General features: G+C 41.6%; 2 protein-coding genes across 2 annotated transcripts; both read right to left on the reverse strand.

The window, feature by feature from the left end:
- Window positions 1–9,424: 9,424 nt before the first annotated feature.
- Window positions 9,425–38,396, reverse strand: Cyp2b21 (cytochrome P450, family 2, subfamily b, polypeptide 21). The gene is given in 9 exon segments (NM_198733.1): window positions 9,425–9,990; window positions 19,767–19,908; window positions 20,081–20,268; window positions 21,431–21,572; window positions 22,041–22,217; window positions 30,888–31,048; window positions 31,814–31,963; window positions 32,106–32,268; window positions 38,218–38,396. Coding segments are annotated over 9 exon segments (1,485 nt in total). The 5' UTR covers window positions 38,389–38,396; the 3' UTR covers window positions 9,425–9,799.
- Window positions 38,397–55,292: 16,896 nt separating this feature from the next.
- Window positions 55,293–58,011, reverse strand: Epc2l1 (enhancer of polycomb homolog 2 (Drosophila)-like 1). Its single transcript, NM_001408769.1, has one exon. The coding sequence runs from the start codon at window positions 57,770–57,772 to the stop codon at window positions 55,346–55,348; it is 2,427 nt and encodes an 808-aa protein (NP_001395698.1). The 5' UTR covers window positions 57,773–58,011; the 3' UTR covers window positions 55,293–55,345.
- Between the last annotated feature and the right edge of the window lie 14,078 nt (window positions 58,012–72,089).

A 72,089-nucleotide genomic window follows, 5' to 3' on the forward strand; every position in this document is an offset into this window, starting at 1 on the left:
GTTTATGGGCATCTTTCTTTAGGTTAGGGAAGTTTTCTTCTATGATTTATTGGAGATATTTACTGGCCCTTTAAGTTGGGAATCTTCACTCTCTTCTATACCTATTATCCTTAGATTTGATCTTCTCATTGTGTCCTGGATTTCCTGGATGTTTTGGGTTAGTAGCTTTTTTGCTTTACATTACCTTTGACAGTTGTGTCAATGTTTTTTATGGTATCTTCTGCCCCTGAGATTCTCTCTTTTATCTCTTGTATTCTGTTAATAATGCTTGTGTCTATGATTCCTGATCTCTTTCATAGGTTTTCTATCTCCAGGTTGTCTCCCTTTGTGATTTCTGTTTCCATTTATAGATCCTGGATGGTTTTGTTCAATCCCTTCACCTGTTTGTTTGTGTTTTCCTGTAATTCTTTAAGGGGTTTTTGTGTTTCCTTTTTAAGGCTTTCTACCTGTTTACCCGTGTTATCTTGTATTTCTCTAAGGGAGGTATTTATGTCCTTCCTAATGTCCTCTATCATCATTATGAGATGTGATTTTAAATCCACATTTTGCTTTTACAGTGTATTGTGATATCCAGTATTTGCTTTGGTGGGGGAACTGAGATCTGATGATACCAAGTAGTCTTGGTTTCTGTTTCTTAGTTTCCTGTGCTTTCCTCTTGCTATCTGGTTGTCTCTGGTGTTACCTGGTCTTACTGTCTTTGACAGTGGCTTGACCCTACTGTAAACCTGTGTGTCAGCACTCCTAGAGACTGGCTTTTTCCCCATGGGATCTGGGTACAGAGAGCTCTAGCACCAGGTCAGCTCTGGGCACAGACAGAAGCCAGAAGCAAAATTTTATTTTAATTTAATGTGCATTGGTATTTTGGATGCACATATGTCTCTGTGAGGGTATTGGATCCTCTGGGCCTGGAATGACAGAGAGTATGAGATGAAATGTGGTTGCTGAAAATTGAACATGGGTCCCCTCGATGAGCAGCCAGTGCTCTTTAAGATTGGGCCATTTCTCCAGCCTCCTGGATTTTAATTATGTGTTCCCTGCAAAGGTGTGTGTCTGTGTGTGTGTGTGTGTGTGTGTGTGTGTGTGTGTGTGTGTGTAGGCCTGTGTATGCAGGAATACAATTGGTAACATTCATTACATTCTTGCCATTTCCTTCTCCAGCACTCTCTCTGGATTGACAGTTGAAATGGCCCATTGCTGGACATGTCCCTTTTCTCTATTTTTACAAGTAAGGCTAGAGTTTGTTAAGAAGACACTCTAATATGCTCTAATCATGGTTGGAGGGGAATATTCTTTAGAGAAGCACAAGTATAGACACCCAAGTGAGCACCGTGTCTTTCTCAGCAGTCTCCTTGCTCTGAACTGTTCCTGGGTTGTTGGATTCCAGAAAACAGGGTCACTATGCATTGTCCGAGAATAGACACTGTCTATTGTCTCCCCTTGCTAGGCAGAGAAAGTCCAAAAGGAGATTGGTGAGGTGACTGGCTCACACTGGTTCCCAATCCTTTACTCCTCCAAAATTCCAAACACTGAGGCAGTGATCCCTGAGATTCAAAGATTTTTCTGATCTTTCCTCAGTGGTCTTGCCACAGAGAGTCACCAAAGACACATTTTTCCAAGGGTTCCTGCTCCACAAGGTGAGACCAGCTGTGATTCCTCATTGATAATCCATGAGCATACTCCACTCTTCTAACCACCAAACTCATCATGTTTGTGGTAATCCAGGAGTTGTGTTTCTTATGAATTGATTGTTTTGCATAGGGGAGTCAGGGTATGTTAACATCTTTCTATCATGTAACTTCTCCCAGAATACTGAGGTGTATCCCATCTTGAGTTCAGTACTCCATGACCCACAGTACTTGAATACCCAGTCACCTTCAATCCTGAGCACTTCTTGGATGCCAATGGGGCACTGAAGAAAAATGAAGCTTTCACACCTTTTTCCAGAGGTGAGACAGAAATGTGGGTCCTTTTCCAGATACCAGAGGGCAGCCTCACCCTCTAGGACATAACTGCAATATGTCCCAGGTTAATGAGTTTGTCCCAGCTGCCTTTCCATTCACCTTCACTACAGCCCCATGAGAGTTTTGAATTAAAGGAGCATCCTGGTCATGAGAACTGTGGATAAGTATATAAAAGCCTCTAACTAAACTTGAGCAAATTCATTTTTTGATTTTTTAAAAATTTTATAATTAGTGGAAAAATTTTTTTAAATAAGTGAAAACATTTGTCTTTAATCATGTTTAAATGTCCAAGAAAGAAAACCACTACAAAGAACAAAATGAGTTCAGTGCAACATCAGGTTTCCACCACTGCTCCATAAATAAATAGCAGATTTATAGAGGAGATGAGAGCTCTGGTGCCTTAGCCTTGCTCTTCTTCACTTCTCTTCTTTGCTTCTTGACCTCTTCCAATGGGAGAGTCACACCAGGCAGCAAACTTCTAGAAGAGATTTACTGGTAAGTCCAGGGTATGGAAGCATGAATCCAGGGATAACTGCCCTTTGTTTCTAGGAGTGGGCAACAGGGAGCTGGACAAAAGGAAGGGCTTATACTGGATTTCTGAGGGGGCAGAACTTTTCAGAGAAGAAATTATCAAAGTGAGGATTGGTGGGATTTCAAGTTCTGGCCTCGGGGAGCTCAGGGAATGGTATGTTTGTGTTCAGGGATTAGTGGCTTTCCAGCTTAGAGATTGATGGGTTCTCCTGCTCAGAGACTAGTGGCTTTTTTCACCCCCTTTTCCCTGCATTGGATCCATCAATTAGGATGGGAAGTCCTTCCTGGCTGCAGACAGCTTTGGCTGAGGCCCCATTTCTATGGGACTGCTCAGGGAGACTGAAGGGGAGGTGCTACAACTGTGGACAGCTCCTGAGGAATAGCTCCTTCAGCAGAGTTTCTGAGGCAGAAAAGAAGGTGCTGCCATCATGGACAGACCCTGAGGTTCAGCTCCCATTGAGGAAGATAAGTTGATTCACCACCACTTTGGACAATCTTTCTGAATGCTGCAGTCTGAGGAAATGTCCTGGTGCTGCTATTTTGACAGGGGCTGCCGTTTTTGACAACTCCTGCTAGGGTATCTTACTGCACCTATAGGCTGGGGTAGGAAAGAGAGTCTGGCTCTCATTTTGATGGATTTTGTCTCATACTGTTTAGCAAACACACCCATCTCCCCTCCTCATCCAGCCCTCTCACTCCTGTTTCTTCTGCTGCCTCTAGTACCCCATGTAATCTATTCTATTTTCCCCTCCCAGGGAGATCCATGACTTTGGCTTATTCCTTGGTCTATGAATTGTAGCTTGGTTATTGTTTCTTTAATGGCTAATATCCACATATGAGTGGAAGCATTCTACAGTTATCTTTCTGGGTTTTAGTTACCTCACTCAGGATGATTTATTCTAGTCCCATTCATTTGCCTACAAATTTCATGATGTCATTTTTAATCAGCTGAGAAATACTCATTTTTATAAATGTGCCTCTTATTTTTTCTGTTGAGGATCATGCAGGTTGTTTCTAATTCTGGCTATTATGAGAAGAGCAGATGTATGTTTGTACAAGTGTCCATGTGGTAGTGTGAAGAATCCTTTGGGTATATGTGCCCAAGAGTGCTATAGCTCTGAATCTTGAGGTGGATTGACTCCCAGCTACCAGCTCCACAGGGTACACACACACTTGCACACACACACACACACACACACACACAGAAAGAGAGAGAGAGAGAGAGAGAGAGAGAGAGAGAGAGAGAGAGAGAGAGAGCGCTACTTCCACCACTACCTCCACAACTTTGGGCTATAAAAAATCACTAAATGTTTAGTAAAACCTGTTCTCTCAGAACCCATCCTTTTTTGGGTGCTTAATATCTATGCCTAAAGTGACTTGTTACCTCACTTGGAAAGATAAGGTGTGTTCCTTGGAGTTTAGGGAAATGTGAATGGGCAAATCAAAACTATGCTATCTTGGATGTCTGGAAACAAGTAAATGATACATTTCCTTGAGACAGGAATACGTTTTGTGTAATTTTTTTAAATAGGGTTTCGTGTATTCCAGGCTGGCCTCCATGTAAGGAAATGAGGATAACTTTGAACTCCTGAGCCCCAACCCTCTAAATACTTGGATAACAGGTTTGCACCAACAACTTATGAAATGCTAAGTCTCAGATCCAGGGCTTCATACATGCTGGGCACAAACTCTGAGACCCATGCACATGGATACTGATAATTACATGTAGAGTTTTGTCATACTCAGAAGCATGGAGAGACTGAAGTAATTTCCAATCCTCTGAATATCTGACCTTTGGGGGCTTTCATGGCTGTAAATTCTAAATGCAAAACACGTGGTCTTTCCCCAGGATCCACCCACACAGATTTCTGGCCCATTGTGTGATCTCATCCTCAGCTTTTTGTAGAAAGAGATAATGGTAGTGAGTAGTTTATTCAGTAAACTTAGTGAACATATGAATTTGGAATCCTGCACTCATCAAAAACAATGGAAGAGATGATGTTGGCCATGGCAGAGTGAAAAAGGAAAATGGGTTCAGATTAGAGGTGTATCAGATAGATCTTGGTTTCCATTACATTGTCCCTCAGGCTGACCTTCACCTGGATGGTGCCATTTCTATGTTGGCCACTATACCTATCTCACTATGTCTGTTATTCTCTAGGCATTTGTCTTCTCAGGACTCCCTGTGTATCTGTGTCTCTCTAGTCTTCTCTATGACTCTCTTTTTGAGAGTCTTTTCATATTTCATGCTCTTTGTTTTAGTTATTCTTCTGTTGCTCTGTTAAGATACCAGGAGCTGGGGGCTAGAAAGATGGCTCAGTGATGAGGAGTAATGGATTCTCTACCAGAGGCCCTGAGTTTAATTCTCAGCAACCACATGGTAGCTCACAACCATCTGTAATGTGATCTGGTGCCTAATTCTGGTGTGTCTGAAGACAGAGACAGTGTACTAGGATATATAAAGTAAATAAATAAATCTTTAAAAACAAAAACAAACAAAATAAAACCAGATATCATGACCAAGGAAGCTTACAGAAAATAAGTATTTATTGGAGCTTATAATTTCAGAGGGTGTGGCCATCACCACCATGGACAGGAGCATGGAAGCAGGTAATTAGTAATGATGCAGGAGGCAGACAGAGAGCTAACCGGGAAAAGCACAGGCTTTTGAAACCTCAAACCCATCCCCAGTGACATATCTCCTCCAACAGGTCACATCCCCTAATCCATCCCAAACATCTCCACCAACCAGGGACAAAATATTGAAATGTAAGAACCAATAGGTTTCATTCAAATTAATACATCCCTGTTAGTATCATATACATCTGTCCTTCCTGCCTCGACACTTTATGTTTCTATTATTTCTTATATTCATTACCTTATTTCTAATTTTTCTCTTAGAAATTTCTATTTTAAATTGTGTTCCTTGAATGTAGGCATGATGAAAAGAAGCAGAACTGGAGACTTGAGGGTAGTGAAGAACAGCCTAATGTTAGTAGCCAGTCACATCATCTTGGACCATGGTTGGGTTCTGGCCTATGCTGCCACCAGGGACCTGTGCTGGGGCCCTGCAGCAACAAGAGCTTCTGCAACAAAAGGCCATGCACAAGTTTCTGGCCTGTACTCTCATACAGGGATGTACTGATACCTGAGCAATGTTCATAACTGGCTCCAACCCTCATCTGGGCACTGATGGAGAGCTGGCCCTGGAGGTGTGAGAGCAGGAGAGCTGGCCCTGCTCCTAGCCAGTGGCTGTACTAAAGAGAGAAAATTTGCGTATTTCAGGAGTTGAGGGTGAGACAAGCATGTGAGGGTTGGTCCTACCATTTGTCTTCTGTGAGATGGCCTGCTTGAGGGAAAGATATCCTCCTCAACTTTTGACCCTTACCATCCCCAGATGGCAGAAGACTTGGTCCTGGGTTCATAAGATAAGGAGAACTGTCCCTGTCCCTCACCTGGGTAGCACAGTAGAGATATAACCCAGATGGCAAGTGAGGTAGTCCAGGGGGTGTGAGATAACTGGCCCTTTCAGAGACATGGATAAGGGAGAGATGCCACAACACCTTGCCACCTACAGCTGACAGAGGAACTGGTCCTGTCCCTAGCCTACTGCAGCACTCAGGAAAGTAGGCCATGTGCCTCACCTGGGCAACACAATAGAACTGAACTTGGATGTGGGGTTGCAGGTAAGTCAGCTCAAAGGTGAGTATGGGAGAGCTATCATTGCATTTATTTGCCATGCAGCATCTTGGGCAAAGGAGAGATATTCTCCTCTGCCCTTGCCCTTTATCACCTACTACAGGACTGGGAGCTGTCTCTGAGGTCAAGAGAGCAAGATAAGGGTTGTCCCTGTCCCTCACTGTCTATAGAATTCAGGAGAGTAGGCAGGGCACCTCACCTGGGCAGCACAGTAGAGCTGTCTCTGTATGTTTCAGGAGTGCCATGTTTTTCTGTTGTCTGTTGGGCAGTGGCACAGATAAGGGAGAGATTCCCTCCTCCTCTGCCTCATTCCTCCCTATCTATGGCATATGGGAAAGCTGGCTCAAGGGTCTTGAGAGTGAAAGAAATAGCCACATACCTCACCAGCAGGACACTCCAGAGAAAGGACCATGCACATCACCTGGGCAGCATGGTTGAGCTGGCCCTGGTTAAAGGGTTTGCTGATGACCTAGCCCTTAAAGTGTTAGAATGGGAGATCCAGCAGCCTGACAAATTCAGATACCTCTCTGTCCTAGATTCAGGGCTTTGAATTGTCCCACCTCCACAACTACACCATCAATGAAATGCTGGAGTGCATGAAGGGGCAGGTCCTACAAGTCCAACCTACAGGATCTATATGACACAGAGCAACAACAGGATATCTAAAAGGAGTCCCAGTGATGTGCCAGTATTGACAGAGTAGCAGAAGCTAGAGACCTCTTACCGGATCAATGAGTTATCAGCATTTTAAAACAAGGAAGCGTGGACAAAAGCGTACACTGTGGGACACACTGTGACACAGTACAACTTCCACATTGAGATTCCTTTTCTCTGCTGGTCATGAGGTTGCAAGAGTGGAGGGTGGGTATGAGGTGAGGGGGAGATGAGTGGGATTGGAGTGTGAAATTCACAAAGAACCAATAAAAAGCTTAAAAATAAAAAAGAATAATAATAAAAGAAAAGTTTCCTTGGATCTTTAGCCTTTCATCCCACCCTATCCTCCTCTCTATCCCTGAAACTGTCTCTTCCTTACCCTATCTGGATCTTTAGCAACCACGCTCTCCATCTTTGTGCCCCTACCATGTTGATCACCTGCATAGAACCCGAGGGCTCATCCCAGGTTTTCTTGAGTTCCACAGTCAGACATTGTGCTTACATCTTTATTTATATTCTGTGCTTCATTTTCCCATTTGAAGCCCTTCATGGCGGCAGAAAGGGCCACTTGAGGTTATTCCAAGACTTTCAAATGACAAAAAAAATTGTTCCATAGTGGAGTTGGGTGGGAAGGTGTGGAGACTCACAGGATCTTCCCTCCCCATACATTGAGGACCATACACCACCCAAAACTTCCAGAAAGATGGATCAATGATGACCATGAGCAGTGGGTCAGAGAAAATTTCAGCCCAAGCCACTAGAGCCTCCCATGTCACCATATCCATGAGGACTAGAATAGGATGAGCACCCATGTAGAGTGTAACTGTAATCCCATGTCTCCCCTTGAGCTGCACAAGCTTACTCTAGGGGTGGGTCCTTCTTCCTGCACCTGGATCTCAGTCCGTGGTGTTGCTTTGGTGTCATGAGGGAATAACCAAGACTTGAGGTCTGTGTCTTCACTCAACTTGCTCTCTCATGCCTTTTTCTGAAGATCTAGTCCAAGTTTATTCAAGAACCTTCCCAGCTTTTGACTTTGAGTTTTACAGACTCCATACTGCTGCTGCTTCACATGCAGACCACAGTTCTTCTATCAGATCTTATCTCCCCTACTTACTTCTCAGGTTTATTCTCATAAGAATTCTAGAAGCTTTTCTATTTCCACACCATACTTGGAAAGAAAGAATCCACAAAATGATCTGGAGACACCTGTTCAGCTGTGGACTCAAAACTCTTCACCTATGACCAACCCTTCCTTTCCTCCTGCTTCCTACCACCTCACCCTGTCCTTCTCCACATAACTAAGGCTACGTGACATTCCTCAGGTAGATGTGTATATGAGGTTAGAATTCCCTAGACAAGGTCAAACAAGAAGAAGTCCTGCTAATAAAGGGAATCCTCCGTTGTGTACCAAGCCTCAGAAGGCTGTTTGGTCATTAGTGGACTTCCGAACTTAATTAGTAGAGCTTTCCCACAAGTTGTGTCTTTGCTCCTTTGTCTTACCCCACTTTAAATGCCTTATGTTAGACACTTGCAGCCTGAGATTCTCATAGCAGAGCAATAAGCAAGGAAAGGAATGTCCCTTCACAAACCTGGTATGGAGGTGATGGAGTTTGCAGCAAAGTGCTCTTCTGAAAAGTCTTAGGTACCTATCATGAGGTGACATGTAAAAATATCAGTTAGGTGAGGGGTCTCAGCATTGTTAAGGATGCCCTTGGATGTTACCTACACTATATCTGGGCATTATCTAAAACCCAAGTTGCTGGTTGCTCTTGTGAGGAAGTCTCTTGATCAAGCTATTTGAAGCAGGAAGACCCTCCCTGAACTTGGTTCACACCTCCTGTTGGCAGACACAGGAGAGAAAGAAATTGTGCTTGTTTTCTGCCTGCCCTCATTCTCCCTGGCAAGTTCACCTAATCTGTTGCTATGGCTGGTGTTAAATCCAACTTTTTGTGGATTGCAACAAAGACAAATACCAGCAGTTCTCCAGGCATCTTCCAGGAGTGCAGCACTGCTTGACACAGATGAGAGGTAGAGGCTCATGGGTGGACAACTACCCAATTCTCAGTCTTTCCATTATGGGACAGTCATTGATGAACTATCTGGCTATAGACTTTAAACTACTCTAACAAGTCCCATAAATAGATGACAGACAGACAGATAGATAGATAGATAGATAGATAGATAGATAGATAGATAGATAGATAGATAGACAGACAGACAAATAGATAGATAGATAGATAGATAGATAGATAGATAGATAGATAGATAGATAGATAGATAGATAGATGGCATATAGACTGGTTAATTGATTGATTCTGTCAGTCATCTTCTTTTAGAAAATCCTTACTAATGCAGGCATTAGTGTGATTCGTGGGAGAGCTAGAAGGAAACAAAAAAATCTGAGGTCCATGTTCAGAAACATGAGGCTTAGGGGCTATGAGCTAAGGGGGTCTCTGCTTAGAATGAAGGTGCAGGAAAAAAGTAGCATGAGAAAAATCCATGAATATGTGTGACTGTGGCCTGTAGAACACAGAAAAAAAGATAATGTTATGCGAAGTAAAGGCACAAGACACCAAAGATCACACACTCGGTGATTCTGTTTATTTGAACTGTACATACTAGGCAAGATTGTAGACATAGAATCCAAACCTTATACAGAGTGAATTAGCATAAACCATGAACTGTGGAGAGATGATAAGTGAGGTCTTGGGCTGTTGGGAGGAAGATGGAAGTGATTCAGGATGAGAAGTGACCTTCAGAAGTCTCTGTTCATACACCAAGAAAGACAGTTGATTGATTTCTCCATTCCATTCACAGGAGATGAACACACATTGGGGATTAGAGAACTGCAGTAGGAGTAAGGGTGTGAGCAGTGACCCTGGGCCTGGATTCCAGCTGCTCTCTCTGAGGCACAAAGATAAAGCTATTCTCAACAGATGAGATACTTGTTTGCCTCAGCCCAATTGGCGAGATAAGAAGCAGATCTGGTATGTTGGAGGTATTTTGGCAAAGCCACTCTCCTTGGGAGTGAGATCAATGTCCTTAGGAGACACAGGGCTGGACACTGAGAAGTTCTGGAGGATGGTTGTGAAGAAAAGGAACAACTCATTGCGGGCAATGCCTTCACCAAGACAAACACGCTTTCCTGTGGGCAGAGAAAGTGAGCCATGTGAGTCCCTGGCCAGTTGAACTGCCCCATACATAATTCAATTGAGATAACTCTGACCATTGCAATGAATAACAATAAGTTTGACTCTCAGCCTCTAGTTCATATGAGACTATTAAGAGGTTCCCAGACATGAAAGAATTGGTGCATAGGCCAGTGATATGTCTTAACATAGGCAGGAGCCTGCCACTGGTCCTGGGAACATGAGTTCAATCCCCTGGACACACATGCTGGAAGGAGAGAACCACTCCTCCAAAATGTCCTCCAATATAAACATACATAAATCCCATAGCACATATGAATATGCATGCTATTATGTAAATAATAAATAAATCATAAAATGAAGGAGGAATTTTTGTGGAAGTCTTGTGGTCACTTTTGGTAGATTTGTAGCTTTTGTTAGATTACCAGATCTCTTTATTCCCATTAGAACATGTTGGAAGTGTGTGCACTCATTTATAACGTAGGATCTTTGGCATCCCTAAATTCTTATATGAGAAAATTGATACACAAATCATAAGGCTGTCCCAAGGGAAAAGGTAATGTTTTGAAAGAATCCTATATAAACTTGGCAAGGAGGAGCATGCCTGTATTCCAAGCACTTGATAGATGTAGGCAGGATGATGATGGGTTCTGAATACCCTGGGCTACAAAGAGAGACCTCTGTGTCTCTCCTCCTTCATTGTTGTCTCTGTCTCTCATCCCTCTCTCTCTTACTCTCTGTCCCTTATTCTTCTATACCTTGAGATTAATGGACTTGAACAAGTAAGTTCAGAAACACAATATTTCAGAAAATAGAGAATGGGCACATGATGTACACTGGGTTTTCAGTGGAATGAGGGGTGCTTGCTGATTTGTAACCTCAAGTATGGAGCACCATACAGCAGTAAGAGCCTGAAATCCTATGCCAGCCACTGCTGTATCTCTACCTCAGTGATTCTTTATCTGCAAGTGACTGCCTGGGCCCTCTAGGTGCAGGAGGGATTTCCCCACAATCTCCATGCCTTCCAGGTTGTAGGAAAATTGTGCCTGTGTAGGAATATTTAGAAAAAGCACCCTATTCTTCTGGGCATCTCTTTTCCAGAGTTTGTGAATTTATGGAGTACTTCTCTGAGATGGTTCTCCTAGAACTAGTTCGGTGACCGATTTTCCCAGAACAATAATTTATCTCAGTCTCAACACAATGTCTCCTTCTCTGGATCTGGTGATTTGGGTATCTTTTATGGATCTCCATCCCCTCTCCCTTTCCCTCCCCCTTTCCCTCCCCCTCTCCCTCTCCCTCTATCTCTATCTCTATCTTTATCTCTGTCACTCTCTCCCTTTCTCCTTCCCTCCCTCTCTTCTTACCCTTGACAGTCTACCTGAACCCATGTCTGTACTTATCACCACATGTCCTTTGATCTGTTCTCTCTGTGTCTCTCTCAATTCCTTAGATGGAGTTCTAACAACCCCTTCTCTAAGTACAGCTTGTCATATGTTCCTTCTCTGTTCTCTCTCATGTTCCTTTATTACTACTTGTGCCTTTCTCAAATTTTCTTTTCTTTCCTCCCCCAATCTGCCTTTTTCTTTCTAGTTTTTGTCTTTCTTCTGTCTCAACTTCACTCCCTGGTTCTGGTTCTTACAAAATGTCTCCTCTTGTTGGAGCTGCCATGTCTCTCTGTGTGCCTATCTTTTTTTGGGATAGGTTTCAAATTTTTTATCTCTCTATTGTTCATTTCTCTGTGTCCCTTTTGTCCACAGGCCTGCCTCTCTAAATATGGAATTGTTATATGAACCATTCATTTGTTGTATTTATACAACTCAAAAGATGAAATATGAAAATGAGGCATTATACCATCAGAGCCAGGAGCAGAGCTGAGCTCAGGGTGACTGAAGTTACTTACACTCAACACTACACAGTTCTTAACTGAGATGTGGCTTAGCAAGAGAGTATTAGCCTAAAAGCCCTCAGTGAGGGATGAGGGCAGAAAGACTCGCCAGGAATAAACCTTCTAGTATGTACCAGTGTGGGACTGGAGCTGTGGAATGTTTGCAAGAGTGCTTACTTAGCATCCACACAGCCCTGGGTTCCATCTCTAGCATGAGGGTTGTGGCAAAGGGAGAGATTGGTGACCAAAGGCTAAAGAATTGTTTCTAGAGCATCCATTTCTCCAAATAATAAGAAACCTGAGCACAAAGCTTCCATACTTACATCCTATAGAGTCCATTAAATTGACTGAGTTGAGCTGAAGGTGGCTTCTGTATATAACAAAATAACCACATAAAACAACTGGACTACCCAGTAAATTGAGATAATATTCTTCCAATGAAGAACACATCTCAGGCACTCATAGCAGTTAACCAATCCCAGGCTGCCAACTTCTCCAGTATGGTCAAGTAACTCTGAAAGGGAACTGACACCAATCAAGCTGTCTGCACATCTCCCTCTTTTGTCTATAGACACTACCTGTCAATACTGACAGGTGCTGTTAAAGCTATTTTCCATCATGAATGGTTTCAAACATATGCTTATGATTTTTCTCTTACAATTTGACAGACCAAAGAGTATTAAGGGATAAGCATATCAAGACATGTGACATCTCCCTATTGCTACTGTTCACAGAAAAAGCCAATGCCTACCCAGCTGTCATGAGCCCATCTAGCTCATGGCAGTGTTCATAGATGATGTCAGTTGTTCTTGCTGTTTCTTAAGAAAATTGTTGGGAGCAGCCTTGAGATGGCGAAAGCAGCCTTCAAGTTAAAAAGCAATTGTATTCTAGCATTATGCTAGAATAATAAGCAATAGTCTTCAGGTTAAAAAGCAATTATATTTTAGCCTTATGATAGAACAAAAAGTAATAGCCTTAGGTTAGATCAAAGCAGCACCTGCAGCTCTACATAAATTCAATAGATAGCATAAATCTAGGTGTCAGATCACTGAGTACCAGTGGTCAGGCACTGATGGTCAGGTCACTAAGCAACCCACCTTGCTGTTCCCCCACTTGGCCGATTTACCCAGCCAATATCCTGGTTATTAAGCCAGGCCCATTCTTTATGGTCACCCAAACCCTCCCCACATTTTGCTTCTATCAGTATATCTTCAGCCTGAGAAAAATTAAAAATTGTCAGCTTGATCAGACTTCTTGACTTGCTGTCCGTTCTTTGTGTCTCTTGTCCCCCATTCTCTCCTAGGTGGACCCCAGACCCTGGTCGACTGCCCTTCGGGTCAGGGCAGAAAATGAATATGCACTCTCTTCTAACTCACAGAAAACCAGGTGGTTTGTTTGACTACAGATCTTCAACTGTCCCTCTGTTCTCCCAGTCCTAGCTGAGAAACATTTGAAGGAATTCTCATCATCTTTAACCATTAAGGGAATACAAGGCAAAACTGCTTTGAGACTCCATCTTACCCATGTTAGAATGTCTAAGATGAATAACACAAGTTACAGGTCATTCTGGTGAGGATGTAGAGCAAGGGGAACAGTCCTATATAATGACAATTTTTGAAATTTGCTTCCTTTGAAAAACACAGAAATTTTACAGAAATGTGTTTTTGTTTTTAACCCCAGGTGTGGGATACAGAGCTGTTTGAGCTTGTCCACAGGCACTGACTGTGGTTTTCTTGTGCTCCAGCAATGACATGATTTTTCCAGCTGTACATAGTTTCTGCACATGTGTGAAGTTTAGAATTCTGGGAACATTTCAGAGGTTATATAAATGGTAAATCTACTAAGAGGTGGGGTCAGTGTTTTGTGGGTGGTTTGATAGTGGGTTTTTGGTAGGTTTTGGTTGTTGGTTTTAGTTCATTAAGCACTCAGTTGTGATACACAGACAGTAACATGAAGAAATTACATATCCTGACAGAGTAAATCAAACTTGCCCCCAAGGACCTCAGTGCTCCAAAGCAGCAGAAAGTAGTCTAATGATAATATTGCTTTCTTTCCATCCTCTAACCTTATTCAGGGATCTGTTTTGCTTCCTATCTATCCTTTCTTTCCTCTTATCAATTGTTAGAGAATTAAAGGATAGAAAAGGGGTTGAGCATTGAACTGCCTGAGGATCCAGCTATACCTCTCTTGGGCATATACCCAAAAGATGCCCCAACATATAAAAAAGACACGTGCTCCACTATGTTCATCACAGCCTTATTTAATAGCCAGAAGCTGGAAAGAACCCAGATGCCCTTCAACAGAGGAATGGATACAGAAAATGTGGTACATCTACACAATGGAATATTACTCAGCTATCAAAAACAATGCCTTTATGAAATTCGTAGGCAAATGGTTGGAACTGGAAAATATCATCCTGAGTGAGGTAACCCAATCACAGAAAAACACACATGGTATACACTCATTGATAAGTGGTTATTAGCCCAAATGCTTGAATTACCCTAGATGCATAGAACAAATGAAACTTAAGATGGATGATCAAAATGTGAATGCTTCACTCCTTCTTTAAAAGGGGAACAAGAATACCCTTGGCAGGGAATAGAGAGGAAAAGATTAAAACAGACACAAAAGGAACACCCATTCAGAGCCTGCCCCACATATGGCCCATACATATACAGCCATCCAATTAGACAAGATGGATGAAGCAAAGAAGGGCAGGCTGACAGGAACCGGATGTAGATCTCTCCTGAGAGACACAGCCAGAATACAGCAAATACAGAGGCGAATGCCAGCAGCAAACCACTGAACTGAGAATAGGACCCCATTGAAGGAATCAGAGAAAGAACTGGAAGAGCTTGAAGGGGCTCGAGACCCCTTATGAACAACAGTGCCAAGCAACCAGAGCTTCCAGGGACTAAGCCACTACCTAAAGACTATACATGGACTGACCCTGGACTCTGACCTCATAGGTAGCAATGAATATCCCAGTAAGAGCACCAGTGGAAGGGGAAGCCCTGGGTCCTGCTAAGACTGAACCCCCAGTGAACTAGATTGTTGGGGGGAGGGCGGCAATGGGGAGAGGATGAGGAGGGGAACACCCATAAAGAAGGGGAGGGGGAGTGATTGGGGGGATGTTTGCCCGGAAACCGGGAAAGGGAATAACACTTGAAATGTAAATAAGAAATACTCAAGTTAATAAAAAAAATAAAAAACAAAAGAAAAAAAAGGAAAAAAAAGAAAGAAAGAAAAGGGGTCGAGAAGGGTCAAAGAAAGAAGAACTCATAAAGTAGTAAAGGACAACTACACTCCTCCATTGCTGGTGGGAGTATAAACTTGTATAGCCACTATGGAAATCATTGTAGCAGTTCCTGGGAAAGTTTGGAATTTACTGCAAGATCCAGCTATAGCACTGTGATGGTATGTATATGGTTGACCCAGGGACTGGCACCTACTTGTTGAAGTAGGTGTGTCACTGTGAGGCATGGGCTTAAGACCCTTACTCTAGCTGTCTGGAAGTCAGTCTTCCACTAGCAGCCTTCAGATGAAGATGTAGAACTATCAGCTCTGCCTGTATCATGCCTGCCTAGAGTCTGCCATGCTCCTGCCCTGATGTTAGTGAACTGACCCTCTGAACTTGTAAACCATCCCCAATTAAATGTTGTCCTTTATAAGTCATGGTGTCTCTTCACAACAATAAAGCTCTAACTAAGAGAATCACTCTTGGGTTTATACCCAAAGGATGGTTCATCCTACCACCAGGACACTAGATCAACCATGCTCTTTGCTGCTCTATTAAAAATAACCGGAATTTGAAACAACATACATGTTCCTCAACAGAAGAACAGATAAAAAATATATGTGGTAACTTTATATTTTTTTCAGCTTTTAAAAAATAACATCATGAAATTTGCAGCAAATTAATGGAATTAGAAAATAATCATCCTGAGTGAGGTAACTGAAACACAGAATGACAAATATAAAATGTACTCCCTGATATATAGATATTAGCCATTAAATAAATGATAATCAAGCTACAATTCATAAACTGAAAAAGGTTATGAAGAGACAAGGCGACTTGGAGGAAGACATGACTCTTCCTTGGAGGGAACAATAGAATAGGTTACATGAGTGACCCAGGGGCAACAGAGAAGACAAGAATGAGAGAATCAAGTGGGGAGGAAAGAAGGGTTTGAAGGATAAAATGTGGGGAGAGACAGCTAGATAAGAGAGGAATTTGAGAGGTGTTAGAGAATCATAGTGCAATGGAAACTTCCTAAAAGATATGAAGATAGTCCTCATGAAGTATCCAAATAAATCAGAAATATAGCCCCAAATAACGAACTCTTGTCTCTTAATGAAGCTTTTAGAAACAGGACTGGGTTACGCCAACTGAGTTGTCAGCCAAAGTGACCTCAGTTGAAATCCCCAAACAATCCAGGTTGTTGACAGCACAATAAATAGATTGCTCTGTATTGGCAACAGTAAGGCCATATTGATGAAGATAATACTCACACAATTCATCAAATATGGAGAGGTCACACTGGAGCCTACATAGAACCTTCAACCTCATGTTCTAGTGCCTTTGATACATAAGGTGCTCTGCAGGCTACTTAATGAGAAATGTATACAGTAACCCAGCCATGATATCTTTGATGTACAGTGCTGTCCTGCCCACAAGATATTCTGGGGTGCAATGTTGGCACAAATCTTGTGGGAGTAGCCATCCAGTGTCTGGTTTGATAAAGAACTACTGACTAGATTGCCCAGAGACATAGGACAAAACCAAATGCTACTGGTACAAAAAATCATACTAAAATAAATCTTAAAGGAAATAAGCTATGCTCATAGCTTATTGCCTTATTCAGCCATCATCAGGGAGACATCCTTCTTCAGCAGATAGGAGCAAATACAGAGACTCACACCCAGACATTGCTCACAGAGAGGACTTGGAACACACAAATCTAAATAGGATGTATCCATCAAATCCCTCCTCGAAGCGTTCAGGGAACTCTGTGGAAGAGGAGGGTGAAGAGTATAATAGCCAGATGAGGTAAAGGTCACCAAGAGAACATGGCCTCTAAATCAACATGATCAAAGTTTTTATGAACTCACAGACTGAAAGAGCATGCACAGCGCCTGTCCTGATCTATTCCAGGTTCTCTGTGCATTTATTGTAATTTTGTTTAATATTTTTATGTGATTTATTATTGTGTGAATTACTGGGTCTCTGATTCTTGTGCCTTTTCTTGGGCTCTTTTGCTTCTGGTGGTTTTTCCCTGTTCAACTTTGATGTAATAAGTTTTGTCTTGTTGTATTATATTTTATTTCATTTTAGCTTGTTCTTATCTCTTATAAGCCTGTTCTTTTCTAATGAGTGGGTTCAGTTGGGAGAGGAGGTAGGGATGAACTGGGAGGAGTAGAGGGAGGGAAACTGTTACTGGGATATATTGTGTGAGAGAGGAGTCTATTTGTAATAATAGGGGAGAAAGGAAGAAATAAACATAAGTCTAAATGACACAATTGATGATTTTGAGGCAACTAAAAAGAACTGATGTCTCATTTTGGTTATTATAGTTCCTAAAGCAAAGAAGCTGTCATCTGTTATTTTTAGGACTTTGCATAGAAACTACTGGTGGGCTTTAAACATGTCATGAGCTAGCAGACAATACTCTGTGCCCGCATCTCCTCTATCAACCTACTCGTTATTTCAGAAACAGTGGTGGAATTCCTCCATTCCACTGAACTCATTTTGTTCTCTGTAAAGATTCTCTTTTGTCAGTCATTTAATCATGATTAAAGACAAACATTTTTAGTTGTTTGAAAAGGGAGCCAAATCCATCCTATGGAAAAAAGAGCATTTTCAGCAAATGGTGCTGGTTCAACTGGAGGTCAGCATGTAGAAGAATGCAGATCGATCCATTCTTATCACCCTGTACAAAGCTTAAGTCCAAGTGGATAAAGGACCTTCACATCAAACCAGATACACTCAAACCAATAGAAGAAAAAGTGGGGAAGAACCTCGAACACAACTTCCTGAACAAAACACCAATGGCTTATGCTCTAAGATCAAGAATTGACAAATGGGATCCCATAAAACTACAAAGCTTCTGTAAGGCAAAGGACACTGTTGGTAGGACAAAATGGCAACCCAGAGATTGGGAAAAGATCTTTACCAATCCTACAACTGATAGAGGGCTTATATCCAAAATATACAAAGAACTCACAAAGTTAGACTGCACGGAGACAAATAACCCTATTAAAAATGGGGTTCAGAGCTAAACAAAGAATTCACAGCTGAGGAATATCGAATGGCTGAGAAGCACCTAAAGAAATGTTCAGCATCTTTAGTCATAAGGGAAATACAAATCAAAACAAGCCTGATATTCCACCTCACACCAGTCAGAATGATTAAGATCAAAAGCTCAGGTGACAGCAGATGCTGGCCAGGATGTGGAGAAAGAGGAACACTCCTCCATTGTTGCTGGGATTGCAGACTGGTACAACCATTCTTGAAATGAGTCTGGAGATTCCTCAGAAAATTGGACATTGAACTACTTGAGGACCCAGCTATATGTCTCTTGGGCATATACCCAAAAGATGCCCCAACATATTACAAAGACACGTGCTCCACTATGTTCATAGCAGCCTTATTTATGATAATCAGAAGCTGGAAAGAACCCAGATGCCCGTCAACAGAGGAATGGATACAGAAAATGTGGTACATCTACACAATGGAATACTATTCAGCTATCAAAAACAATGACTTTATGAAATTCATAGGCAAATGGATGGAACTGGAAAATATCCTTCTGAGTGAGGTAAACCAAGCACAGAAAAACACACATGGTATGCACTTATTGATAAGTGGATATTAGCCCAAATGCTAGAATTACCCTAAATGCCCAGAGCACATGAAACTCAAGAAGGATGACCAAAATGCAGATGTTTCAATCCATCTTTAAAAGGGGAACAAGAATACACTTGGGAGGGGATAGGGAGGCAAAGCTTAGAACAGAGACAGAAGGAACACCCATTCAGAGCCTGCCCCACATGTGGCCCATACATATACAGCCACCAAACTAGATAAGATGGATGAAGTAAAGAAGTGCAGGCTGACAGAAACCAGATGTAGATCTCTCCTGAGAGACCCAGCCAGAATCTGGCAAATACATAGGCGAATGCCAGCCGCAAACCACGGAACTGATAACGGGACCCCCATTGAAGGATTCAGAGAAAGGACTGAAAGAGCTTGAAGGGGCTTGAGACCCCATATGAACAACAATGCCAACCAACCAGAGCTTCCAGGGACTAAGCCACTACTCAAAGACTATACATGGACCGACCCTGGGCTCCAACTACATAGGTAGCCATGAATAGCTTAATAAGGGCATAAGTGGAAGAGGAAGCCCTTGGTCATGCCAAGACTGAACCCCCAGTGAACCGGATTGTTGAGGGGAGGGCACTAATGTGGGGAGGATGGGGAGGGGAACATTCATATAGAAGGGGAGGGGGAGGAGTTAAGGGGATATTGGCCTGGAAACTGGAAAAGGGAATAACAATTGAAATGTAAATAAGAAATAGCCAATTTAATAAGGATGGAGAAAAAATCGTGGAAAAAAAAAAGGGTGTCCACTAATTATAAATAAAAACTAAGAAACTGAACTTGCTCAAGTTCAGAGACTTTCAAATACTTCCCCCAAAGTCTTCCTGACCGGGATGCTCCCTCAATTCAAGAATACCCACATAGGACTGATGCCAGCCTGAATGGGACCAGCCAGGCAAGGAAATGGGGATAGACCCAGTAAGGACGGAATTTACTGTTGTTTGTGTCTCAGAGGGTGGGACTGCCCTCTTGTGTCTGGGAAAGGAATCACAGGGCTATCTCACCTGTGGAGAAGGGCAGAAAAGCTTCATTCTTCTTCAGTGCCCCATTGGCATCCAGGAAGTGCTCAGGATTGAAGGTGTCCGGGTGTTCAAAGTACTGTGGATCATGGAGTGCTGAACTCAGGATGGGGTACACCTCAATGTTCTAGGAGAAGTTATGAGATGTAAAGAGGTTAACATACCCTGACTGTTACATGCAAAACAGTCAGTCCTTATGAAACATGGAATGCTGGGAAACCACAGGCAGTTTGAGGTTGGTGAATAGGAAAATGGAGGACACTCAAGGAGCAGCAATGACGAATCACAGCTGGACTCACCTTGGGGAGCAGGTACCCTCGGAACAATGTGTCTTTGGTGACTCTGTGTGGCAGACCAATCGGGACAAGATCTGAAAATCTCTGAATCTCATGGATGACTGCATCAGTGTATGGCATTTTGATGCGGTCATCAAGGGTTGGGACCCGGTGTGAGCCAATCACCTGATCAATCTCCTTTTGAACTTTCTCTGCACAGAAATGGGAGACAATAATAGTTTTTATTTCTCAAATATGATGCACAGTGATGTTGTTTTCTGGTATCCAATAACCCAAGAACAGTTCAGAGCTGTTCTGCTAAGAAAGATAAGGTGCCCTCTTGGGTGCATACACCTGTGCTTCTCTCAGGAACCTGTCTCTCTAACCATGTGTAGAGCATGTTAGAGTCTCTTCTCAAAAAGCTCTAACTTTGCTTGTAAAAGAGAGAAAAGGAAAATCAAGTAAAGGGACATTTCAACTGTCAATCGAAAGTTAGGGCTTGAGGGAAGGTTGGCAAGAATGTAATGAATGTTATCAATTGTATTCCTGCATGTACGCATCTTCACACACACACACACACACACACACACACACACACACACACCTCTTTGTATGGAATTTATGTATAAAATCTAGGGGCTGGATAGATGGTTCAACAATTAAGGGCAATTACTGTTCTCTCAGAGAACCTAGATTCAATTCCCATCACCTACATGCAGCTCACATTGTAACTCCTAGTCCAGGGAGTCCAACACCTTCACCCAGACAGGAAAATACCAATGCATATTAAATTAAAATAGAATTTTAAATCTGGGCTAAGAATCTGGAGCTATGTCCTTGGATGATCTGTGGCAGCCATGTTCACAATAAGTTTAAATTGTTTTAAAATTTTTACGTGAAAGAAATGGATGAGTCCATTAATAAAAGGAAAGATTGATAAGTGATGAAATGAACAAACTAAAAACTGTATGTATGTCTTCCACATGCCACCCATTATTTTAATCAATTTAAAAATGTATACATGGAAAAGGGATAAATAAATGGGTGGGGAAATGAAGATGATGGGTAAACAGATGAAGAAATGGATGGATAGAAAGAAGAATGAATGGATAGAAGTATGAAAGTAAGGCAGGAGGACAGAAAGAAGGAAGGAAAGGAGGAATAAAAGGACAGATGGATTGATGGATGTATCAAACTCTAAGTCATTGTAGAAAACAGGTTATCCAATTATTCATTCATACACTACCTTGGTTTACAAGTAGAGCAAAACCTTCAGAGTTTCAGATGGAAGTGGTCCATGTCTCACTCGTACAGAACAAACTCATGCAGCCAAGACGGGGTGGAAGAGCCCCCATCAGTCTACCCATGGCTTACCTGCAACATGGGGGTACTTGAGCATGAGCAGGAAACCATAGCGAAGTGTGGTGCTGCTGGTCTCAGTGCCAGCAAAGAAGAGAGAGAGCACAGACATCATGAGGTTCTGGTGATGGAATTCTGTGTGGTGGTTTAATTTCTCCTGGTCCCAAATGGGAGAGAGAAGGATTGGTCAGGGGTGATGGCACCTTTGCAATGAGATGCATATGTGAAGGCCACATATCTCTGGGCATGGCCTTCTGTTTGTGAGTCTTATACTAAATTGATCCCTGAACATTGCTAGGCCACAGACGATGCCCTTTGGTTTCTTCTGCCTTCTATCTCTATACATTGCTCTTCGGTGGCTAATCATGTTTTATCTCCTAGGATCCTTCCTCTATGGTCTTTCTGCTGTTTACACCATCCTTGTGTTTCATCCCTACCTACACCCCTTCTCTATTTCCTTATGTCATTTTCTTCCCACTTTCTCTTTTATTCCAGATGTTCTGCATCTCCTCCACTCTATTTCTACCTCTCCTCACCATTGTCCAGCCCACTACCCTCTTTTCCTCTGACACCATCTCTGTCCTTCACTCTCACCCACCCCCTCTCTCATTCATGCAGGACTAACCTTCTCCATTCTGAGAAGGTAGGTATCTATGAAGTCTCGTGGAGTGCTGGGGTCTAATGTGGCCCTGTGCTTCTCCACACAATGGCCAATGAAGTTGAGGATTTCCTCTATGTTTTTGGAGATGTGTCTGTGGGTGCCAGGAAAGTACTTCAGGAAGCCAGGGAAAAGCTCAAACACCTGTAAGAAAGAAGGGCCCAGGAGGTCACCTATAGCTATCAGGTCCCAAGAAGTGACCAGATCATTATCTTAGTCACTGTTCTAATGCTATGGGAGACACTACAAACAAGGCAACTCTTACAAAAGAGATCATTTACATGGGGGGCTTCTACTGTTTCAAAGTGCCAGTTCAGTATTGTATCATCAGGACAAGCACACAGCAGGCAGGTAGGCATGGTGCTGAAATATAATATCATAATACACAGGAAGGAAGAACAACATTGACAAATGTTGAGCTTCTGAAATCTCAAAGCACACCCATAGCAACACACTTACTTCAACAGGGACACAAATCATAATCCTTTCTCATAGCTCTTCAACTGTGGCCCAAGTGTGTAAATACACAAATCTATGGAGGCCAATCTCATTAAAACTACCACATGCTCCTAGCTGAAGCGTTCTCACAGGCCCAAGAATGGCAAATATGGTGCCAAGAGGTTATACCTTTGACCCTTCCTACTTACTTAATCATTAGATAATATTTCTAAAGCCAGTCCCCAAGTTCCATCACTGACTCATTCCTGAGACTAAACACCATGATCCAACAATCAGAATTCATTATTTGGTTAATGTGTCCAACCAGTATTCACCAACACACCCTGGAATAGACTCTTCCTTTTCCTCTTAAAATTCCCACTCCTGAACAAACACCTCTTCATTCTGCTTCCTCCTCCTCCTCCTTATCATCATCATCATCATCATCATCATCACCATCATCATCATCATCATCATCATCTCATCATCGTTGTTGTTGTCATCATCTTCATCATCATCATCATCATCATCATCATCATCATCACCATTCTCTTCCTCTTATTGCTGCTGCTACTGCTGCTGGTATCTGACTTTAGTACCTCCCCACTTGCCTGATTAACTCTTCTTTGTCCCAAGAGTTTGTTTTCCATCTCTGACCTCTACTGACTCCAAGGAGGCCACTCACCCTTACATCGGTGTCCATGACAAGGATCATTACTGGGGTGGGTCAGTGGGACCCAACTTCAGGTTGGAAGTTTTCCATTTGCTTTTGATGGCTGTTCAGCCAAATTCAAGTGTCCGTCCATCCCTAACTATCCAGAAAGCAAAGTTGCCAGATTTTTCCTTGTACACAGGAATCCTTGTTTTGGTGATAGAGCTTAGGTGATAACCCTTCTGTCACAGATGCCTCTTTATCAGCCATTTGAAGCCCAGGGGATATCCTGGCTCTGGATGTTGACTTGTCAGCCATCAATAGTTATGGGATTCACTCCCTCCATCGAGAATAAAAACTCCAACACAACCCACCAACATTACTGATTCTCTTACCAATCACAAATAGCCACCCTTATACCTCCTAGACACCACTACCACTACCACCACCACCACCACCACCACCATCACCACTACCACCACCACCACCTCCTCTACCACCACCACCACCACAACAACAACAACAACAACAACAAACAACAGACCAACCTCCTTCTTATGAAACTGGCCCGCATCCCTCCTTTGCTTCCTGCTTGCTTCAGTATATAGATGATCTTCCCCGTTGCAGTCCTTCCATCTCTGGTAGCCATTTTAACTCTACCCAGCAACTCAACTTCCTTAGTTCCAAAGATTACCTGCTCTTGCCTTCCAAACCTCAACTCTCCTCTTTCCAAGTCACTTATCTCAGATTCTCTCTCACACCAATTCATAAATACCTCACTATAAACAACCTTTTCCTAACTCAGTTCCTTAGTAGCAAAATTCCCCTTGCAATCTATCCCCCCCGCCTCTAATTTAAGGTCACAAACTTTTACACCTAGGGACTCACTTCCACTGTCTCAGATTTTATTCCTCCAAACTTCTCTTATAAAAAACTCATTACTTGTATTTCTTACTTGTGAAGACAATAATTGTGCTGACATGGCAGGCTGCAAAACTGATCTTTTATCACTTATGAATTATCCTACCCTCCAGACTACCTTACTACATAACTCACATGTCAACATACTTAATCCTCCTTCAATACAAGACATTATTTGCTATTAATATTTCACTTTAATACTAAATCATAATTCTATCTTCTCTCCAACCCCTCTTAATCTCACCTCAACTAATACGACATTGTGGTACAAAACTGAACCAAAACCTACAATGTAGTCAGAGAACTAACTCCACCTCCACTGTCTAATGCTCTGCCTTCCCCACTCACCAAGTAACATAGGTATGAAATTGTGGCAGTCTAAGAAAATGCTTTAAGGTTTGTAAATACAAGTTGTAAAGATCCAAGGATCTGGAAGCTTAAATAAACTATAAAAGTCTGTAAGTGCAAGTAATAAGAAAACAATTTAAGGTATGAGTATATAAGAGCTTAAATAAGTGGCAAGGGTTTGAGAGAACAATTTATGGGCCTGAGAACATAACTTAAGTTAGACATAATTGTGCTACAGATATTTTTCTTCTCTATGTTATTGTTTAGGTCCCCAAGCTTTTACTATGATTCAAAGATATGAATCTGTTGCACTTTCTACAATATAGATTTCAGACCAGATTACCAACAATGGTAATACTAACATATTTAAAACTTTTTTTTAGTTGTCATTTTTTTATTAACTTGAGCATTTCTTATATACATTTCAAGTGTTATTCCCTTTCCCGGTTTCCGGGCAAACATCCCCCTAATCCCTCCCCCTCCCCTTCTTTATGGGTGTTCCCCTCCCCATCCTCCCCCCATTGCCGCCCTCCCCCCAACAATCTAGTTCACTGGGGGTTCAGTCTTAGCAGGACCAAGGGCTTCCCCTTCCACTGGTGATCTTACTAGAATATTCATTGCTACCTATGAGGTCAGAGTCCAGGGTCAGTCCATGTATAGTCCTTAGGTAGTGCCTTAGTCACTGGAAGCTCTGGTTGCTTGGCATTGTTGTACATATGGGGTTTCGAGCCCCTTCAAGCTCTTCCAGTTCTTTCTCTGATTCCTTCAACGGGGGTTCTATTCTCAGTTCAGTGGTTTGCTGCTGGCATTCGCCTCTGTATTTGCTGTATTCTGGCTGTGTCTCTCAGGAGCGATCTACATCCGGCTCCTGTCGGTCTGCACTTCTTTGCTTCATCCATCTTGTCTAATTGGATGGCTGTATATGCATGGGCCACATGTGGGGCAGACTCTGAATGGGTGTTCCCTCAGTCTCTGTTTTAATCTTTGCCTCTCTCTTCCCTGCCAAGGGTTTTTGATCTTAGCCATTCTCACTGGTGTGAGGTGAAATCTCAGGGTTGTTTTGATTTGCATTTCCCTTGTGACTAAAGATGTTGAACATTTCTTTAGGTGTTACTCAGCCATTCAGCATTCCTCAGCTGTGAATTCTTTGCTTAGCTCAGAACCACATTTTTTAATAGGGTTATTTGTCTCCCTGTGGTCTAACTTCTTGAGTTCTTTGTATATTTTGGATATAAGGCCTCTATCTGTTGTACGATTGGTAAAGATCTTTTCCCAATCTGTTGGTTGCCGTTTTGTCCTAACCACAGTGTCCTTTGCCTTACAGAAGCTTTGCAGTTTTCTGAGATCCCATTTGTCGATTCTTGATCTTAGAGCATAAGCCATTGGTGTTTTGTTCAGGAAATTTTTTCCAGTGCCCATGTGTTCCAGATGCTTCCCTAGTTTTTCTTCTATTAGTTTGAGTGTATCTGGTTTGATGCGGAGGTCCTTGATCCACTTGGACCAAAACTTTGTACAGGGTGATAAGCATGGATCGATCTGCATTCTTCTATATGTTGACCTCCAGTTGAACCAGCACCATTTGCTGAAAATGCTGTCTTTTTTCCACTTGATGGTTTTGGCTCCTTTGTCAAAAATCAAGTGCCCATAGGTGTGTGGGTTCATTTCTGGGTCTTCAATTCTGTTCCATTGGTCTATCTGTCTGTCTCTGTATCAATACCATGCAGTTTTTATCACTATTGCTCTGTAATACTGCTTGAGTTCAGGGATAGTGATTCCCCCTGACGTCCTTTTATTGTTGAGGATAGTTTTAGCTATCCTGGGTCTTTTGTTATTCCAGATGAATTTGCAAATTGTCCTGTGTAGCTCTTTGAAGAATTGGATTGGTATTTTGATGGGATTGCATTGAATCTGTAGATCGCTTTTGGTAAAATAGCCATTTTTACTATATTAATCCTGCCAACCTATGAGCATGGGAGATCTTTCCATCTTCTAAGGTCTTCTTCAATTTCTTTCTTCAGTGTCTTGAAGTTCTTATTGTACAGATCTTTAATTTCTTTCTTTCTTTCTTCCTTGACCAGGTTATCATTGAGTAGAGCATTGTTCAATTTCCACGTATATGTGGGCATTCTTCCCTTATTGTTATTGAAGACCAGCTTTAGGCCATGGTGGTCTGATAGCACGCATGGGATTATATCTATCTTTCTGTACCTGTTGAGGCCCGTTTTTTGACCAATTATATGGTCAATTTTGGAGAAAGTACCATGAGGAGCTGAGAAGAAGGTATATCCTTTTGCTTTAGGATAGAATGTTCTATAAATATCTGTTAAGTCCATTTGGCTCATAACATCTCTTAATCTGTCTACGTCTTTGTTTAATTTCTGTTTCCATGATCTGTCCATTGATGAGAGTGGGGTGTTGAACTCTCCTACTATTATTGTGTGAGGTGCAACGTATGTTTTGAGCTTTAGTAAGGTTTCTTTTACTTATGTAGGTGCCCTTGTATTTCGGGCATAGATATTTAGGATTGAGAGTTCATCTTGGTGGATTTTTCCTTTGATGAATATGAAGTGTCCTTCCTTATCTTTTTTGATGACTTTTAGTTGAAAATTGATTTTATTTGATATTAGAATGGCTACTCCAGCTTGCTTCTTCCGACCATTTGCTTGGAAAGTTGTTTTCCAGCTTTTCACTCTGAGGTAGTGTCTGTCTTTGTCTCTGAGGTGTGTTTCCTGTAGGCAGCAGAATGCAGGGTCCTCGTTGTGTATCCAGTTTGTTAATCTATGTCTTTTTATTGGGGAGTTGAGGCCATTGATGTTGAGAGATATTAAGGAATAGTGATTATTGCTTCCTGTTTTATTCATATTTGGATATGAGGTTATGTTCGTGTGCTTTCCTTCTCTTTGTTTTTTTCCCAAGACGATTAGTTTCTTGCTTCTTCTAGGGTATAGCTTGCCTCCTTATGTTGGGCTTTACCATTTATTATCCTTTCTAGTGCTGGATTTGTAGAAAGATATTGTGTATATTTGGTTTTGTCATGGAATATCTTGGTTTCTCCATCTATGTTAATTGAGAGTTTTGCAGGATACAGTGACCTGGGCTGGCATTTGTGTTCTCTTAGGGTCTGTATGACATCTGTCCAGGATCTTCTGGCTTTCACAGTCTCTGGTGAAAAGTCTGGTGTGATTCTGATAGGTCTGCCTTTATATGTTACTTGACCTTTTTCCCTTACTGCTTTTAATATTCTTTCTTTATTTTGTGCATTTGGTGTTTTGACTATTATGTGACGGGAGGTGTTTCTTTTCTGGTCCAATCTATTTGGAGTTCTGTAGGCTTCTTGTATGCCCATGGGTATCTCTTTTTTAGGTAAGGGAAGTTTTCTTGTATGATTTTGTTGAAGATATTTACTGGTCCTTTGAGCTGGGAGTCTCACTCTCTTCTATATGTATTATCCTTAGGTTTGATCTTCTCATTGAGTCCTGGATTTCCTGTATGTTTTGGACCAGTAGCTTTTTCCGCTTTACATTATCTTTGACAGTTGAGTCAATGATTTCTATGGAATCTTCTGCTCCTGAGATTCTCTCTTCCATCTCTTGTATTCTGTTGGTGAAGCTCATATCTACAGCTCCTTGTCTCTTCTTTTGGTTTTCTATATCCAGGATTGTTTCCATGTGTTCTTTCTTGATTGCTTCTATTTCCATTTTTAATTCCTTCAACTGTTTGATTGTGTTTTCCTGGAATTCTTTCAGGGATTTTTGTGACTCCTCTCTATGGGCTTCTACTTGTTTATTTATGTTTTCCTGGAATTCTTTCAGGGATTTTTGCGATTCCTCTCTGTAGGCTTCTACTTGTTCTCTAAGGGAGTTCTTCACGTCTTTCTTGAAGTCCTCCAGCATCCTGATCAAATATGATTTTGAAACTAGATCTTGCTTTTCTGGTGTATTTGGATATTCTGTGTTTGCTTTGGTGGGAGAATTGGGCTACGATGATGCCATGCAGTCTTGGTTTCTGTTGCTTTGGTTCTGCTTGGTTTCCTGTGCTTGCCTCTCGCCATCAGATTATCTCTAGTGTTACTTTGTTCTGCTATTTCTGACAGTGGCTAGACTATCCTATAAGCCTGTGTGTCAGGAGTGCTGTAGACCTGTTTACATGTTTTCTTTCAGCCAGTTATGGGGACAGAGTGTTCTGCTTTCAGGCGTGTAGTTTTTCCTATCTACAGGTCTTCAGCTGTTCCTGTGGGCCTGTGTCTTGAGTTCACCAGGCAGGTCGCTTGCAGCAGAAAATTTGGTCTTACCTGTGCTCCCGAGGCTCAAGTTTGCTCGTGGGGTGCTGCCTACGAGCTCTCTGCGGCGGCAGCAACCAGGAAGATCTGAGCCGCTCTTTCCGGGAGCTTCCGTGCACCAGGGTTCCAGATGGAGTTTGGTGTTTTCCTTTGGCGTCAGAGATGTGTACAGAGTGCAGTCTCTTCTGGTTTCCCAGGCGTGTCTGCCTCTCAGAAGGTTTAGCTCTCCCTCCCTCGGCATTTGGGTGCAGAGAACTGTTTATCCGGTCTGTTTCCTTCAGGTTCCGGCGGTGTCTCAGGCGCAGGGGTCCTGCCGCTCCTGGGCCCTCCCCTACGGGAACCCAAAGGCCTTATACAGTTGCCTCTTTGGCCAGGGATGTGGGCAGGGGTGGGCAGTGTTGGTGGTCTCTTCCGTTCTGCAGCCTCAGGAGTGCCCACCTGACCAGGCGGTGAGGTCTCTCTCCCACGGTGTTTGGGAGCAGAGAGCTCTAAAACGTTTATCTCCTTAATGAACCTTAAAAGTTCTTATAAACTTCAGGAAATCTACTTAAGCAGGCCTCTCACAGGTTAAAGTGACTTGGATAAGTACTCCTGCAAACAAAAGCCTAGGTTTCCCCACCTATCTATTCAATTCCTCTTTCCTTGGGACTCCTCTTCCACACCTGTCAGGACCTTACCACTAAAAGTTTCAAATAAACATGCAAGATTTTTAAAAAAGTTTTCCCTAAATTCCTTAACTCCTTAACTGTATCTCTGTCCCTATTGTATCCCAACACATTTCAAATCAACTAAAGACTGCTCTGGCAACTTGCCAGTCCCAGATATTTCATCAGAATCTATATCCTGATCCTGTCTCAGAGACTGCATTTGCTTAGCAACACGTGGTTCATCAGATCCTGGACAACAAATAATAAACAGCCTTTTCTCAACCTTAACCAACATCTCACCTTCTTTGTGTCCAAAACGATAATGCTGCAATGTCACCAGGAAGCACCCTGAGAAAAGTATACCCATGTACCCAACAACCTGTGACCCAATGATAAAACAAAGAGGTCAGAATAAGAGGTTCTGTCAAGCCAGAACATGCCAAACATGGCAACCAGTTCTGCCTTTGACACTTCTCTCCATGCTAAATTTTTTATTATGTTTCTAAAGATAGTCTCCATGTGCATTCCCCTTATTTGGCTACTGATTCATTCCTGAGACTAAACATTATAATACACCAATCAAAATTCATTATTTGGCTATTTCTCATCAGGATTTATCAATTCACTATAGGACAGACTCCACTTTTCCCCATCAAACTCCACTCCTACAGAAACACCTCTTCAGTGCTTCTGTCTGTTTTAGTGGCCTCCTTTCTGCTTGCCACCTCCAGGGAATAAATCTCCTCTGTGCCAAGAACTTGGTATATGAATGTGTCCTGTGCTGACTCCAAGGCCAGTCAACTTTAGACTAGTTCCATATACTTCATGAAGAAACACACAAAACAAATATACAGACAGGGGCACACACACACACACACACACACACACACACACACACACTCACACACATACAGGCACACAAAAATATAGACAGTTCTCATACATGTACACTATTCACATGTATGCTTTTGAACTGTCTCTAAATCTGTCCCTAACCTTTGTCTTGCATTCTATGTATCTCCGTTTTCCTTTCCTCTGCTCTCTCTCTCTCTCCCTCCCAATCTCCTTTGATGAATTGTCTTTGTTTTAATTTGTGGGGGGGGGTATTTAGATTTGTAAAGACTGGGTCTCATGTGTGCTAGACTGGCCTCAAACTCAATATGTAGCCAAGGATCACACTAAATTTCTATTCTCCCTGCTTCCATGTGCTGGAATTGCATGTATTCTGTTCCACCTCAACCAGGATAACGAGTGCTGGGCCTCGTGCATAGAAACCAAGTCCTATAACCTCTGAGTTTTGGCTGCATCACCCACAACATCATTTTATATGTATGTGTATGGCTCTGTATTTCCACATTCAGGTCTCTCCTCTCTGTTCACCATCTCTCTCTCCCTGCTTCATCTCAGCCTCCTTGTCTCTCCATGTTGTCTCTGCCTTTCTGTCAGCCCTAAAGTACTACATCTTTCACCCACAAAGCAGCCTCTTGATTCCTCTACCCTAGACACTCCTCTTTCCCCAGTGCACTGACCTGGCTGGAGAATGAGCTAACAAGTGACAAGATCTCATAGAACAGGTCGAGCAGGTGCAGAAACTGGTGGTCTGTGTAGTCAAAACGTTCTCCAAAGACAATGGAGCAGATGATGTTGGCTGTAATGCACTGTAGGTGGAAGGTGGGGTCCAGTGGGGCTCCTGGATGATAAGGAGGCAAGCCATGAGTCATGGGGCCAAGGACCTGAGGAACATTTTGCTTCAACTCCATCTCTGTGAGGCTGCCCCTTTTACTAGTCAAAGAATAGAAACACCTGCTCACCCATTGACACATATGATGCACTCAGTGATGCATGTACCATTTTATTTAACTTCCCTCAATGCTTTACAGAAGATGTGATACTATTCTTATGCACAGTCATGGAAGCTAACTTCACTAAGGAACTAAACTAATCATGACTGGGACGAGGATTCTGGGACTCAGAGATAGAGTGTGTGTAGTTGGTCTCCACCCTGCCTCTCCTGATCACCATTCTGATTCTGAACTGATAGTTAACTCCCAGTGACAAGAAAGGGCAGGGAACATTTCAGGGATTGCTTGTATGGGTTCACAAGCTCTGTAAACTCTACTCCCATCTGCCAGTCTTTCTCCTTCTCTTCTCAGACTTCTAGACTCTGTGGTGTTTAAGAATCTATCAGAACCTGCTGCCTGTTGTCTTTGTATGCCAGTTTTTGTCATGGACCCTGGTGGTTGGAAGTCTGTTGTCTGTCCAACAGTATTGAGCCCTTGTTGCCCTCTCTCTGGAGCTCCATATCTCACCCTCCCTATCCACCATGTGTGTGTTCATGTGATTGTGTGTGTGAGTACATGTGTGTATGTGTGTTTCTACCTTTGTATGTGTGGTGTCTCTCTTAGTCTTTGGTTGTGCATTCCTGTCTTCTTTATGCCCTTTCTCCAAGACTCACCCTTGTATTTCTTCAGTTCCTCCACCAAACATTGGGCCTCCTCCTTTATCCTCTCCTCCACACTTCGCTTTCCCATCCCAAAGTCTCTCATGGTGGCTAGAGAGAATCGCCGAAGGATCTTCCAACGTTCCCCATTGGCAAAGATCATACCTAAGAAAGTAGGGGAAGCATGGGTTGGTGGGTAACACTGGAAGTTCAGAGAATCCCAAGTCCTTCCATACAGCTTGGGTCCCAACTTTCAGATTCACCTTCCTGGGCCACATCCTCCTCTCCACATTGTCCCATATCTCACCATAGTCCTGTATAATTGGCTGAACCACAGCAACTGTTCCCCGGCCAGAGAAAGCCTCAGCATGGTCCACCAGAGCTTCCCTTATGGTCTCGGTCCCATACAGCATGACTATGGGCCTTGGTCCCAAGTGCACTGTAACCACATCTCCATATTTGTCACGAAGCTGCCAAGTGTAAGGATACCAAAATTGTGGCTACTCAGAACAGATATTGTTGTTGAATTTTTAAAACATTTAGAAACAGATTGGTAAAAAGCCTCTCCTGGCAACCCTTCCTCTTCTAAGGACCTAAGAGTTAAGGGTTATTTCACCACTGGGTCTGTGTTGATTAATAGGATGCCCTAGTCAGATCACTGCCACACCAGTACTACTGTTGAGTAGGGGAGTAAAGGCAACACATGCCTGAAATCCAACCACATGGAAGATAGAGGCCAGAGAATCAGTAAAATCATCCTTTGCTACACATCTAGTTGGAGGCCAGCCTGGGCCACAGGTGACCCTATCATATATATATATATATATATATATATATATATATATATATATATATATATATGTGTGTGTGTGTGTGTGTGTGTGTGTGTGTGTGTGTGTGTGTGTGTGTGTGTGTGTTTGTGTGTGTGTATGTGTGTTTGTGTGTGTGTATGTGTGTGTGTGTGAAGATGGAGATGGAGACAGAGACAGACATAGATTAGATAGATAGATGATAGATATTAACAGATGGATGGATGAATAAATACACAGATGATGGATAAACAAATACAGACAGATAATTGATAGAGACAGGTTGTTGCTAGATAGATGATAGTTACATGACTAACACATAAATGATAGATGATAGATGATAGATGATAGATAATAGATAGATAGATTAATAGATAGGTACCATTTTTAAATATAATAATGGGGGCTCTTCAATTAAGAGCACTTTCTGCACAGTCATGATGACCAGAGGTTGGATCCGAGCATCAATCTAACAAACCAGGGTCTTCATATGTGCCTATGACCTGCGATTAAGGTATTGGTGGATGAATGTAGAAGATTGCTGGGACTTGCCAAGGGACCCTGCTTCAAAGGACTAGGCAGAGTGATAGAAGAGGACACATGGCTCCATCCTATGCCCTCTGCCTCATGAATAGGTGTGTGCACACAATTAAAAATATATTAACACATATATGTATACATACATACATACATACATACATACATACATACATACTTAGTTACAGTTATGGTTATTTTAAAATGGTAGGCACCTTCCTCTGCAAACTCCTTGCTGCTTTCCCTGCTTCTGTTCTAACATCTGTAAGAAAAGTTTGACCATAACCCATGCCAGAGCATTCACTAAAGGCACGTGGTATTTAATATCCTTAATCTTCCTCAAGCCCTGAATAGTATCACTGCCTCTAAAAATAAGATCAAAGTCTACCATGTTTCACACAGCCCCTATCTGTTCTCCTACTGCTCCATTCCCAGAGTGTTCCTCACTGACACAAGGCCCATGTGGCTCCCTGACCCTGCTCCTCTTCAGGTTCTTTCAGCAATACTGTCTTTCTCTGATAACACCACCTGTATCTCTCAGAGTGTCTGTTCACAGACATGGGAAGATGCCCTGCCCTCAACTCCCTTCACTTTCTAAAGTAGCACATTGCTTATTTTATTCACTATTCCTTTCTGTCTGCTTACAACTGTTTATCACGCCCAGGTTAACGTCCCACTGGCATTGTGAACTTTTATGCCTCTGAGGTGCCACAGTTTGAATGTTCTCCAGGACATGGGAAACAAATAACTTATCGATGAGTTGTAAAATGAGTGAATGTATGGATCAAGGCAGGTATCATTTGATAAAAACTGATCATCATGCATCCTAGTTGTCACCAGAAGAGGGAAGACTTGAAACTCAAGAATAATCCCACAGTTCTATGACTTTGACAGGACAGAGAACTATTGGCATCACCCCTCCTCCTCACTGTCAGGACATGCACATATGTTCTATTTATGTTCTCAAAATATATGTGGTATCCTGTGTAACTATATGGTCATAAAAGGCCTGGAAGATGTCTATAAATTCTCAAAATAATTTTGCAAGTTGTTTTTTAGACAGGATCTCTTGTACCCTTGGGTGAGCTCGAGTTCTGTAGACCTTGAACTCTTTGTCCTTCTGCTTCCACTTCCCAAGTTCTGGGATTACGTGTGTGTGCCATTAGACCTGGCAACTACTCAAAAGTTTATATAAATTTCTATGTGAATATTTAAAAACAAAGTTGCCTGCACTTTCAACCAGATTCTGAAAAGATTTAGTGACATCTCCATCATTCAGTAGGCTTATGCCAGGAGTGTTTCAGAGACTTGGACCTTCAGACCTCTACCTGCTAGATTTCAGCCTCTCCTCTCACCATCTGTGTACCTGTACAGATGAACCTTCCCTGAGTAAAACCTCATTCTTTATCTCTATTTACTTTCCAAATGCTTGAGACTGGAAAAATTTTAAAGAACAAAGATTTCTTCCTTATGGTTCTTGAGACTGGAGATTTCCAGGTCATTATTGATGCATTTGCAAGGTCTTTTTTCCCATGCCATTCATGTTTAAAAAAAAAGATGAAGAAATGAAGCTGAGAAGGAGGGAGCTGAACTCACTTTGATAGCAAACCCACTTTTGTGACAGATACATTAATGCATTTGTGAGGCAGATCTCAGAAGAAGAAAAAAGGAAACAAGAGTGATCGTTGGGAAAATGTTTCTTACATTGTGTAAAGGTGTGACTCTGTATTTTCGATTGTTAATTATGTACCAGCAGAGAGCTAAATATTGGCAGGATTCTGGTATTGTCATTTCTATGGTCCACCACTGGGTTTTCTATTTTATAAAAATTCATCCTTCCTCACCTACCTAAAGGCAATCTAGAATGGGATCAGAGGTTGTCTTGCTGCCAGTCAGTTGTAATAAAGAAATTACTGGTTGTTATTTTTGGTAGGGCAGGGAGTATTTGGGGACAATTTTCAGTTAGGAAGGATGAGACAGCCGAGGAAAGCATAACAGGAGATTCAGAGAGTAGACACATAAAGCAACAGACAAGGGGTGTAGTGGTGAGAAAGATATAGCGCTCACCAGTGGCAGGCCATAGACAAGATACTATAGTTAAGTTAGTGAAGATAGCTAAGAGACAGCCCTAGCTAAAGGCCCAAGCTTTAAACTACATTAGAAGCCTCTGTGTCCTTACTTATACAGAACATGGATCCTACAAAATGATGCCAAGATGATGATGGTAAGACAAAGAACAGACCAGAACAAAAGGGGGTGGGGAAGAATGTTTTGAAGGTACCTCCTCTAGGGATTGAGGATATGTTCAGTTGGCAGATTGCTTGTCTGGCATGACTGAAACCCCAAGTTTCCTCCCTTATACCCTATAACAGGATATGATGCATGAGTATAAATAGCTTTAAAAATGTCTTTTAAAAACACTACTGAAATAATCCCCCATGCATAATAGAATTTATTTATTAAAAAATTAAAGTGTTAATCTGAAACTATAGAAACTTCATGGTTTTAGTTCTAACATTGACAGTTGAGGCTAAAGCTTGTCTTTGCTTCTCTACTACTAGCCAAAATAATGTCATCATTAAGACCTCAACCTTTATAACAGACACATCATGATTTCATGATTAAAGCCCACACAACCATCTTAGATCAACACAGCTGCTTAATGGAATGGATCTAAGCCACCATGGAAGCCTCCAGAAAACATTCCAGAGGGCTCATCAGCATGTGGGTATGAAATCAAGCCAAATATCATGGAGCTGACATGGCCTTTAGCAGCTGTGTTTGAGTCAGGCTGCAGGTTCGTGCAGACTATACTTGAGAAAACCAAGCTGTCTTGGTAAAGCTTCTTTGGGGCTTTACCATTGGACATGACCACCAGTTGGTATCCAGAGCCACCTGTTTTGAGCAGCTAACCTTTTCTTCTTGCCTTTTCTGTGTGTTATGATGTTAAAATAGTTTAACTATCTTCCATGGGTTCATATGCCGGAGGCTCAGTTCCCAGAGTAGTTGTGTAGAGACGTGGTTGAACCTTCAAGTGCTGGAGCCTAGTGAGAGGCATTGGGTCTTCAGGGTAGATCCACAAAATACCTTAATACTGAACAAGCAGAGAGGACTGGATCCTTGGAGAATTGATTGTTATAAAACAAGACCATTCCACATGATTAGCCTCTTCTGCATGTGACTCACTTTAGAGGACTCCTCACCAGAGTCTGGAAAAATCAACTGCTTGATCTCAGACTGCCAAACTGCACAATTAGGAGCAGGATGAACTTTTAATTTAAAAAGACTTTTATGATAGCAACAGAAAACAGTTAAAGACACCAGGAGACTTGATCTTGCCTGTTTAGTTGAGTCACTCCAGTTCTTACCATTTTTGGCTTCAGTCAAGCGGGCTCATCCCCATCACCTGAAAATTCGACACCTGCCTCATTCCTATTACATCATAACATCATGCACCTGGCTTCACCTTTATACCAACTGATGCTCAAGAATGGCTTCTTTTTAATACTCACCTTCATTTAAGGAAGTGTTTGTGGTTCTGGCAAGTCCTGCTGGTTATGTAAGTCTGTATCAATTCTCAAGTGACCTTAAAACTCCTAATGCTTTGCTTTTATCCAATATCACCAGGTTAACAAGTAACTTGACTGATAATTTTTTTAATTTTGTTCTATATCTGCAACCAGACTCTCAGCTCCTGTGGGCCAAGGAATGCAGCTTAGTTCTCTGACACAGCTACATACTTACAACATGGATTTGAACAGTTGTTTAAAGCTTCCTGTAAGGGGTTGGGGATTTAGCTCAGCGGTAGAGCGCTTGCCTAGGAAGCGCAAGGCCCTGGGTTCGGTCCCCAGCTCCGGAAAAAAAAAGATATGTGTAGCCACTTAAAGCTTCCTGTAGAAAGTAGCAGTTTCCTTTTCACTACACATTGCCTAGCTTCTGGGAACCTTGTTTGCTTATGACATTCTGAATGTCTCTACAAGGAAAAGATGCAATACATCATGCTATCATGACACGATATCCCCAGCGCTCATCCTAAGTCTATGGGAAGTTAGAGTGCTTGGGGAGGGTTCTACTTTCTTCAGTGGTACAGCTGCTCATAAGTCACTCATATTCTAATAAATAGTCCCCTCATGCATACTCATTCAAGTAACCATAATTGCTTCCCAGAAGGAAGGAACTTCAAAAGAACAGGTAGACATGAGAATGAGAAAGGAAGGAATTAGATTTTCAGAGAACATTTTTTAAAATAAATTAAATAGAATGTTAGCTTGACATTTCCAACACGTAGGAAGCACATTTTTAAAACAGTTGTGGCCAGAAGTTCCCCACATCAGTCATTCCAGCACATGAGATGTTAGGTCAAGTGGATCATTAGCCTCCAAATAGTGGGATGACCTTATCTCAAAAACTAATTTTAGAAATGAATACACCATTGATCCAGGAGGGTGATTTATTAAAAACCAAGGGGTAGAAGGACATTGGGATTGTTGCCACTGTATCAGCTCCTCAATGGAAGGTGGGGGCATGGATGTTTATTGATTATTAATGAGTAAGTGCTAATTAAACATGAAATCCCACTTATGAAGACTAGTAAAGATGCCAGGACCAGCTGCTTGGATGGGGCACACTATTTATAACCGATTAGCCCTACCCACCCACCTACCTAACCACCTAACCTCCTGCCTTGCCTCTCTTTGTCCTGGAACACCTCAGGCTAATCTCTTTTGTTGGCAGAGCAAACCTTGTTTGTTGATGCCTCTGATATTTTTCTTTCTCTTCTGGAACAGATAAGCCCCACAAAGTGAGATCTGCATGCTTACACATCAAAACCTCAATAACTCTATACCTCTCACATTCCAAGCACAGTTCCCCCCTCACAATTCCGACACAGGAAAACTCAATTGTCAGTCTCAGCATGGGTCAGCATCCATCACCATTCTGCATCTCACCCTCCCCTCCGCAACCTTCCCTTCTGAACCTATACCCTAGAAGGAGTCCCTTGCTCTTCTGCTAAGTGACCTCCAAAGACAAAAGCAGGGGGAAGCCCACATTAAGGCCTCATATAGTTCTCACCTGAATAAAAGACTTGAGGAGACCTCTTCTGTCCATTTGCAAAACGTTCCCCAAGAGGGGCAGGGGACAGGGTCCTGGTGGAAGATGGCCATATCCGTTTCCCTGGCCCCTGATCAAGAGTAGCAAGAAGCCTGTGAAAAGAGCAAAAAGGAGCAGGACACTGGGATCCATGGTCCTGGACTAAACACTGTCCACCTCACTGCACACTCCAGCAGAATCTTTTATGCTGAACCAGTCTGACCATTCACTTATGCAACTTCAGCTATTCCACACCCTGTCTCTCATTGTCCAGGTGTGTGAATAGCATACTTCCTGTTTGGGCTGCTGGTGACCTGCTCACTAAATATACTATTACCCCCACACCGTCATTGTCAAGGACACCTTCAAATAGATACACAGGACAAAAGGACATTGGGAATGATGTCTCTTGGTTTCTGGGAATGGGTGTGTGCTTTTCTGCTCAACTTTGTTTATTTACTCAGACATGCATCTGTGTGTGTGATGCATATGTGAAGGACATTTCAAATTTGGATGTGCACGTGTGTACTTCTGTGTTCCTCTAGATATGTTTGCATGTGCACATGTGTTTCTAGGTTGGCTGATTTTTAAGACAAAGTTTCTCTGTGTATCCATAGCTGTCCTGTAACTTGCTCTATAGACTATTCTGGCTTCAAACTCAAAGAACCTCCTGCCTTTGCTTTGGGAATGTTGTGATTAAACATATATGTGCATGTCTATTCTTCCAATGTCAAGCTACTCTGTATATTCATAGTTTCATGTGGGGTCTGAATGACAGGAATGGAGTTACATGTTACTATGTGAGTCTCAATGTACTTGGACAAAGCCCAACCCCAGTACAGATGTGATAGTTCTAGAGTCCCCATTTCACTCTCTAGCTTGTGACAGCCACAGATGAGAGCTGTGGTGGTTTGAATAGGTATGTCCTTCATGTATTTGAATGCTTGGCCCACAAGGACTGACACTGTTAATCGATGTGGCCTTATTACATGAGGTATGGATTTGTTAGAGGAAGCATGCCACTGTAGAGTTGGGGTGTGAGATCATATATGCTCAAACCCCACCTAGTGTAGAAGCCAGGCCCTTCTCTTGCCTTTAAACCAACATATAGAACTTTAGCTACTTCTTCAGCACCAAATCTTCCTGGACCCTGTCATTTTGCCCATAGAATACACTCTCCTACAACAGTGACATCAATCCATTCAGAATGCCATGGTTATAATGTGAAATATTTCCCATGACTCTATGTGTTTGAACTATTGATCTCTAAGCAACAGTATTCTTAGAAGGTTCTGTGGCATTTAATATGGGAGAGTTGGCAGACAGAAGTATGTTTATTGAGGGACCTTCCCCCTCTCATCCTCCTCTCTCTCCGTCTTAGATGCCTTACACTCACACAGCAAGCACAGTACTCACCTGCCATGCCTTCTTGCCACTAAACTGACCATAAATAAGTCCTTTTCCACATTTATTTCTGAGAAGATCATTTAGTCATAGTGATGAAAAACACAACTAAAGCAGAAAATCAGTACCAGGAGTAGGGGTGTTATGTGATTGGCTTAAAATCTAGTGTAGTTTTGGCTCCAGCATTGACATGGAAAAATGTGACTGATCACAAATAAGAAGCAAAGAAAGGTAAATGCAAGGAAGAGATCGAGCCAGGCTATACCTGTAAGCCCAATATAAGTAATTTACTACCATAGCCCTCTCTTAAATATTTCACAACTCCCAAAAATATCACTCTCAGTCCACATTCACATGGCCTCTTAGGGAGGCAGAATGTGGGCAGTTTGACTATGTTTGTCCCATGCCTCCACCAGGGCAGGTGCCAGGCTGTATGGAAGCGCCAAGACATGGCTCCTGGTGGGAAAGCACAATCTGAGATGTGGGAAAGCCAGAGCTGATTCAGGAGTTCCCCAGGCCCAAAACAAGACCAGGGCCACAGGGTTCTCAGACTCTTGAACATCCACATGCCACTGGGAGTTACAGAAGTGCAGAGAATAGAGTCGGGCACCCTCAGGCTTGGGACAGTACCTATCTCAGGCCAGTATCATCTCTGGCCTGTCCTAGGGGTGGTTGCCCTTACCTTGTCATAAGCAGGCTTTGTGGCAGTTGCAGAAAGGAGTGCAGAGAGGCCTTTTACAGGAGAATTAAGTTGTAGCTCTGTAGTCAAATGCCTACTCCATGGTTCCCCCTGGTATATCTTGATGGAAAAGACAGTCCATTATTCTAAACAGTTTATTGGCTGTTCATGGTGGAAAATGAATGGAAAGCGTACCATACCCACTTCTCAGGGTAGACCTGAGATTAAATACCTTTTGCAGGGATGAATATCTGGGAAGGGAAGCTTATTGGTTAAGTCCTCCCAGCCTCTAGGCACCTGATTATCATGGAGAACTCTCTTTTGAGCCTATGTGACCATATGGCATGTTTCTTTATGTGAGGAGAGAGGCATGTGTTCCAGACCAGGTGTCTGGCAGTGGGCAGGTCATCATCTCACTCTCAGGTATGTACCCACCAACTCTCTGGATCTCAACCTGCTCTACTTTAACAAACTTCCTGAGATGGTTTTACTGTCCAACATATCACCACCAAGACCAACTGTTCAAACAAGTAAACTGTTAAGAAGCATTCCACAACCAAATGACATTTTAAAGATAAAACCAGAATGACCTAATCACATTTTAAACATCTCATTTCTTATTTCATTGCTTTACTAGGTGAACTGTGTTCTTTCAAAAATTTGAAAATTTATCAGGGCCAAGGTCTGTACATCTCAGTGAACATTTGTTCAGTCAAAACAACCATTTTGAAGCCATAGAGCTTTGCTTGTTTTGTTTTAGTTTTGTTTTAGTTTTGTTTAGATTTCATTTTATGTGTAGAGGTGTTTCATCTCAACATACAGATATATATGTCTGGTGCCCAAGAGGCGAGGAGAGGCCACTATATGCCTGGAAACTAGAGTTACAAATGGTTTTTAGCCACAATGTAGGTGCTGAGAACTAAATCCAGGTCCTCTGAGAAAACAACGTTGTTCTTAACTGCTGAACAACCTTCCCAATTCATATATCATTTTTAATGCAGTTATAGTGCAAGGCTTCCTGGGCTTCAAGTGAGCCAGGACTTATTCATTCTGGAGTAGAGGGAAGCTGAGGCTTAGTGTTAGAGTTCAGCTCTTCCACCTGCCTCCATTCCATTTTCATTTCAGCATAGATTTCAGAGGAAATCTTCAGTAATTAACACTTGGGCATGCTTTCTCCGATAAAAATAACTCATGCCTTATTCTCAAAGAAAAGATATTCAATGTATCCTAATACTCCAAACTTTTGATTTCAAAAATCTTTCCCATAGTACACCACATATTTTATCAACTTTGTTGGATATTATTCCACTGTGAACTACATATAGTTGAGGTTTTGTCTTACTGTTTATTGTAATGCTAGGTGCTGGCCTCTAAGATTTGGAGTCTGCACATAACCTGAGGGACCCTGCCCCCAGTTAATTCTGATTGGTAAATCAAAAGACCAGCAGCCAATAGTTGGGGAGAAGAGACATAAATGGGGTTAGGGGTTGACAGGGGTTTAGGCTTCCTAGGCTAGTGACCAGGAGGAAGGAGCAGGAGAAAAGAAAAAGAAACCACCATGTGAAAGGAAGAAAGTACAGGCAGGAGATAGAGCTGCAATGAGATAGCTGAGCCATAAAAATGTGGCCATATGGGCTGATCATTTGGAGTTAGGAGCATCCCAAACAGAACATAGAAATTAGTAAGTAGTAATTCAGACTTATCAATGAGAAAATGGATTCTAACACCATGGAGGTTAGACAGTTGCCCAGGTATTGTGGTGCCTAAGACATATTTTAAAATATAAGGTTGTGTGTAACATTCATCCTGAACATAAATGGTTGAAGGTGGGAAGTAATCCTGCAATAGGATTTCATTAAATATATATTACAACATACTGGTATAAATTGTATTGACCAGGGTCATCTTGGCTCTTCATTCTCTATGGCATAAGTTCTATCTGGACATTTGACAAGAAAAGGGGTGAAAAATAAAAAACCTGGAAGGACATGAGTCCTCTGTAGAGAAGAGAGGAAGATGGAGGAGAAAATGAATGAGAGCTAGCCATCTTGACAACACTCACTTCTACAGAGCTACATAGACATTATAGAATACAGATGGCTAGAGATGGTGTACAGATGATGGAGTACATTCCTGGTATACATGAAGACTCAGATTTCACCTTCAGCACTGCATAAAGTGAGTGTAATCTCAGGACCCTGAGGGTGGAGCTGCAACCTAAGGTTATTCTTGGCTAGATAAGGTTCACAGTTACAATGACCTTCCAATAGTATTTTGAACACAAGAAATATCAGTCCTATAAGACCCCAAAGCATCACCATCACATACTCCTCACATTTCACTGCATTCCAGTGGTCAAGGATCAACCAATGTATATGATTATCCTGATAGACAAGCAGGTCAAAAGGAACCTAAAACTTCCTTCTTTCCTCTCTTGATGTGAAAGTCTCATCATAAGGTAGCCAAAGATGACTGAATACACCTGATACTTCTGCCTCCTGTGTTGGTGCTGAGAGTACAATTGTGAACCATCTTTGCCATACTATACAATTCTAGGGATTAAACTTGGGGCTTCATATACACTAGGCAATCCAGCATTCCATCAACTCAGCTAAATCCCAGCAACCATATTTTTTCGGTTTGGCTTGGCTTGGTTTGGTTTGGTATGGTCTTGTTTGGTTTGGTTTGGAAGAAACATGTAACTATGTAGCCCAGGTTGAACATGAGCTCCTGTTTCTCCTGCCTCCACATACTAGCACATGGACTACCCTTGTGTGCCAACATGTGTCAATGACATTTTGAAGATTGCTCTGCCGCCCAGTCTGACTGTGAACTTCTGGTCTTTCCTTTCAATACCAACAATTGAAGGCTGATGCCAGGAGGTTTGGGCACAAGGTTGGTAGTGATTATAGGTTGTTTGTGTTCCAACTGTGTTTGAAAACTTGTGTGTATTTCCAAAGTGATAATATATCTTAATTTGTACAATTACATTTTTCAGGTATCTTTAGCTTGTATAGAAAATCATTCACATAACTCTGCTGCTTTAACTATCCCATAGAATTTGAAGTTTGAATTTGATTATCCATAGCACATTTTAATTGGATTATTTGTCTGTTTATTTCAGACAAGTTCTTCCTATGCATCCCAGACTCACAATGCTTTTCTCTCAGGCTCCTGGTACTGGAATTACAGATGCAAGCCACCATGTCTGGCAACTTACAGGTGCTTAATTACATGTTTGGAAAGCAGCTATCATATTACACAATGTAGTTCTAATCCATTCTGTGTCCTTAGTTAATTCTCTTAAAACCCTTATACTTTCTCTCTTTACCAATAAGGAAAGGCAACAGATTTCCCCAAAGTGTGAATACTATGTCAGTTACTACATAGAATGCATAGAATGCATTTCATGGCATCCACCAGGAATAGAAATTCTGGGCTGGAATAATGACCCAAATTCAAAACCAGATCACCCACCTTCACAGGAGCAGGGTCCTGGTGTGAGTTGATTGCTTGGAAGCATTGTGTCAAGGTTAGGAAAGTACAGTGTCTGAAAATCACTATGTCCCCTCCACTTCCTCCTTAGTAATCATAGTATAATCCTGATGTCCAGTTCCCATCCTGGATAGGACAGGCATTGGCTGAATTCCACAAGAAGGGTACTACTTTATCTCCCTCATGCCATCTCTTTTTCCAGCAAAGAGACGTGAAGTCTCTTTTAAAAAGAGAGGTACCAAGATGGGCATAGAAGTCCATGCTTCTCATCTTAGCATTCAAGAGGTTGAGATTAAGCATCATTCCTTGCCTGGGTAACTTAGCAAGACCCTACCTAAAAATTAAAACTATTAAAAAGGCTAGTTTATGTACCATAGAGGTAGTAGAGCCTGGCCTCCACCAGTCACAGGTGAAGCATCCCAGATGTGCTTTAGTGTTAGGGGACTTTGCTAGCATATCTGACGTCCTAGGTAAATATCTATGAAGAAAGATAAATACAGGGAAAGGTGTGTGGGGAAATTATGTCATATACATAAAGAAGTAGGGACAAAAGACAGATTAATCACAGAGATTCATAATACACAGAGAGAGAATATAAAAAGAAAGAAAGAAAGAAAGAAAGAAAGAGAGAGAGAGAGAGAGAGAGAGAGAGAAAGAAAGAAAGGTAGGAAGGGAGGAAGAAAGAAAGAAAGGGAGGAAGGAAGAAGCCACAAGTCTGAGAGAGACAGAACAAGAAAGTAAGAAAGTAAAAATAGAAAGACCAGATACTCAGGGACTTAGGAAGAAAATGTTGGAAAGGTCACTCAGTACCTGCATCTGATGGAATCCACTGGGCTATGATGGTTCAGCTTCATTGTTGAGCAGCTCATATTAACAAAACTTAAGCCTACAATGAATGAAGTCTTGCCCTTCAGGCAGATTTTCAGATGAAGGACCCTAGTTTTTACTGAAATGTAAAAGCTATTAAGAGGCTTAGCCTTGTAAAAAGTAGGTAGGTTACAGAGTTCCTGTGAAGGACCCTAAGGGCTTTTACGAGCTTTACACCCACCACCTCAGGACAAGATTTGGCCAAGTACCAGTTTCCTTCCTTGGATCAAAGATAGGCCAAGTTCCATTGTCCACCCACAGTTCTTGGGAGGAGCAGGGACATTCTAGAAAAAACACAGAATGTACTGACTGATAGTCACCTGATCCTCTGCTTCCAGATAGCATTTAAATGCATGCCATGTGCTTGCTAGCCAATAGATTCAAAGGTCAATATGCTTAGCCAATAAGTTTAAACTGTAACCTTGCTGATATAATCTATACCCCTAAAGAATATAAAAACTGCTTTTTATAGCCATTCAGGGTCGCCTTCTGGTCACTCACCATGAGGGACTGATTGAAGGTCAACCCTGATGTGCCAGAAAATAAACCTCTTGCATGCATCAAACTCCATTCTCATGTCTCACTTGAGGGTCTCCCAGTAGCTAAGACTCACTTTGAGCCTTACACAAATACCTAAATCTAGTCAAATTTAGGATCACATGAACCATGACTCTGGGTATGCTTTTTAAATATCATTTCCACAAATATTTCATTGAATAGGGGATCCATACCTTGAATGTAGATAGGTACCATCATTGATAATGTGTGCCCCAGACAAAATAAAAAGGAGAATGCAAGATGAACACAGCACATGTCTATCTCTGGCACATGTCTGTGGATACACTTTGACAATCTGTTATATGCTCATGTCACCTCTGCCTGTCATGATGGATGGAACCCTCAAAACAAACTCTCCTTTTCCTGTTGCCACTTGTCAGGCACTTATTCACCACAGTGAAGAAGTGATTCCTACTGGAAGTTTGTATACCCAGGGATTTGCCACTGTGATAAACCTGACCTTGTGGTTCCCAGATTTTTAAAACTGATTTATGAAAAGAATGTAGAATTCTAAAGAAGCCCTAAAATGACTTGTTTTGGGGTGCTCTGATAGGGCTTTGAAAGAACAGGATAGTAAGAGAATTGCAAACAATAGTAGGACTCTATGAGAACAAGGCTAAACACCATCCACACTCTCTGGGAAAGAATCTCGTTTGTTCTGTCTGTGTCCAAGGAACTTGTGTGAAGCTGAATTAAAAATGAATGGACTCCTTTGTTTTGTGGAGGACATTTATTGGCAAGAGGTAGTAGTGCTGTGACATGGCTACTACTCATTGCCCTAATTCAAGCCTAGAAAGAGAAGGAGCAAAAATGGTTAGGAAAATTGGGAGTAATTTAGCAAGAAAAGAATAAGAGAATGAAAGGAGCCTGGTATAGATGTCTCCTGAAAGACTCTGCCAGAACCTGAGAAACACAGAGGGAGATGCTCACAGTCAACCATTGGACTGAGAACAGGGTTCCCAATGGAAGATTTAGAGAAAGAACTAAAGAAGCTGAAGAGGTTTCCAACCCCATAGGAAGAGCAACAATATCAACCAACCAGACACCCCACAGCTCCCAGGGACTAAACCACCAACCAAGGAGTACACATGGAGCAAGCCAGGACTCCAGCTGCACATGTAGCATAGGATGGCCTTGTTGGGCATCAGTGGGAGGAGAGACCCTTGGTCCTGTGAAGGTTCAATGTCCCAGTGTAGGGGAATGCCAGAGTAGGGAGCAGGAGGGAGTGGGTGGGTTGGTGGGAATGTACCCTCATAGAAAGAAGGGGAGGGAGGATGGACTAGGGGAATTCAGGAGTGGAAACTGGGAAAGGGAATAACATTGAAATGGAAATAAAGAAAATATCCAATTAAAAAACCAGAAAAGAAAACAATAAGAGAAACTTTAAGGTTGTAGATAATGTGGGTTCATAGGAAGAAGCTGTAATTGTTAAGGTAAAGAGAACCATTAAATAGAAACTTATGCTCTGAACTGGGACAATAGGAAAGCTGCGCCCAGAGCAAGACTTCACCCACTGTAGGCTCAGTTTTGTGTTAAGCAAGGTTTATTTGATCTTATTTTTTCTAAATAAATATAGTCACCCTGTAAGTGACTATTTTTTTTGTACCCAGGGTCACAGCAGCCAATAGCTCTTCAGGCCACAGGAGCAGCGTATATTTTTCTAGCAGTAAAACTTGGCTGTAAACATCCATGTGGTGTAGGTTCTTCAGACATGAAACTTCCAAGATTGATGGATTCCTGGAGGCTCATATCAAAGTTCCATAAAATTGTTGAGGTTAGTACCAACCAGCATGGCTAGATCCTCTTTATGGAGACCCTGCCTGAGAAGGTGCTATATGAAGTCAAGAGGGTAAAGCCTAAATTGGATCAGAGATGCCAAAGCATTGGATATGTTTGAGAGGACCAAGAGAAGCCAATCTAAGAGAAAAGTCACAATGTTTAGCTGAAGAGCTGAACTGACAGGCCTGCTCTCATCCCTGAAGCACATATAATTCCATCACAGTTGTCAGGCACTGAAGATGGAATGTCAGAATAAATATTTTTTTCTGTGGGTATGGAAAAATTTTCTCAATTGAAAGTCAATTTTACCAAATGACTCCAGCTTCTGTCAAGTTGAAACATTACGAGTCCCCACAGGACATACCAAGAGCAAAGGAAAATCATTTTCCCTAGAAGGACAAAGACATGGGATGGCAGACAAGGGGGATGGGGAAGGGATATTTGCAGGGGCAAGGGACTACCTCTGTGTAAAGTGCAGATGGATTTGCCCCAGGCAAATGGAAGTTTATACAGAGAAGGGAGGAAACACAGTGTTAGGAAAATTGGTTAATTTTGATTGGATGAGTTTGGTCAGTATAGCATTTTGATAGCTGGACCTTTTCGATTTCAGGAGTAGAAAATGGCCAGATGAGGGAATAGACCTTAGTGGTCAGCTTTAGGAATGCAATCTTCAGTAGCGAAGGGTTAATAGGGACAGGGGAACTGGCAAAACATGTCAGAGACATGTCTGCCAGGCTGTGGATTGCATTGATGCTGATTGTATTTTGATGCTAATCCTGCTTGAAATGTGGTGTGAATCAAATACTCAGGTAATTCCATGTGAACCTGCTCCCCAATTTAACTGAAAACAAAGGCCACAGCCTGTGATTGGGCAATGGAAGGGAAAGGCTGTTCTAGAAATTTTAGAGACAGAGAGAGAGGAAAGAAGGAGAGAAAGTAGAAGGGAGAACTGAGAGGTAAGAATATGGAGGAAGACGAGGTGGAAGATGCAGCAGACACACGTGGCCTGGAGGACGCACAAGGAGCCAGGGATCTCATAGTGGGTGTAGTGGTAAATCTGCCCAATCTAGGTGTGCAGCTTATCAATGGTATAACTGAGTTGTGTGTTCTTTGCATGGACATATTCAGGTTGAAGATTTATTGGTACAGATATAGCTGGTTTAAATATGTCTCTAGTGTTTTCCTTTCATGTTGCAAAAGGGAAGTAAGTGAGACTGGGGCAGTTGTCATTCTACAGACCAGCGACAGAGGTGGATGCCCTGTTGAACATGAGTGGTAGCTCCAGTCATTTTCAGAAAAAAATGGGTTTGGTCAACTTAGCAAGCCAGCTGTGGGAACCAGGGTCAGACTGCCTTTTGTGGCACCACAACACAGGTCTTTAGTGATCTTTCCCCCACATTTTTGTTTTTTTTTTCATAGTCATTTTATTTTTTATTGGATATTGTGTTCGATTACATTTTAAATGTTATCGCCTTTTCCAATTTCCCCTCTGCAAATCCCCTATTGCATTCCCCCTCCCCCTTATTGCTCTGAGAGGGTACCCATTTACCCACTCCCACCTCACTGTCCTGGTATTCCCCTACACTGGAGCATCAGGCCTTCACAAGATCAAGGGCCTCTCCTCCCACTGATGACAGATAAGGTCATCCTCTGCTACATATGCAGCTGGAGCAATGGGTCCCTGCATGTGTACTCTTTGGTTGGTGGTTTAGTCCCTAGAAGTTTGGGGGGTTTTGGTTGGTTGATGTTATTCTTCCTATGGAGTTGCAAACCCCTTAAGTTCCTGCAGTCAAGTCCAGATTGACATCACTTCTAGTACATAAAATCTCCTAAGCAGAATTAGCCACTGTATTTAGCCTGACATTATGAGCAGGTTGTATTACAATTGTTATGTGTCCTGAGTTGCTCATATTTGTAGTTTTTACTTTTTCAAGAACAGTGGCCAGTTCAGTGTTTGTCCTGTATTTTCCATTCTTTTTTATGAATTTCATTTCAAATGTTAACCCCTTTCTTCCCTCTCCCAAACCCCCTCCTCTCTCAAAGACTGAAATGGGGATGCTTTATCCCTTCTTAGAAGAGGGAACAAAATACTCATTGGAGGAAATACAGAGACAAAGAGTGGAACAGTGACTGTAGAAAAGGTCATTCAGAGACTGTCCCATCTGGGAATCCATCTCATATGCAGCCATCAAACCCAGTCACTTGCTGATGCCAAACAATGCTTGCTGACAGGGGCCAGATATGGGTGTCTCCTGAGAGGCTCTGCTAGAGCCCTACTAATACAGATGAGGATGGTTGCAGCTAACTATTGAACTGAAAAAGAAGACTGCGATAAAGGAATTAGAGGAAAGACTGAAGGAGATAAAGGGGTTTACAACCCTATAGGAAGAACGACATTATAACAAACTATACCCCACCAGAGATCCCAGGGACTAAACCACCAACCAATGAGTACACATGGAGGAAACAATGATTCAAGTCACTTATGTAGCAGAGGATGGCATTGTCCAGCATTAATAGGTGGAAAAGCTTTTGGTCCTGTGAAGGCTCATTTCCCCAATGTAGGGGAATACCATGGCATTGATGTGGGTATAGGTAGGTGGAAGTGGGAGCATCCTCATAGAAGCAGGGAGAGGGAGTGGTGGCATAAGAGCTTTCTGGAAGGAAAACTTGGAAAGGGGATAATATTCAAAATGTGAATAAAGAAAATATCCTATAAAGGAAAGAAAAAAATACAAAGTTAAAGTCACTCGTGGTCATATTAGATACTAGTTTAGTTAATAACAATAAAATATTTTCAAGGTTATTCACATAGTAAATACCCAAAAATAAAAATGTTTTATAAGCCACATATAATATTAATAGGTAATTTGTCTTCAAATTTTTCAGAAATCCACAGAATATGGCATTTTAAATTATTTCATTATTAAAAGATGTTTTGAATAAAAGACAGGTCTGTTCATCACAATACCATCATTTCATTTCAAAGAAGATGTTGAACACCAATGACCTCTATATGGCACTATTTCTATTGTGGCAAGCTAGCCACTGCACAGAGAAAAATGCCCATCCTTCCACTAGAGACATGATGTCCAGAATGGACAAATGGACACATGGAAGTTAACTGCTAATCTCTGCCAAGACAAAGCAAGCAAGCCCTTCATCATTCCTGCTTCACAAAAGTCTGTCAGAAATATTGGGACAGAAGGTTGAAGATAGATGCTCCAATGGCATAGAAAATAATGGGGACTGTCCAGGTAGTCAGCTATCTCTGTCATTTCTATAATTTTTGGAAGTTCTGTCCTTGTATTTCCTGCATACTCATGTAATATTTATTCCTTCTCAGGTCTCTGATAGGGTAAAGACTAGTCATAGTCTTAGTATAAACTTAAGTTGTTTAGGATTTAAGAAGATGTATTAAAACTAAGAATATGTTTCTAGGACCGTAATGCAAATTAGGATAGAAATTGAGTTAAGTACAAAACTTTAAGGACAACAAAATAGGAGAGATAATAGAAAACTTTCAAAAGTTGCAAATTACTATGGACTAGTCATTGTAAATGTATATCATACCTTATAGCTTTCATAATTGTTGTAATTGTATTCAAATTCTGTTTTTAAAAAAAGAGCCTTTTATTGAACTAAAAAGAGGAATTGTAGAGAGAATATCTTGTCTAATGTTCAGATGCATCACCTGTCAATTACATAGCCCATAACCTAAAAATAGAAGGTGACACATCGGGAGGAGAAATAATTCAGGAACTGAGTCTGGCATGAGTATTTTCCAGGGGAGATGTGAAGAGATGGACACATGGTACCTGAGCATAGGTAACCAGGCAGGTGACAGAATGTAGGTTAAAATAATTGGGACATCTAAGTTTTGATCTAGTCATTATAGAGCCTAGCTATATGATCAATATATTTGTAAATACATTTGGAATCTGAGACTTATATCTTTGAGCATAGTGCTAGGAGACAGAACCAGGCATAATTTCTAAACATGGGAGAGTGAGAAATGACCACATCAATGATTAACAATTTCTGGATTATTTCTCCATAGAAAACAAGATATTTCAAGTGAAATCTATATTTAAACATCTATCCACAAGTCCGGCCCAACAGAAAATACTAGAAGAAAACTTGAACTCAAGGAGGATAACTATATCTAAGAACACAGGAAATAAGTAACTCCATACCAGTAAAAACAAGGCAAACACACACACACACACACACACACACACACACACACACACACACACACATACCACCACCACCACCACCACCACCATCACTCCTACCACGACCCACCCCCCCAACAACAACAACAAAAACAACAACAGCAGCAGCAGCAACAACAACAACAACATAGAATCAGGAAGCAACAATCACTGCTCATTAATATCTCTCTTGAGTTCTTTGTACATAATGGATATTAACCCTCTATGAAATGTAGGATTAATAAAGATCTTTTTCCAGTCTGTTAGGTTGCCATTTTGGCCTATTGACAGTGTCCTTTACCATAGAGAATTTTTGTAATTTTATGAGATCCCATTTGTACATTATTGACCTTACAGCATAAACCATTGGTGTTTTGTTCAGGAAATTTTCCCCTGGACCTATGTGTTCAAGGCTCTCCCCCACTTTCCCTTCTATTAGTTTCAGTGTATCTGGTTTTGCGTGGATGTCCTTATCCACTTAGACTTGAGCTTTGTATAAGGCTATAATTATGGATAGATTTGTATCCTTCTACATGCAGACCTCCAGTTGTAACAGCACAATTTGTTGAAAATGCTTCCCTCCACCCCATTGGATGGTCTTAGCTCCTTTGTCAAAGATCAAGTAACCATAAGTATGTGGGTTAATTTCAGGATCTTCAATTCTATTCCACTTTGTGTCTCTATACCAATACAATGCAGTTTTTATCATAATTGCTCTGTAATATAGCTTGAAGTCAGGGATGGTGATTCCTCCAGTAGTTCTTTTATTGTTGTGAATAGTTTTTGCTATCCTGGGTTTTTGCTCTTCCAAATGAATTTGCAAATTGTTCTTTCTAACCCTATGAAGAATCAAGTTGAAATTTTGATGGGGATTGCATTGTATCTGTAGATTGCTTTTGGTAAGATGACCATTTTTACTATATTAATCCTGCCAATCCATGAGCATGGAAAACCTTTCTATTTTCTGAGATCTTCAATTTCTTTTTTCAGAGACTTGATTTTCTTGTCATACAGATGTTTTACTTGCTTGGTTAGAGTCACACCAAGGTATTTTATATTTTGTATGATTATTGTGAAGGGTGTTGTTTCCCTAATTTCTTTCTCATCTTACTTATACTTTGAGTAGATAAAGGCTACTGGTTTGTTTAAGTTAATTTTATATCCAGCTACTTTGCTGACACTTTATCAGCTAAGGAGTTGTCTGGTGGAATTTTGGAGTCACTTAAGTGTGGTATCATATCAGCTGCAAATAGTGATATTTTGACTTCTTCCTTTCCAATCTCTATCCCTTTGACCTCTTTTAGTTTCTAATTTCTCTGGCTAAGTCTTCAAGTACTATATTGAACAGGTAGTGAGAGTGTGGCAGCCCTGCCTAGACCCTGATTAGTGGGATTGCTTTAAGTTTCACTCCATTTAGTCTTATGGTGGTGACTGCTTTGCTGTATATTGCTCTTACTATGTTTAGGTATGGGACTTGAGTTTCTTATCTTTCCAAGTCTTTTACCATAACGGGATGTTACATTTTGTCAAGTACTTTCTCATACATCTACTGGAATCATAGTGCGGTTTTTCTTTGAGTTTGTTTATATACTGGGTTGCATTGATGGATTTCCATGTAGTGAACAATCCCTGCATCACTGGGATGAAGCCTACATGATTGTGGTGAATAATTAGTTTGAAGTGTTCTTGGATTCTGGGTGCAAGAAATTTATTGAGTATTTTTGCATCAATATTCTTAAGGAAAATTGGTGTGAAGTTCAATTTCTTTGTAGGGTCTTTGTGCATTTCAGGTACAAGCATAATTATGGCTTCAAAGAATACATTGGGTAGTGTTCCTTCTGTTTCTAATTTGTGGAAAAATTAAAGAGTATTGGTATTGGGTCTTCTTTGAAAGTCTGATAGAATTCAGCACTAAACCCATTTGTTTCTAGCTGCTTTTGGTTGGGAGATTTTCAGCGATGGCTTCTATTTCTTTAGGAGATATTGGACTGTTTAAATTGTTTGGCTGATCTTGATTTAAATTTGGTACCTGGTATCTCTTTAGAAAATTGTCCATTTCATCCAGATATTCCAGTTTTGTTGAGTATAGGATTTGTAGTAGGATCCTATATTTTTTAATTTAAATTTCCTCACTTTCTGTTGTTATGTCTCCCTTTTCATTTCTTTTTTTTTTCATCTTCATTAACTTGAGTATTTCTTATTTACATTTCAATTGTTATTCCCTTTCCCAGTTTTCGGGCCAACATCCCCCTAACCCTTCCTCTTTCCCTTCTCTATGGGTGTTCCCCCCTCCACCCTCCCCCTATTACTGCCTTCCCCCCAACAATCACGTTCACTGGGGGTTCAGTCATGGCAGGACCAAGGGCTACCCCTTCCACTGGTGCTTTTACTAGGCTACTCATTTCTACCTATGAGGTTGGAGCCCAGGGTCTGTCCATGTATAGTATTTGGGTAGTGGCTTAGTCACTGGAAGCCCTGGTTGGTTGGCATTGTTGTCAATATGGGGTCTCAAGCCCCTTCAGGATCTTTCAGTTCTTTCTAAGATTCCTTCAACAGGAGTCCCGTTCTCAGTTCAGTGGTTTAATGACGGCATTCGCCTATGTATTTGTTGTATGCTGGCTGTGTCTCTCAGGAGACATCTACATCCGGTTCCTGTCAGCCTGCACTTCTTTGCTTCATCAATCTTATCTAGTTTGATGACTGTATATATATGGGCCACATGTGGGGCAGGCTCTGAATGGGTGTTCCTTCTGCCTCTGTTCTAAACATTGCCTCCCTACTCCCTGCCAAGGGTATTCTTGTTCCCCTTTTAAAGAAGGAGTGAAGCATTCACATATTGGTCATCCTTCTTGAGTTTCATGTGTTCTGTGCATCTAGGGTAATTCAAGCATTTGGGCTAATAGCCACTGATCAATGAGTGCATACCACGTGTGTTTTTCTGTGCTAGGGTTACCTCACTCAGGATGATATTTTCCAGTTCCATCCATTTCTCTATGAATTTCATAAAGTCATTGTTTTTGATAGCTGGGTAATAGTCCATTGTGTAGATGTACCACATTTTCTGTATCCATTCCTCTGTTGAAGGGCATCTGGGTTCTTTCCAGCTTCTGGCTATTAAAAGTCAGGCTGCTATGAACAGAGTGGAGCATGGGTCATTGTTATATGTTGCAGCATCTTCTGGGTATATACCCAAGAGAGGTATATTTGGGTCCTCAGATAGTTCAATGTCCAATTTTCTGAGGAACCTCCAGAATGATCTCCAGAATGGTTGTACCAGTCTGCAATCCCACCAACAATGGAGGAGTGTTCCTCTTTCTCCACATCCTCGCCAGCATTTGCTGTCACCTGAATTTTTGTTCTTAGCCATTCTCACTGGTGTGAGGTGAAATCTCAGGGTTGTTTTAATTTGCATTTCCCTTATGACTAAAGATGTTGAACATTTTTAGGTGTTTCTCAGCCATTCAACATTCCTCAGCTGTGAATTCTTTTTTTAGCTCTGAACCCCATTTTTAATAGGGTTATTTGTCTCCCTGTGGTCTAACTTCTTGAGTTCTTTGTATATTTTGGATATAAGGCCTCTATCTGTTGTAGGATTGGTAAAGATCTTTTCCCAATCTGTTGGTTGCCGTTTTGTCCTAACCACAGTGTCCTTTGCCTCACAGAAGCTTTGCAGTTTTATGAGATCCCATTTGTCGATTCTTTTTTTTTTAGACACAAAGTTGGATTTATTTTTTTTTACAAGATACAAAATGTAAACATGGCAAAATAAATAGTTAAAACAAGTGATGCAGGATCCCATTTCATGCTCATGATCCCATTAAAGAATTATTTTTAAAATCCATTCAGTTGCAAATTCAAGTGCAAAAGCATGATGATGAATATCTACTATTCAAGTAACAGAAATAATATTGATGATACAAATAAACTATTTTACAAGGTAGTGATTTTCCCAATTTTACAAAATATACATCATACATCGACTTAACATCCAGTATACTGTACTCCATTTGGGTCCATTGTTCTGCTCTGTGATCCAGAATGTCGCCTTTGTATTCCACTGGAATATGAATGACTGCAACCGTCTACACAGGTCAAAGCCACACACTTTACGTTATGTCACTTCCATAGCTACTGTTGTCTCTGCTATTCCATTTAAACCCAGTCTTTCTGGTTCATGGTTCTCTCTGGCTATGCTGCTGATGGCACTGCTGGGAGTAACCTTTGGCACTCTGTCCATACTGGCAGCAACTGTGGCAAGTTTTAAGGCTGTTGGCGATGGTGCTGAAGTCCGTGTATTGATATGCACATTGACAGGAGAAACAACACTGACATTATTGAGGTGCACTGCATTGGTCAGGCAGGAATTGTTCATGGGAAGTGTCTGAGGACTGCTTGTGCACAACGCTGGGATCAAGTGGTTTGTAGTAGTGTGGCCAACTGTCCTTACAAGCTGTACAGCTGAAATCCCTGGGCTGGATGATAAAGCCATATTGGTGGAATATAATGTTTTAGAGGGTCCTGAAGGCTGGACAACACCATTCATATTGTTGTGGCCAGTGTTCTGTTCCTTAGATCCCTCACTGCGACTTGGAACAGGAGCACTGACCACTGCAGATGCAGCAAAGTGGGCGCTGGCTGAGTCAAGTGTTTTAGACATACAGTCCGAGGTGCTTGAGCCCTGTGCTTTTGGATGTGTCTGCTGTGAGGAATGCTGGGATTGCTGTTTCTGCTGAAGCTGCGCGAGTTGCTGCCTTTGCATTTGAGCTAGCTGCTGTTGATGTGTCTGAAACTGCTCTTCTGTGATGCCCCCTGTGACTGATATGCCGTTCTTGCTGGTGTTCAATAAAGCTACAGATGCTGCAGAAACCCTTTTACTGCTCACAGTCTGCCCTGGTTTTCTTGAGGTATATTCTTCACTATCAATGTCCTGTACATTTAGTAGCCTTGGCTGGAAACACTGTAGTCGACATGATCTGATATTGCTTAATATTTCAGAAAGGGACAGTCTATTTTCACAAGGTTTACTGGAAGCATTGGTCCGAGAGAAATTAGAAGAAAAGTCTATAGTTTGGGAAGAGCTTGAAAGCCCATTCAGCATCTCAGGGTCTATCTGTTTTAGGACGGGGTCATGTTCTGTGGATATTCGGTCCATTATGACCCTTCCACCCCTGCCAATTCGCCTCCTGGCAAACCCTATACATCTTCTTGGAACTGTAAGTGTTGTGAGACAATGCTTATACCTCAACTTATCCAAGTCTGCCAACTCTGAACTTTTGCACGGATGGTTATTAGCTTGGTCCAAACGCGGAGCATAATACTGGCATCCTGCCCGCCTTCTGAAAGCACAGGGACCATCAGGATCATTTTCTTCTTCAGGTTCTGATGATGGAGATGGTACCTGTGGAAATTCATCTTCATCTGAGCTCTGAAAGTCATATTGCTTAATGTCACTCTTATTGATCACAGGCACTGTCTCAGGAGTGGGCTGCGGCGGGGCTAGCACAGCCTCTGCCTTAGGCTTCTTGGGGTGCTTCTTCTTTTGACGGACCACGTCAGAAGCCTCTTCTTTCAAAGACAAATGATGAGGGTGCTTAGTTTTACATTCTTGAACTTTGTGATGATTTCCATTATGAAGAGTTGCTGGACTGGCATATAACTCTTTTTCTGATCTATTAACTTTCACTTCATTAAGGATTTCACCCCCATAGTCTCCCAAATGATATCTTTTTTCCACAACTTCCAGCGTTAAGTGCAATAATTCCCGTTTGGTTTTCTCTCTTCTCTTAATCATTTCCAAAATTGTTATGGCTCTGCTGAACTCCCGCCTCAGCTTCAGCATCTTTTCATAAGAAGCCTCATCATTCTTACGGTTCTTCCGAGTCTGCATCTTCTCTGTTCTCCTCCGAAAGGCAACATACGGATCATTGTTGGTAGAGCCATCTCTCTTCTCTTGCTTAATCTGGGGGATGAGGGACGGCCCCCTGCAGTTCTTGCTTTTCCTCACCCAGTAGTCATATACAGCTTTAATAAGGTAGTCGTCTTCATTCAGCAGCAGTTCTGCTTCTTGAAGTGTTACAAGCTGGTTAGAACTGGCTTTTTCAAGTCTGTCAATCATAATTTCAAATTGCAAAGGTTTAACTTCCATCTTTCTGTTAAGTCTATTTAATAATGTCTCATCTTCAGAATCCATATCATAATCTGGTTGCTCATTGTCTAGGTTAAAAGGCTGAATATGAATGAACTGTTTGGGCTGTTTAAACTCCCCTTTGTACAAGCGATTGTAATAGTTGACGTTGCTCTCCGCCTCAGGAACTGGAATGACCATGCTCTCGTTTTTTTCTCTAAATACTTGCTGTGCTGAAATAGCTCGCTGTAAGTGATGTTCCGATTCCTCCTCCTTCTCCATCCCGGTGGGCATCTGGGGCACGGCCCGGTTGATGGAGACGCAGTCGTTGAGATCAGGCATGTCCTTGCCGCGGTAGATGGGCAGCGGTTTGGCGGCGTCCAGCGCCCGCGCTCGGAAGGAGAGTTTACTCATTGTCTCCCCGCCTTACAGGAACAGCCCGGGCGGCGGCGGCGGGGCGGGCGGGGAGGGGGGAGCACTCCCGCCGCCTCCTCCACCTCCTTCCTCAGTGCAGCACGGCCGGCCCGCTCCCCCTCCTCCTCCGCACTGCCCCTGGCCCCAGCATGGGCGCCCACCCCGCCCCAAAACAGCCCCCCGCCGCCCTTGGCCGCTTCCACACTCTAGATCCGCCGCTCGCCCGCCCGATCCGCTCCCTGCGCCATGGCCAACATCCATTTGTCGATTCTTGATCTTAGAGCAAAAGTCATTGGTGTTTTGTACAGGAAATTTTCTCCAGTGCCCATGTGTTTGACATGCTTCCCCACTTTTTCTTCTATTAGTTTGAGTGTATCTGGTTTGATGTGGAGGTCCTTGATCCACTTGGACTTAAGCTTTGTACAGGGTGATAAGCATGGATCGATCTGCATTCTTCTACATGTGGATCTTCAGTGGAACCAGCATCATTTGCTGAAAATGCTATCTTTTTTCCATTGGATGGTTTTGACTCTTTTGTCAAAAATCAAGTGATCATAGATGTGTGGCTTCATTTCTGCATCTTCAATTCTCTTCCATTGGTCTATCTGTCTGTCTATGTACCAATATCATGCAGTTTTTATCACTATTGCTCTGTAATACTGCTTGAGTTCAGGGATAGTGATTCCCCTGGAAGTCCTTTTATTGTTGAGGATAGTTTTAGCTATCCTGGGTTTTTGTTATTCCAGATGAATTTGCAAATTTTTCCATCTAACTCTTTGAAGAATTTATCTTTTTATATTTATTTATTTATTTTTTATTGTACATGGTTTTTTGCCTGCATGTTTGTCTAAAGTCTCCTGGAATTGGAGCTAGAGATAGCTGTGATCTGCCATGTGGGTGCTGGGAATTGAACTCAAGTCATCTGATAAAGCAGCCAGTGCTCTTTACCACTGAGTAATCTCTCCAGCCCTCATTTCTTTTTTCCTTTTATCATTAGGGGAAATCATGTTTAAATTCCCAAGTAAAGAGCATCTTTACAGAGAACAAAATGAGCTCAGTGCAAATTCAGGTTTCCACCACTGCTCAAAAAAGAAATAACAGAGTAATAGAAATGGGAGCACAGAGTATTTGGTTGTCAGAAAGCCTATGACATATTTAAAGCCTACCAGTATTTCCTATTCAAAGTCCTAAAAATAGCAGAAGAGGGCTTCTTTGCTTTTGGGACTGTAATGACCAAAACAATTCATCAATTCTTTTTAGTTGCATCATAATCATCAATTGTATCTTTTAGACTTATGTCTTTCTTTCTTTTTCCCCATTATTACAAATAGACTTTTTTCTCACACAATATATCCCAGTAACAGTTTCCCTCTCTCTACTCCTCCCAGTTCCTCCTAACCTTCTCTCCCATCGGGATCTACTCATTAAAAAAGAACAGGCTTCTAAGAGATAAGACCAAGCCATAATGAAATAAAATATAATACAATAAGACAGAACTCATCAAATTGAATTTGAACAATGCAAATCAACAAAAGGAAAAGAGCCCAAGAGAAGGCTAAAGAACTAGTTACCCACCCATTCATACACTCAGCAATCGCATGGTAATACTGAACTGAATTATATAACTTGTACACTAGAAACCTGGTGCAGGTTCATGAGGCTCTCTGTGTGTACCCTCAATCTATGTGTTCATATAAGCATTGATCACATAGATATGAAGTCCTCTATCCAATCTCTTCTTCCACTTTTTCTACCTCCTAGTCCTCAGGTTCCCTGAGCGCAGAGGGGGTGGATTTGATGGAGACATCCCATTTAGACCTCTGGGTTCCAAGTTCAGTCTCTCACTCTCCCCCCTCCCATGCCCCTGTGGGTGTGTGTGTGTGTGTGTGTGTGTGTGATGTCTTGTTGTTTTCTGCATTTGTTCTCATCTGCTTCAGGCAAAAGTCTCTCTAACGATGGTTGTATAAGACAACAAGTTATGATTATAACAAAATATCTTTAAGATCCATTTTACTGTTATTTTCTTTTACCAGTAGCACCTGCTTTTGTCCTAAGTCTCCGGGCTATTGAGTCACTGGTTCTTTTTCAAAGACATTGAATGTTTACTCCTGCAAGGTTTATGCCACCATTGTGCTCAACCAAGCACATTTTGCAGTCTGAACACCACTGTTAATCAAAGCTGCATGGCCGAGTTGGTGTGTGTATTTCTCCTTCATTTGTTTGCAAAGAACATTCCATATCAAGGATACTAGAGCATGCAGATGATAGTTCTCTGTAAGCACCAGCTCCCTGTGTACAGTGAGTGGTGAAGATGCTACTTTCAGAAATGGGTCCTTGCTGTCACTTGTGGAGAGAAACCTGTTGTCTTGGCAATATACGGGGTTGTTTGGAGATTTCTATGAGACCCCATTGGCTGACAACTCAATGTAACCAACTCCTGGTATGAGTAGCTTCATTTGGTGATAAGAAATGGACATTTGGTACTACATCTCTCTCATGATTTGGAGACATCATTAGAATAACCTTCATATATTTTAGGAAGTTTCTACTATACTAGGTTTCCTATAACCCTTCAAATGCCCCTTAGTTCTAGCTGTCTCTCCCCACATTGTACCCCTCAAAACCATCTTCCCTCCTCATCTGATCCTCCCATTCCTGTTTCCACTGCTGTCACTTCTTCACCCATATAGTCAATTCTATTGTCCCTCCCAGGAAGATTCCTGTCTCTCTTTTTGCCTATTCATAACCTTCCTGGGTCTATCTTACACTTTTCAGAATGGGTAAGAACTATAACACAAATGACACTTCATGCTGACAAGGAAATGGAGCAAGAAGAAGAGTTCTCTGTAGTGACAATTTTGGAGTTTTTGATTCTTTAAAAAACACTTAAATATTATGGGAATGCGTTTTTGTTTGACTCCCAGGTGTAGGATATGGGGCTGCTTCAGATTATTCACAGGAATTGACTGGTTTGGCATGATTATGACAACTGCAGATAGTTACTGCAATTATGTTACATTTGGAATTCTGGGGACTTTTTAGAAGGTATATTAATGCTAGGGTCCTGAGAGGATGGGTCATTGGTGGGGGGTTGGTCTTTGTTGGTCACAGCTTATTAAGTATTCAAGAATGGAGAAGAAATAAGAAGAAGGGAGATGAAGGCTATCCCACAGCCCTCCAGACACAAAACCTGCCCAGAGAGAGCAGGTCTCCAAGGAGTGCTCTCACTCCTAAGCCAACAGGTGAGACTCCACTTTCACTCTATTAACTATCCAAAGAAGCACCCACCAGGAGTGCACAGGGCATAGGAATCACAGAGCAACTTGGAACAGGATCCTTAGAGTCTCCATCTGCACCTAGAGCTAAGGCTGTCTGGACTCTAAGCCTGCCCAGAGAGAACAGGCCTCCCATGAGTGCTGTCACTCTTAAGATCACAGGCTCCCAGGCCCACAAGAGGGACAAGCTACAGTTGGGGACAGCAAGACCAAATAACATCAGACATAACCAGATGGTGAGAAGAAGCACAAGAACCTAAGCAACAGAATCCAAGAATCTTTGGCAGCCTAAGAACCCAGTTCTCCCAACACAGCAAGTCCTGGATATCCCAGGAAATAGAAGATTTGGATTTAAATAATATCTCATGATGGTGGTGGAGGACTTTAAGAAAGACATAAATAACATTCATGAAGAAATCCAAGAGACCACAGGTAAACAAGTAGAAGCACTTAAAGAGGAAACACAAATATTCCTTAAATAGTGACAGAAAAACACCACAAAGCAGGTCAAGGAATTGAACAAAAACATCCAGGATTTAAAAATGGAAAGAAAAACAATAAAAAAAATCACAAGTAGAGACAACCCTGGAAATAGAAAACCTAGGAAAGAGTTCAGGAGTCATAGACACAACCATCACCAACAGAAACACAAGAGATTGAAGAGAGAATCTCAGGGGCAGAAGATACCATACAAAACACAGACACAATTGTCAAAAAATGCAAAAAGATTCTAACCCCAAATATTCAGGACATCCAGGACACAATGAGAAGACCAAACCCGAGGATAATAGGATAATAGAAGAAAGCAAATATTCCCAACTTAAGGGGCCAAAAATATCTTCAAGAAAATAATAGAAAACCTTCTCTAACCTAAATAAAGAGATGCCCATGACCATGCAAGAAACCTACAGAACTCCCAATAGATTGGACCAGAAAAGAGATTCCACCAGTCACATAATAGTCAAAACACCAAATACACAAAACAAAGAAAAATATTAAAATCAGTAAGGGAGAAAGGTCAAGTAACATATAAAAGCAGGCATATCAGAATTACACCAGACTTCTCAGCAGAGACTGGGAAAGCCAGAAGATCCTGGGCTGATGTCATACTAACCCTAAGAGAACACTAATGCCAGCCCAAGCTACTATATCCAGCAAAACTCTCAATTAACATAGATGGAGAAACCAAGGTATTCCATGACAAAATCAAATTTACACAATATCTTTTCACAAATCCAACTCTACAAAGAATAAAAATTGGAATCTCCAACTCAAGGAGGGAAACTACACCCTAGAAGAAGCAATATAGTACTCTTCTTTCAACAAACACAAAAGAAGATAACCACAGAAACATGATTTCACCCTTAACAACAAAAGTAACAGGAAACAATAATCACTATTTCTTAATATCTCTTAACATCAATGGACTCAATTTCCCAATAAAAGGACATAGACTAATGGGCTGGATACATAAAGAGGACCCAGCACTTTGCTGCATACAGGAAAAACACCTCAGTGACAAAGACAAACACTACCTCAGAGTAAAAGGCTGGAATACAATTTTCCAAGAAAATGGCTCCAAGAAACAAGCTGGAATAGCCATTCTAATATCAAATAAAATTGACTTTCAACCAAAAGTTATCAAAAAAATAAAGATGCACACTTCATACTCATTAAAGGAAATATCTACCAAGATGAACTCTCAATTCTGAGCATCTGTGCTCTAAATGCAAGGGCACCCACATTCATTAAAAAAAAAAAACTTACGAAAGCTCAAAGCATACATTGCACCACACACAAGAATAGAGTGAGACTTCAAAACCCCACTCTCATTAATTGACAGATCATAGAAATATAAACTAAACAGAGACACAGTGAAACTAACAGAAGTTCTTAACCAAATGGATTTAACAGATATTTATAGAATATTTCATATGAAAACAAAAGAATGTACCTATTTCTAAGTACCTCATGGTACCTTCTCCAAACTTGACCATATAAGCAGTCACAAAACAGGATTCAACAAATAGAAGAAGATTGAAATAATCCGATGCATCCTACCAGATCACCGCAAACTAAGGCTGGTCTTCAATAACAACAAAAACAAGAGAGCCTTCATACACATGGAAGCTGAACAACACTCTACTCAAGGATAACTTGGTCAAGTGAGAAATAATGAAAGAAATTAAAGACTTTTAGAATTTAACTAAAATGAATGCACAGCATACTCAACCTTATGGGATACAGTGAAAGCAGTGTTAAGAGGAAAACTCATAGCTACGAGTGCCTCCAAAAAGAAACTGGAGAAAGCATAAACTAGCAGCTTGACAGCTCACCAAAAAGCTTTAGAACAAAAAGAAGCAAGCACACCCAAAGGAATAGAAAGCAGGAAATAATCAAACTCAGAGCTGAAATCAACCAAGAAGAAACAAAAAAAAAGAATACAAAGAATCAACAAAACAAAGAGATGGTTCTTTGAGAAAATCAGCAAAATAGATAAACCCTCATGCAGACTAACCAGAGGGTCCAGAGAGAGAGTGTCCAAAGAAACAAAATCAGAAGTGAAAAGGGAGACATAACAATGGAAACTGGAGAAATTAAAAAAATTATCAAATCCTACTACAAAAGCCTATACTCAACAAAACTGAAAAATCTGGAGGAAATGGACAATTTTCTAAAGAGATACCAGATACCAAATTTAAAGCAGAAACTAATAAACTATCTAAACAGCTGCATAACTCCTAAAGAAATAGAAGCAGATATTAAAAGTCTCCCAACCAAAAAGATCCCAGGTCAAGATGTGTTCACTGTAGAATTCTATGTGACCTTCATAGAAGACCTCATACCAATAGTGTCCAAACTATTCCACAAAATTGAAACAGATGGAGCACTACCGAATTCCTTCTATGAAGCCAAAATTCCTCTTATATCAAAACCACACAAAGACCCAACAAAGAAAGAGAACTTCAGACCAATTTCCCTTATGAATGTTGATGCAAAAATACTCAATAAAATTCTCGTAAACTGATTCCAAGAACACATCATAAGGATCAACCATCATGATCAAGTAGGCTTCATCCCAGGCATGCAGGGATGGTTCAATATATGAAAATCCATCAATGTAATCCACTACATAAACAAACTCAAAGATAACCACATGATCAGTTCATTAGATGCTGTTTCTCAGCTTTTGATAAAATTCAACATCCCTTCGTGTTAAAAGTCCTGGAAAGATCAGGAATTCAAGGCCCATATCAAAACACAGCAAAAGAAATATACAGCAAACCAGTAGCTAACATCAAACTAAATAGAGAGAAAGTTGAAGCAATCCCACTAAAACCAGGGACTAGAAAAGGCTGCCCCCTCTCTCCCTACTTATTCAATATAGTAGTTGAAGTCCTAGCCAGAGCAATCAGAAAGCAAAACGAGGTCAAAGGGACACAAATTGTAAGGGAAGAAATAAAAATATCACCATTTGTAGATGATATGATAGTGTACTTAAGTGACCCCAAAAGTTCCACCAGAGAATTACTTAACCTGATATAAAACTTCAGCAAAGTGACAGGGTATAAAATTAACTCAAACAAATCAGTAGCCTTCCTCTACTCAAAGGATAAACAGGCTGAGAAAGAAATTAAGGAAATGGCACCGTTCACAGTAGTCCTAAATAATATAAAATATCTTGGTGTGACTTTAACTAAGCAAGTGAAAGATTTGCATGACAAGAACTTCAAGTCTCTGAAAAAAGAAATTGAGGAAGATCTTATAAGATGGAAAAATATTCCATGCTCATGGATTGGCAGGATTAATATAGTAAAGATGGCCATTTTGCCAAAAGCAATCTATAGATTCAATGCAATGCCCATCAAAATTCCTACTCCATTATTTATAGAGATAGAGAGCGATTTGAAAATTCATTTGGAATAACAAAAAACCCAGGATAGCAAAAAGTATACTCAACAATAAAAGAACTTCTGGGGGAATCACCATCCCTGACTTCAAGCAGTATTACAGAGCAATAGTCATAAAAACTGTATGGTATTGGTACAGAGACAGGCAGATAGATCAGTGAAACAGAATTGAAGACACAGAAATGAATCCACACACCTATGGTTACTTGATCTTTGAGAAAGGAGGTAAAACCATCCAATGGAAGTAAGATACCATTTTCAACAAATGGTGCTGGCTGAACTGGCAGTGAGCATGTAGAATTCAAATTGATCCATTCTTATCACCGTGTACAAAGCTTAAGTCCAAGTGGATCAAGGACCTCCACATCCAACCAGACACACTCAATCCAATAGAAGAAAAAGTGGGGAAGAGTCTCAAACACATGGGCACTGGGGAAAATTTCCTGAACAAAACACCATTACCTCATGCTCTAAGATCAAGAATCAACAGATGGGACTCATAAAACTGCAAAACTTCTGTAAGGCAAAGGACACTGTCATTAGGACAAAACAGCAACCAACAGATTGGGAAAAGATCTTTACCAATCCTTCTTCTTATAGGGTGCTAATATCCAAAATATAAAAAGAACTCAAGAAGTTAGCCTCCAGAGAGCCAAACAACCCTATTAAAAATGGGGTACAGTGCTAAACAAAGTATTGTCAGCTGAGGATTATCAAATGGCCAAAAGCACCTAAAGAATTGTTCAACATCCTTAGTCATCAGAACTAGTGAGAATGGCTAAGATAAAAACCTCAGGTGATAGCAGATGTTGCTGAGGATGTGGAGAATGGAACACTCCTCCATTGTTGATGGGATTGCAAAGTGATACAACCACTCTGCATAACAATCTGGAAGTTCCTCAGAAAATTGGACATTCCAGTACCTGAGGACCCAGCTATACCTCTTCTGGGAATATACCCAAAAGATGCTCCAACATACAGACACATGCTCCACTATATTCATAGTCATGTGTCTCTGGCTTTGTATTCAAGAGAAGAAGACTACTGGGACAATTGATGCTGGTTACCTGGAGATAAGAAAGAGATCAGCATTACTGAGGTGAAATCATCTGGGAAATGTTTTTTGAGAGCTGTGTTCCAGAGATGCCAAGATTGTACCTTGTGCTGTGGCTGGATTTGGTAATGTGTAAGAGTCACCCAGGTGGTACTGGTTTTGAAGTCATGAAGGGATCGTGAAGAATAGCTGAACCTGGGCACTGTGAGAAGCCATGGAAGGCCATTGGTGTAGGTGCACCCTCATTTGCAATTGATGGTCCAGGGCTGAAGATGTAAGATAAAGGAGTTAAGGGTTGGCACCATGAAGAGAGCCTAGGAGAGGCTATTGGTGAAGCCTAGATTCAACGGAAGACCCAAGTATACTGGAGATGCCAGTACTATGGGATGATCATTAAGATCAAGATCCAACAACAGTGTGGATCAACCTGAAGTTAAACTGCTACAGAGGACAGAACTGGAAAAGTGATCCCTTTGGAGGATCATGTGTGGATCCAAGACATTGAAAAAAGCTGTAACATTGAAGCTGCCTTGGAGACCCAAAAATGTTAATGATGCCAGAGCCACGGGCTATCTGCTGAGGAAAGCTGCTAACAGGGAGTGGAACCAGCTCAGGAGAAAGAAATTTGTTGTAGTAACAAAGATGAAAAAGGAGATGAAGATCTGAAGACCATTTTCACATCAGACATAGAGATCGCAGAGTTTGAAGTTTGCTCAGCTGGTTGCCTGTCTTAACTCTGAGATTACAGTTAAGTGATTAGATGGATCTTGGAAGAGACTTTGAACTTTGGACATTTAGCATTGTTGATACTGTTATAGACTATGGGGACTTTGGAAGTTGAAGTAAATGTACTTTTTTATTATGCTAAGTTTATGTATGGCCTCCATGGACTCTTGTGTTTAAACAAGCCTATGGAAGCCAGAGAGTGGAATGGGATGGTTTCCATATGCTTGGCTCAGGAAGTGGCACTATTAGAAGGTGTGGCCTTGTTGGAGGAAGTGTGTCACTCTGGAGAACCTCTTCCTAGCTGCCTGGAGATACTAAGTCTGTTCCTGTCTTCCTTCCGGTGGACGTGTAGGACTCAGCTCCTCCTGTACCATGCCTGCCCAGATGCTGCAAGGCTGTCATTTTCCTGTCTTGATGATAATGGACTGAAACTCTGAACCTGTAAGCCATCCACAATTAAATGTTGTTCTTTATAAAGTTACATTGGTCATGGTGTCTGTTCCCAGCAATAAGACCCTAACTAAGACACAAGGATAGCGAAAACTATCCTCAACAATAAAAGAATTTCTGGGGGAATCACCATCCCTGACCTCAAGTTGTATTACAGAGAAATCCTGACCAAAAAACTGCATAGTGTTAGTGCAGAGACACACAGGTAGATCAATGGAATAGAATTGAAAACCCAGAATGAACCCACATGCCTATGATCACTTGATCTTTGACAAAGGATCTTTTCCATCAATGTAAAAAAGATAGCATTTTCAAAAATGGTGCTAGTTCAACTGGAGGTCAGCATGAAGAAGCATGCAAATCTACCTATTCTTATCTCTTTGTACAAAGCTCAAGTCTAAGTGAACCCAAGACCTTCAGATAAAACCATACACTGAAACTAATAGAAAAGAAAGTGGGGAAGAGCCTCAAACATATAGGCACAGGGGAAATTTTCCTGAACAAGACACCAATAGCTTATGATCTAAAATAAAGCATTGACAAATGGGACTTCATAAAATTGCAAAGTTTTTGTAAGGCAAAGAACACTGTCAATAGAACAAAACAGCAACCAACAGATTAGGAAAAGATCTTTCCCAATCCTACATCTGATAGTGGCCTAATGTCTAATATATACAAAGAAGTTAGAACAAGAAGTTAGACTCCAGAGTACCAAATAATCCTATTAAAAATGGGGTACAGTTCTAAACAAAGAATTCTCAACTGAGGAATATCGAATGGCAAAGAAGCACCTAAAATGGTGCTTTTCAACATCCTTAGTCATCAGGGAAAAGCAAATCAATACAACTCTGAGATTGTCTAAAAAGCATTGTTGAAGTTTCTCAGAAAGTTGCACATAGTACTACCTCAGGACCCAACTATATCACTCCTGGGCAACTACCCAAAAGATGCTCCAACATATAACAAGGACACATGCTGCACTATGTTCATAGCAGTCTTATTTGTAATAGCAAGAAACTGGAAGGAGCCCAGATGTCCTTCAATAGAGGAATGGATACAGAATGTTTGGTACATTTGCACAATGGAGTACTACTCAGTTACTAAAAACAATTACTCGATGAAATTCATAGGCAAATGGATGGAACTAGAAAATATCATCCTGAGTGAGGTAAACCAGTTACAAAAAGAACATACATGGTATGTACACACTGATAAGAGGATAGAATTTACAGACAACATGAAACTCAAGAAGAAACAAAAGTATAGATGTTTCAGTACTTTTTATTAGGAGAACAAAATACTTACAAGAAGAAATATGGAGACAAAATGTACAACAGAGACTGAAGGAAAGCCTGCCCAGAGACTGTCCCACTTGGGGATCCATTCCATATGCAGCCAACAAACCCAATCTCTATTGTTTATGCCAAGAAATGCTTGCTGACAGGAGTCTGACCTGTTTGCCTCTTGAGAGGCTCTGCCAGAGCCTTACTGATACAGATTAAGATGCTTGCAACTAACCATCGTACTGAGCACAGGGACCCCAATGAAAGAGAGAAAGAACTGAAGGAGCTGAAGTGGTTTGCAACCCCATAGGAAAAATAAAAATATCAACTAACCAGATCCTACCAGATCTCCCAGAGACAAAACCACCAACCAAAGTGTATACGTGGTGGGACCTATGGCTCCAGCTACATATATAGCAGAGGATGACATTGTCTGGCATCAATAGGAAGAGCACCTCTTGGTCCTGTAAACTCTTTATTCCCCAGTGAAGGGGAATGCCTGGGTGTTGAGGTGAGAGTGTGTGAGATGGAGGGGGAGCATACTCATAGAAGCAGGAGGTGGGGACATGGGAGAGGGAGCACCAGAGAAAGGAGTTAACATTTGAAATGTAAATACATAAACTATCCAATTCAAGAAAAGAAAAAAGAAGGGGTTTTAGGTGGACAAGTAGGAAGAGGAAGAAGAGGAATTTAAAGAATTTAGATATCCTGACCAAAAGGATCAAACATGATGCAAGGGTCTTGATTCCCCTAATCATCAAGAAGTAGTATAAACCTTGCTGATCCCCACCCTCAGCTCACTGCCCTCAAACCCCGTGAGAGAGAGAGCTCACCGCCCGGACAGGTGGGCACTCCTGAGACTGCAGAGGGGAAGAGACCACCAATACTGCCCACCCCTGCCCACATCCCTGGTCCAAGAGGAAATTGTATACGACCTCTGGGAACCAGTAGTTAGGGGCACTGGAGCTGCAGGTCCCCTGCACCCCAGACACCGGCAGAACCTGAAGGGACCAGATCAACCGTTCTCTGCACCCAAATCCTGTGGGAGGGAGAGCTAAAACTTCAGAGAGGCAGACATGCCTGGGAAGCCAGAGGAGACTACACTCTGCCCACATTTATGACTCCAGAGGAAAACACCAAACGCCATCTGGGACCCTGGTACAGGGGGGCTCGCGGAAAGGGCAGCGCAGGTCCTCCTGGTTGCTGCCCTCGTGGAGAGCTCAAAAGCAACACCTACTAGCAAACTTGAGCCGTGGGACCACAGGTAAGACTAACTTTACTGCTCCAAGCAACCTGACTGGTGGTCTCAGGACACACAGAGGCCAAATTCCTCTAGAACCAGACACTTCCAATTTTTAGCTGGATTCAAAACCTCGCTGATCCCTGCCCACAGCTCACTGCTCCCAAACCCCATGGGAGAGAGAGCTCACCGCCCAGACAGGTGGGTGCTCCTGAGGCTGCAGAGCGGAGGAGACCACCAATACTACCCACCCCTGCCCACATCCCTGGCCCAAGAAGAAACTATATATGGCCTCTGGGAACTGGATATGAGGCACTGGAGCTGCAGGTCCCCTGTGCCCCAGATACCGCCGGATCCTGAAGCGACCAGATCAACAGTTCTCTGCACCCAAATCCAGTGAGAGGGAGAGCTAAACCTTCAGAGAGGCAGACACACCTGGGAAGTCAGAAGAGACGACACTCTGCCCACATTTCTGACTCCAGAGGAAAACACCAAATGCCGTCTGGGACGCTGGTGCAAGGGGGCTCCTGGAAAGGGCGACGCAGGTCCTCCTGGTTGCTGCCCTCGCAAAGAGCTCATAAGCAACACCCCACGAGCAAACTTGAGCCTCCGGACCACAGGTAAGACCAACTTTTCTGCTCCAAGTGACCTGCCTGGTGAACTCTGGACACAGGCCCACAGGAACAGCTGAAGACCTGTAGACAGGAAAAACTACACACCTGAAAGCAGAACACTCTTTCCCATAACTGGCTGAAAGAAAACAGGAAAACAGGTCTACAGCACTCCTGACACACAGGCCTATAGGACAGTCTAGCCACTGTCAGAAATAGCAGAACAAACTAACACCAGAGATAATCTGATAGCAAGAGGCAAGCACAGGAAACCAAATAACAGAAACCAAGACTACATGGCATCACCAGAGCGCAATTCTACCACCAAAGCAAACACTGAATATCCAAACACACCAGAAAAGCAAGATCTAGATTTAAAATCATATTTGATCAAGATGTTGGAGGACTTCAAGAAAGACATGAAGAACTCCCTTAGAGAAACACAGGAAAACATAAATAAACAAGTAGAAGCCTATAGAGAGGGATCACAAAAATCCCTGAAAGAATTCCAGGAAAACACAATCAAACAGTTGAAGGAATTAAAAATGGAAATAGAAGCAATCAAGAAGAAACACAGGGAAACAACCCTGGATATAGAAAACCAAAAGAAGAGACAAGGAGCCGTAGATACAAGCATCACCAACAGAATAAAAGAGATAGAAGAGACAATCTCAGGAGCAGAAGATTCCATAGAAATCATTGACACATCTGTCAAAGATAATATAAGACAGAAAAAAACTAAGGTCCAAAACATACAGGAAATCCAGGACTCAATGAGAAGATCAAACCTAAGGATAATTGGTATAGTAGAGAGTGAAGACTTCCAGCTCAAAGGACCAATAAATATCTTCAACAAAATCATACAAGAAAACTTCCCTAACCTAAATAAAGAGATGTCCATAAGCATAAAAGAAGTGTACAAAACTCCAAATAGATTGGACTAGAAAAGAAAATCCTCCCATAACATAATAGTTCAAACACCAAATGCACAAAATAAAGAAAGAATATTAAAAGCAGTAAGGGAAAAACGTCGAGTAACATATAAAGGCACACCTATCAGAATCACACCAGACTTTTTGCCAGAGACTATGAAAGCCAGAAGATCCTGGACAGATGTCACACAGATACTAAGAGAACACAAATGCCAGTCAAGGTTACTGTATCCTGCAAAACTGTCAATTAACATAGATGGAGAAACCAAGATATTCCATGACAAAACCAAATATACACAATATCTATCTACAAATCCATCCTTACAAAGGATAATATATGGTAAAGCCCAACATAAGGAGGCAAGCTACACCCTAGAAAAAGCAACAAACTAATCATAATGGCAACAAAACAAAGAGAAGAAAAGCACACAAATATAACCTCACATTCAAATATGAATATAACAGGAAGCAATAATCACTATTCCTTAACATCTCTCAACATAAATGGTCTCAACTCCCCAATAAAAAGACATAGATTAATAAACTGGATACGCAATGAGGACCCTGCATTCTGTTGCCTACAGGAAACACACCTCAGAGACAAAGACAGACACTACCTCACAGTGAAAGGCTGGAAAACAATCTTCCAGGCAAATGGTCTGAAGAAGTAAGGTGGACTAGCCATTCTAATATCAAATAAAATCAATTTTCAACTAAAAGTTATCAGAAAAGATAAGGAAGGACACTTCATATTCCTCAAATGAAAAATCCACCAAGATGAACTCTCAATCCTAATTATCTATGCTCCAAATAAAAGGGCACCTACATACATAAA

The sequence above is a fragment of the Rattus norvegicus genome, chromosome 1 (assembly GCF_036323735.1).
Source record: "Rattus norvegicus strain BN/NHsdMcwi chromosome 1, GRCr8, whole genome shotgun sequence".
Taxonomy (NCBI): Eukaryota; Metazoa; Chordata; class Mammalia; order Rodentia; family Muridae; genus Rattus; species Rattus norvegicus.

Coding starts and splice junctions, on each gene's coding strand:
- Epc2l1 (NM_001408769.1), bottom strand. CDS start 57,772: ATGAGTAAACTCTCCTTCCGAGCGCGGGCGCTGGACGCCGCCAAACCG.